This window comes from Camellia sinensis, chromosome 3, assembly GCF_055761805.1.
Source record: "Camellia sinensis isolate YWXY chromosome 3, ASM5576180v1, whole genome shotgun sequence".
In the NCBI taxonomy this organism is placed as follows: domain Eukaryota; kingdom Viridiplantae; phylum Streptophyta; class Magnoliopsida; order Ericales; family Theaceae; genus Camellia; species Camellia sinensis.
This window is the reverse complement of record NC_138963.1, coordinates 224069201-224141289: the sequence shown is the minus strand read 5'-3', so window position 1 is coordinate 224141289 and position 72089 is coordinate 224069201. Positions and strand designations below refer to the sequence as shown.

The following is a 72089-nucleotide window of genomic DNA, read 5'->3' as shown; positions in this document are numbered from 1 at the left end:
CTCCTCCATCATCATCATCACTACATTCATCTTCAAAATTTTCAATTCTGTAATACTAACCAGTAGTTACTGCATGCAGATGGGAACTAGCAGCTGTTAACGAACTACCCAGCTATATGAAGCTTTGTTTGAAGGTTCTTCTTGACAACACAAACGAAGTTGCCTATGGGGTCCACAAAAAGTATGGTTGGGACCCCATCGATTCTCTGCGAAGAACGGTATATCATAATAGTACCAGCAAATTATGTCATGTGCATACTTAGGATTCTATTAGATAGTTTGTGAGAATTACAAATGGATTAGCTTTAACAAAATCCTTGATTGTTGCAGTGGGCAATTTTGTGCAACGCGTTCTTAGAAGAAGCGAAATGGTTTGCTTCAGGGCAGTTGCCAAAAGCAGAAGAGTACTTGAAGAATGGGATTGTTAGTTCAGGTGTGCCCGCGGTGTTAGTTCACATGTTCTTTCTCTTGGGTCATGGAATGAACAAGGAAAGTGTCAATTTTATGATCGACAATCCTGACATCATAACCTCTACCGCTACAATTCTCCGTCTCAGGGATGATTTGGGAAGTGCCAAGGTAACACAAAGTTCATTTTCTATCAAGATATTATTTTCATGGACCACGTAAATGAAGATAAAATGTTGTCCTAATGTAAAGCCAACCACCCAAAAATATCAAGTAAATTAGAGGACCACATTCTGACCTACAAGGAGGCATTAGCAAGGCCTACACTGGTGATGGCACTCGCGGATGTAGACGGTGTCGGCTGGTAACACACTCTGGCTCAATGGTATCATACGATGTAATCCAACAGAGCCATTGGTTCAGACACCATACCAACTATGAGAATTGTTACGGGACCTGATAATGAACTATGAGAATTGTCATGGCCCACAAAAAGGAAAAGAAATTGTGAAAGCATTTCAGAAAATGGGGGCCCTATTTGCGTTTGAGTCCATTCACACATAATCCCGACGACTTCACTCAATGTCAAGCCTTCTAAAAAGCTCTTAACATGTTAGGAACCATTTAGCAGAGATTTTCATTTCCTTACATGAACCATTTATATTCGGTTCAGCTCTAATATAAGCTTGGACTTAAAACTGACAGGATGAGAATCAAGACGGTCATGATGGATCCTATGTAGATTGCTACATGAAGGAGCACGAGGGCTATACAGCTGAAACCGCAAGAAAGCAAGTTGTTGACATGATTTCAGATGCATGGAAGCGACTCAACCGGGAATGCCTGTCTCCAAATCGATTTTCTGCCAATTTCACCCAGGGTTGTCTTAATACTGCAAGGATGGTTCCTTTGATGTACTGCTATGATGACAATCATAACCTCCCAATCCTTGAGGAGCATATGAAGTCAATGTTCCATGATAGTGTTTCTCTCTAAGGATTCAATGAAAGTACTAAAATATTGCTATTTTTCCTTAGCAGAGTATACCAGACTAATACTGTTATATAGTCCAAACAAAATGCAAAAATAAATACTATATGATGTTGTAGCAAAAACATGTAATAGAGAAAGTAGGGTATCGATCTTGGGATCCATTGATTCAAGAATAAATTGTTCTATAACTCGTTGATTCACAAAAACTACTGGAAATAAAGGCTTAACAATAATTGATTCAAAACGAATGTTCAAGATTAAAAGAAGAGTATAAACTTGAAATTGTAAGGCTTACAATAATTATTTATAATGGAAAGCAGCCGAACGATACTAGGAAACAACTAAAATTGGCAGTTCCTTAACTAGCTAGACAAAAAATAAGGAAATATAACGAAAATTAACAAAAAATGGAAACATTGAAACACAACACACACACACACACACACGTGAAAAACCTACTAATTTAGAGCATCTCCGTCAAACTAGTCAAATTTTTAGTTAAATTTTAACTAAAGTCTATTTTTCTGTTTTAGCGAGCCATCTTTTCAAATACATTCTCCAATAAACTCTTTATTCTTTATTTCATTTGTTGAGTTCTTTTTCCTTGGTTACATGTAGCTAGTGGTTTGATATTCAACTAAAGTAACTAGCTAATAATTGAGTTTGATGGAGTGTATTTCTATAATTTTGTACTATAAAATAGCCAAGAGAATGCTCTAATGAGCTTGATAATGATGTTCTTAGGCTACCACGATAAAGGAAAATTCAATGGAAATGAATTCTGACTTTTATACTAAAGAGTAACTAAAATTGCAGACTTTAGTCTCGGAAATTCTAAACCTTTGCGTTCTAGACTTTGCCATTCGAACTCTGGTTTCCACTGTCTTAGCAGTGTAATTTATTAAACTTAAAATATGAACCTCCTTATCATATTGAAACAGTGATTTAGACACAACATGCTATTTAGTCACAGAAACCAAAATTAATTTTATACATGAATCTAAGTTATTCTAAAATACTAGATGAATCTATTTGTTCAATTTCATGGGAAAGTATATATAATCTGTTTTAAGATTGTTGCGCAAATTGCGTGATTAAACAAAACAAATAAATTCATATTTGATAAATTAAATTATGGAACATGAAACAAAAATACATAACACATAATATATTAAAAGACGAGGAATCAAACCGAAACTTGTGTGGTACCACAGTCTCCTTAAAACAGATTAGCCATCTCACCGTGGGTATTGGAGGTACGTCGACTTCTGTATTTCTGTTACATTTAGCGAACCGACAATGATAGCACTCTCACACAGGAAGAATAAAAATTCTAGAGGAAAACTTTTAACACAGAGAGAGTAAACTTTCTGGTGTAAAAGAATGAAGGGAAGGGTCTCCTTTTATACACATAGAGGGAGAGAGGAAAAGGCTCCTGCAACAAATGCAGGTTTTAATTTTGCAAAACTCCCAAGACATAAATTGCAAAATTGATGGCTTTAATCTATCATGAATACAAAGGAGTTACAAGGTTTTATACACATATGTATTGTGTATAATCCTACAGCTACCATTTCCAACATCTCTGTCATGAGGCCAACTTAATGAGTCAATTTCTCATTTAAATTTCAGTGGTTTTTTGTCATTCTTTTTATGGTATAAAAATCTTGTTACAAAGAATCTAAACCGATTTAATTTCACCTCAACCAACAGTTGAGACCTACTTTAATTTCACATTAAAATCATCATAAAACCATTTTTTTCCAACACTGCAAACATGTACAAAATAAGATTATATATATAATTATTCTTCATATATTTGGTTTTATAAAAAATAAGATTAAAAAAAAAGAGATAAATTATACTTTTGACTCTCAAACTTTTATTCAATTTTTACTTTAGCTCGTCGTTAAATTTCAACTTGCGTTTTAACGTGGTCCTTCCATCATTCTATCATTTAAATTTGAGCAAAAGTTGAAAAGTAAAAAGTATAATTTGTTATACAATTTTATTTATTTATTTATTTATTTATTTATTTGTGGTTCTAATACCTCACAAATGTGCTCATGAAGCCCTCGTTTGAGCTCTTTCATTCAAAATTTTAGTTGTTAGTAACCAAAAAAAAACCACTTTGAAGTATAAATAGAAGTCGAAAAATTTAATTGCTATAGTTAAAACATGAGACTTATGTGTAAATCTTAATATGTGAACTTATTATTCAATAGGTCCAATGATAATTAGGGATATTTTTCATCAAACACTATTAAAAAAAAAGTCACTAACTGTTAATTTTCAGCACAATTTAAAAATTATCACAAAAAAAGTCACTAATTATAAGTTTTATCGACAATTTAAAAAATCGTCACAAAAAAATTCATTAAATTTCAACTTTCAACGACAGTTTGAAAAATTCGTCAAAGAAAAATGTCAGTAGTTGTAAGTTTTAGTGACAATTTATAAAAACCGCGACCAAAAAAAAAAAATCATTCATCATGTTTGGTTCCATTTTTTTGAATTATTTTTTCCAAAAACTGATTTGAAAACTCTATTTTGAAAAAAGATCTTTGTTTAGTTTTAAAAATATATATATATTATTGGAAATTCAAAGTTTCCCTCCAATTTAAGGAGAGAAACAATTTTTTAAAAAAAAATTGTCACATCAAAAAACACTTCCATGTTATATATATGTACATGCAATATATTTATGAAAACATAATTTGATATGTATTTATGAGTAAATATCCTACCATCAAATGTGTGACTTTTTCATAAAATTTTCACTCATAAATTTGTATTTTCAATTTGTTTTCATAAATTGTTAAAGTTTATATAAATCTTGCTTCATATTGAAATTGTAAATATATATTTAAAAATTATGCAAATAATTTTTGAGGCCCATTATTGATACACTAATACCAAAAAGATTTAAAAATTCCAAAAAAATGTACATTTTCATATTTTGAAAACTTTGTACAAAAAAGATTAAAAAATACAAAAAAAAAAAAAAAAGTGTACCAAAAAGATTGAAAAATACAAAAAAAAGTGTACCAAAAAAGTGTACATTTTCAAAAAAAAAAAAAAACGTGTAAACTCAAAAAAAGCAATCAAGAAGCCAGATTTTGAAATTTTTATTCGGTTTTTTAAATAATCAAACAAAGATTTCAAAATTTTCAAAAAAAACGAGTTTAGAAAACAGGAACCAAACACAAAGATTAATTGTCAATTTTTAATGAGACATGTAAAAAATTATCACAAAAAATTATTTTTAGCAACAATTTTACTACAACTTATTTTCAATAGAGTTTGATGAGAATTAAATGTAACTATTAGAACCTATTAGTAGTTTATTTATTAAAATATGATAGTCTAAGTGAAATTCTCATAAAAATTTAAGAAGTATAAATTATCCATTAAAAAATAAAGTTGATGTGGGAGACTACGAAATTGTTGCAAATGCCAACATGTTGTAGAAGAACCGACGTATGGGTACGAGGAGCTAATTTGTGCACAAATATTATTATATTAATTAAATTTTTATATCATATTTAGTGTATCATTTTATGCATCACTATTATATTGAAAATAAATATCAACAGTTCTAAATGTGAGATAAAAAATAATAAGTGTGATATTATTGCTAATGAAATCTTTGAATTTGAAGATGCCATTTTTTTTTTTTTGTGTATAATTTATGATGTCCATATTTTAATTTCTTTTTTCAATTGATTTTTTAATTTTTAGGTCAATAATAATTAAAAATTATAAAAATATATATTTTTATGAGCGTCCAATCATTTGAAAAAAAAAAATCTCAATCATATAAAATTATTATACTTATCATGAATATCAACATACAGTCATTTGAAGGAAAATAAATAAATAAAATAAAATCGAGTAAATTACACTGACACTTCCTGAGGTTTATGTTTATTACAGTTCTCCCCTCACATTTGAAAAATTACACTGACCCCCCCTTGTCAGTGTAATTATTTGACGATGTTAACTTTTAAATTAAAATGACATATTTACCCTTAACCTTTACGTATGCTTTAAAGTGTAAATTACATTGGCACCCCTTGAGGTTTCAATTTATTACGGATCCCCCTGACATTTTAAAAAAAAAAACTAATTTAATAAGAATAAATATGAAGAAATATATTTAATTTGTAAAAAATTATTTCTAACCACTCGAAAGATAAAAATTATATAAAAATGATAATTATTTTTTATTTTTTTTGCTTAACCAAATTAATTTTTAATTTTTTTTAAAAAAAATTAAAAATCAAACCATACATAGCCTAAGAATCTTTTGATAAGTCATTTCTTACGTTGGTAACTTATTTAATTATTTATTAATTTTATAACATTTTTACCATCTGAGACCTGCTTGATAACCATTATGTTTTCAGTTTTCAATTTATATTTACAAAAATTTTAAAAACTGTCATAAAAACTTGTTTGATAATTTTTTTAGTTTATAAATGGTTGTCTCAGTTTGTAAATTTGAAGAAAAAACATAAATTCAAAAAATGAGTTTACGTTGGTTTTTAAACAGAAATTTAAAATTTTGACTAACAAAAAAAATTTTCAATTAATTTTTTTTTCAAATAATTTTTTTTTCAACTAATACTAACTGATGGGGCAATTGGTAATGCTACTTTAAACCTTGGGGAGGGGATTGTAATTTCTAAAATGTGAAGGGTGTCAATGTAATTTACCTAGTGAAGGCAAAATTGATATTTAAAAAAATTAAATTCCTGACATTAGCAAAATCTGTTGGTTGACTTAACTAACTAAGAAAGCAATCTGTAATGAAACTTTAAATCTCAAGAAGGAGGATGTAATTTCCAAAAAGTGAGGGGAGAACTGTAATAAATATAAATCTCAGGGGGTTTCAATGTAATTTACCCCAAAAAATCTATATAAAAATTATTGTACTTGTCATGAATATCAACACAATCATTTGAAAAGAAAAAACAAAATACTCAAATCATATAAAATTATCATACTTGTCATACCTATATCTCAAGAAGTTATTGGTTGATTTTAGGATATCGTTAAGTGATACCTCAATAGTATTGTGATTGATAAAAAATATGAAATTCATAATTTTGTATTAAATAATTAAAAAACATAAAGAGATAATATATTATAATTTATGAGAAATACCATCACGTGACACCTCAGTAGGACCAAATAATTTTTCATATAGATTTTTTTGTGTAAAAATCAAAAAACCAAAAAGCAGTCTTTTTACCAACTTTCCAAATTGTCCCTTAGTGTATCATTTTATGCATCACTATTATATTTTATGAAGTCCATTTTAATTTCTTTTTTCAATTGATTTTTTAATTTTTAGGTCAATAATAATTAAAAATTATAAAAATATATATTTTTTTGAGCGTCCAATCATTTGAAAAAAAAAATTCAATCATATAAAAATTATTGTACTTAACATGAATATCAACTTACAGTCATTTGAAGAAAAAAAAAAAATCTATATAAAAATTATTGTACTTGCCATGAATATCAACACAATCATTTAAAAAAAAAAAAAAAACTCAAATTATATAAAAATTATCATACTTGTCATACCTATATCTCAAGAAGTTATTGGTTGAGCTTAGGATATCGATAAGTGGTACCTTAATAGTATTGCGGTTGGTGAAAAATGTGAGATTTATAATTTTATATTAGATAATTAAAAAATATAAAAAATATAATATATTATAATTTATCAGAAATTCCATCATGTGACACCTCAGAAGGACCAAATAATTTTTCCTATATCTCTTTTCTTCTAAATTTTATTCATGTGTTTCTGATGCACTATATCCATGATCCTTGTCCCACAACTTAGGAATTGTCTTCCTAGATTGGTTGTTGTCTTGGGGCTTGGTTAATTTCGTGGAAAAGGTTGAATTAGGTGTTGACCAAGATGTACTCGTTCAAAAAACTATTCCACATCGTGTGGCACACATTTTTTTTGTGCAGAGATGATCCAGATGTACTCGTTCAAACAACTTTGGGGTTGACCAAGATGTACTCGTTCAAACAACTTTTCACAATATAACGGTCCTGTTTGGTACAGTTTAATTTCAGTTTATTTTAACTTTTAATTTAATTTAAACTATTTTGATGTGTTTGGTTTAGCTTAACAGTACAGCTTATAGGTTTTTGTAAGTTAGAAATCAACTTATTTGAGTAGGGTAGGAAAAGCTTAATTTATAAGTTAGAAATCAGCTTATTTTCCTAGTTATAAGGTATAAGCTGTTAAGATATAAGCTATAAGTACTTTCCCACAACTCTACCAAATAAGGCTAACATCGTGTGGCACACATTTTTTTTTTTTGTGTGTATTCCTCCAATCTCTCTCTCTCTCTCTCCCTCTCTCTCTCTTATTTATGTTTTTTTTTACCCACTTCTCTTCAGCGTATAAACCTTCCTTTAACCATTCATAGGAAATTGTCGCTACAAGAAAATATATTTTTGGCAATTATTTTTACTGATTAAAAATATTTTGATCATCAAAAGTTGTGAAATTGGCGATAAAAAATTATGTTAATCGGTAAAAGTACAATATTTAGTTACTAAATTTTTTTAGTCGGGATATATTGATTATTGGCGACTAAAAAAAATTTAGTCGCTAAAAATGTCACAATTGGCGACTAAAAAAATTGAGTCGCTAAATTTGCCACAATTGGCGATTAAAAAAATATTTTAGTCGCTGTATATTTAGTTTTGGCTACTAAAATTAATTAGTCGCCGAATGAAAAACAAAATCTAACTTTTTATTTTTGAAAACCAAAAGTTTGGTCGCAAAATATTTATTTTTAGCAACTAAAAAATATTTTTGTCGCCGTATAGATAGTTTTGGCAACTAAAATTATTTAGTCGCCAAATCAAAAACAAAAATTTACTTTTTATCTTTGGCGATCAAAAGTTTGGTCGGCAAAAATTTAATTTTAGCAACTAAAAAATATTTTAGTCACTGTATAAATAGTTTTGGCAACTAAAATTATTTAGTCGCTGAATGAAAAATAAAAATTTACTTTTTATCTTTGGCGGCTAAAAGTTTGGTTGCCAAAAATTTATTTTCAGCAACTAAATAAATATTTTAGTTGTTGTATAGTTACTTTTGGCTACTAAATTTATTTAGTCGCCGAATGAAAAACAAAAATTTACTTTTATTTTTGGCGACTAAAAGTTTGGTCACCAAAAATTTATTTTCAGTGACTAAATAAATTTGAGTCGTCAGATATCTAGTAAAATTTTATTTTTAATCTCTGGTGATACCTCATTTGGTCGGCAAATATACATTTTTTGTGACTAAAACAGATTTAGTCGGCAATAAAACTCAATTTTTTTTGGTGGGAACACATACCGTCCAATTTGAGTTTATTATTATTATTATATTTTTTATTTATTATCATTTTGAAGGGATTTTTAAATTAATATGGTGAGGAACTCTGGAGGGATTTCAAACACACTAAAATGAGTTAGGGCTTAAACACGTCTCTCTCTCTCTCTCTCTCTCTCTCTCTCTCTCTCTCTCCCTCTCACTCTCACTCTATGACTCTCTCTCTTGTATCTACCCTCTTCTGATTCTCTCACGCCTCTGTCTCTCTCTTGTATCTGCCCTCTTCTGATTCTCTCACGCCTCTATCTCTCTCATTCCATTACTCTCTCTCTTTCTTTCTCTCTCTCTCTCTCACACCGATTGCCCTCCTCCTGATATTGAATCTCTATCGCTTTGTTTCCATCGCCGTTGGGTAAGGAGCATCACCGCCATTGAGCACCACCGTCGATCCACTATTGGAGCATTACCCCAATATGTCCTCTCTATTTTGTCTTCTCTATGTCTCTCTTTCTGCCTCTCTTCCCCTAATATTTGTCTCTCTCACTCTGTGACTCTATTTTGTTTTCTCTTTGACTAAAGTAATTTTGTTCTACAATGTCTCACCCACCAGGGCCTTCACCATCCCCATTTTCTAGAGCATCTTCAACTCTCCCTAAAAACAATTTGAGGTATAAATATCCCTCTCTTTCTATGAAATGATTCAAAGAACATGTGATTTCTTGTTTTTCTTTTTTTGGATTGTGAAAGCCTAAAATTCATAACACTTAAATTTTATCTTATAGTTTCATCTCATACTTAATTTATACTGGTAGCGCCCGATAAAGATTCTTGAAGTTGCCTTGCTGAACTTTGCTTATGTGATCTTCATCTTATACTTAATTTATACTGGTAGCGCCCAATAAAGGTTTGGAGTTTTGCTGACTAATACTTTTTTAGTTGCCAAAATATAATTTTCTGCGACCAAATTGAAATTTGGTCAGCAAAAGTCGAAGAGGCAAGACAAAAAAAAATGTGGGAATGAAAAAATGTTTAGCGACTAAAATATTTTGGTCGCAAATAATAACATTTGCCGACCAAAAACCAATTTTGTCGCCAAAGCGTGAAAATTTTAGAGGGAAACAATTTAATTCCTCCACCTGTTCTCTGTTTAAACCAATCAGATTGTTCTCTCTCTCATACAAATTCTCCTTCACCACCAAACCTCACCCCATCTCACCTCACTATGTGACTTGACTTAAAAACATGTCTGTCTCTCTCTCACTTTGTGACTATCTCTGTCTCTTGCATCTGCCCTCCTCCGATTCTCTCTCTTGCATCTGCCCAGCTCTGATTCTCTCTCTCTCTCTCTCTCTCTATCTCTCTCGCTTTTGTCTCCATTGCCGTTGGTACAGGAGCACCATCGGCGTCGACGCCCGTCGCACACAAGGACCATCGCAAACCAACAGCCTATATCATCTTATCTCATAGTCACGATCCATCATTGGGGCACTAGCCAAGGTATGTCCTCTCAGTTTCTCTTTCTATATATATATATATATATATGTATCTCTATATCTTTATCTTTGTTCCCCTAATTTCAGCTTCTAGGGTTTTTTTCTTCTTTCATTCGCATACCTTCTTCACGCAAACCTACCCCTAAATCAACCCAGCCACCGCCATTCATATAGTGGGCAAATGGTTTCCTTCACTCTTCCTGTCTTTACCTCCATATCTGCAAAATCCATTCTTGAAACCCCTTCTCAAACCTTCCTTTCCTAGACAATCGAAAGCACCAAGTATTTACTTTAAATGTGGTATAAAAAGCATGATCTGAGATTAAACATTTTGATTTAATTGCCTTGTATTTGTATGAAGTTGGGTTTGCTCTGAAACTATGTAACAAAGCTGATGCTAACATTTAGAGCCCTTAATTTTGCTTATTGTAACTGTGTAACATTCAGCCACTATAGAGTTCAATAATATAGATTTTGACAATATGAGTCTAAATAATTTGGAATTTGACTGTATGCTAGCATCTATTAACTGTTGAAATTATTACCTTTATCTTCTAATGGAACTTGGATTTTAAACTGTATGAAGAAGTTGTGGGAATAGATGGTATACAAATGAGACAGCCCCCGAACCACTTAAGGGATGTTTCTAGGTTTGAATTTGCACTTGGGGCTTTGGGTTCTTTGCTATCTTATGTACAACTACTTGCTGATGAGAGCAATTATGGAAGTTATAGTATTTGACAGTACAATCTTCACAGTTACGTGAGGTTAGATTCTGTTGCCATGAGGGCTCTAAATGTTATGGAGAGCAAAACTGATGCTAACAATGCCATCATCTGTTTGTTGTTTTCGTGGGTAAGCTACCTCTTTTATTGTATTTGTCTGCTGATTTGTGGTACTTATATGGCAGCTTTGGTTATTAGTTTAGGTCTTAAGCATTGTAAAACATAACAACGTTAGGCTGTCCTGGCTGTGTCTCTGGCTTACCTTTGTGCCATGGTGACTATGTAGATGTATATATGGTGTGTATGGTCTGATATAATCTGAGGGCTGTTATTTGGTTTGTATCTGATGGGGTCTAGTCTATAGTGGTTGCTGGTTTGGTATTTTGGGTGGATTTAAAGTGACCTGGGCTGCTGTTATACACAGAAGTATGGGTTTGCTAGAATCTGAGGCCTGATATAATTTGAGGGCCACTACTAGGTCTACTACAATCTGAGAGCTATTTTTTGGTTTGTATCTCATGGGGTCTGGTCTGTAGTGGTTGCTGGTTTGGTATTTTGGGTGGATTTAAAGTGATCCGGGCTACTGTCTTGGTATTTTTGTTGCTATTTGTTACTGCTGTCTTTGTGTATCTGCTGTTTTTGTCTATCTATTGCTGTATTGTGAGCTCTAGTGGTGTGTTGTATGTATCTGTTGGTACTGCCATGTATATATGAAATTTGCTATTTTAGTATTTTGGTATTATGACAGCTTAAACAATTTTAAACAGGTTTCTTTTTATCTTTTGGATTTGCCAATATGTAGATTTGTGAGAGTATATGCTTCAAGGGTTTACTTTGAGTTCGGGATGTTTTCCTTTTGTAAAGGAGCTATGTATATTACAACAATTTTATTGGTTATTATGTCTTCAACATGTGTCACTTTCTTGGCCTTTTCTAGGGCCATATTACCAGGTCAACACTAGATCAAAGACAAACTTTGCATAACGGCCCAAATTAAAGATCTTAGGTGTTATATGTTGATCTAAGGATATTATTCAGATTGTATTTGTGTTCAAGCAGCAAGGAAGGATATATCCCAAAAAGTTTGAGACACCCTTCACAAATCCCATTGTAACAGCCCCAGTAGCACAAAGCAGCAATTACAATTTTATCACAGCACATGAGGTAAAAACACATTAACCACAAGACCCATCAGCAGCTTAGCATCAAACCCTTCACAACCCTTGACTCCCAAAAACACTTTGCCTTATCTCAATGCAAAATAAGTAGCATAAAAAATATGAGTAGAAGGTAAGTGTTTTAATTCTTTGTCTGCTATTTGTTGGTAATATGCTTCTGATAGAGAGATGGGTTTGTTGTTTTGCTAGAGCTTGTGTTTATAATCCCAACCTCGTATCTTCCACTCCGCTCTCACACTTACCCTCCTCCAAGTAAAAGTTCAACCAAAGCATATAGACTATTCAGAAGTAGAAAGACTATTTTAACTTAGTATCCATTGTTGAAGCATAGGTCAGTATTGGCATATCGTGGAACAATAGTTAGAATTGATATATACAAATGAATGGTGTTTTATTTACAAAATGGTATTGATAGTCATTTAATTTGTTAATGTTTCCTTTACTTTCCATGTAGAATTTACATTTTTTGTCCAATTTTACAAGAAAGTGATGTGCAAATATTTTCAACAAAAATTTACCTGACATTATTTCTCATTTTCTTTGGTATATATGGATTATCTCGTGCACAAAGCTAAATTGTACATAACTAATTGGCACTATAAGCATTTTTGAAAGGAATATATATTTTTGGGTAGATATGTATGGAAAAGATTTGGGTGGACTAGTAGTTATATTTTTGGAAAGACTAGTAGTTATATTTTTTGAATGAATGTGTATGGAAAATATTTGGGTAGACTACTAGTGTGTATCTTTTTTGATAGATGCGTATGGATAACAATTTAAAACATAATAACAACTAATTGTTATGTTTTAAATTGTTATGCTAGATGGATGTGACTTGGATGATTATATAGATTACAAGTGGATTTTTAATTGGAGGAATATGTAGTTTGAAATTACTTGTGGATGAAAATTTATAATAGTTGATAACTTTCATTAAACAGGTTCGGTTTGGATGATTTATATTTTGTCGAATGTTTATGATTCAGTTGATTTGAATGATGCTTGTAAATTACATTTTATATTGAATGGATTGGATGAATTATTATGAATTACAAGTTTATTTTGTTGGATGTTGGCGACCAAATGTTGATCTTGTTTTTTCTATTTTGGCGACCAATTGATTAGTTGGGAAAGATAACTAATACTTTCGCCGACTAAATAATTAGTTGTTAAAATCATTAATTTTGGCGACCAAAAAGGAATTCGCCGCTAATAGGTCAATCGCCCACTGAAGTTTTAGTTGCACAAACATTCTTTTTCACAACTAACATGTTTGGTGGTGGAATGTGACAATTGCCGACCAATCTTTTTGGTCGTGGAATGTGCCATTTGCTGGCCAAACTTGTTAGTCGTGAAATGTATTGCCGACCAAACTTGTTGGTCGTGGAATGTGACAATTGGCGACCAAATTCGTTGGTCGTGGAAACAGGCCACAATTGCCGACCAAACTATTTGGTCGTTGAATGTGCGAATTGGCGACTAACATGTTTGGTCGGGAAAATATGACTTTTCGCGACTAAAGTGTTTTAGCTACTAAATGGATTAGTCGCAGTAATTATGTATTTAGCGACCAAAAATTTAGTCGGTAAATATAACTTTTTCGCGACTAAAGTCGCTAATTACTTTCCTCGACCCTTAATTGGCGACCAAAGTGACGACCAAAAAAATTAGTCGTGGATAACTTTTACCGACTAAAAATGGACTTTTGCCTACTAAATTTTTAGTCGACAAAAGTGCGAATTCTTGTAGTGTGCAGTGTGTAGTGTCTCCTTTTAGTTCAATTGGAAAAAATATTGGGAAAATTAAACATTAGTAGAATTTTTACAAAATATTTATAGATTAATAAAAAATTTATGTATTTAATTATTAATATTTATAAATTTTTCTATTGATTTAATTTTGTTTAAAAAAATACACTGGTGTATAATTCTTCCAAAAATATTTCACGCATTATAGTGGGAAAATTTTAAATGTCAAAGTGGAAAACTTATTTTTGAAATTATAAAATATTCAATAGCTATGATTGGACTAAAAAGAGAATAAAAAAAATGTTGTATATCCCTTTTTTTTTTAATCATTTTATATCACTGAGATATATGACGACATATTTTCTTTCATTAGTTCTTTAATAATTATCTTTAAACAAGTCAAACAATTATAATTATTCACATAGGTAGTGATGTAACATGGTGACAAAAAATTGATAATATATAACATTGCTCAAAATGAAAAGGCTTAAGAACCAAATTAAAAAATAATTAATTTCAAGGCCAAAATGAAAAGAAGATACCTTTCTTAAAAAAATGAAAAGAATATGTTCTCCCTAATAATGAGAACATCTCCAACGATTAACAAAAATGTCTTGGAGCTCTAAAACATGAGTTCTAAAGAAGCTCTAGAGGTGAGCCCACTCTATTGATGTGATGTTTTTTTTTTTTTCCACAACACTAGAGCTGGTTTAGAACCCCAGCTCTAAAGCTGTCACGACCCCAAACCGCCCCTAGTAGTTTGGTGTCGTGATGGCCAGTAATCTGAGATTACCGAAGGCCAACTTTCAAAATTCACACACAACCAGAGTACAACATATATATGGGGCTCACAAGTGCGGAAGCAGTAATTTAAAAATACAAGTGGTCCATAAAAGCAGTGCGTAAGTTACATGGGATGACATACAACTTTACATAATATCACAACTTGGATACAAATACAATAAAGTATAAAATACATTTTACATCTTGATCAAAAGGCTTCTTCAGCCGACATGTGTAAATTACAAGCAATATAAGCCGAGAAGCATAATTTTCAGGACTGCCGACATGAATACAAGTTAGGCCGACATAACCAAAACCCAAAACAAGCTTGCGAGTCACACCTAGGCGTCACATACATATATATAGAGAGGGTGAGCTTGGATACTCAGTGAATGGTATAAGAAATAAAGGGGTTTGCATGACTGATATTCAAGATCTTTATCAAACGATACATAACATAATTAGTGCAAGTCAAAGGATGAACCAAGTCCATCTTCCAAATCTGTCAAGTTTCAAAACATCATTATAATACAAGTGATGACATCTCGGCAAACAAAACCCACGCGGTAAACCGTCAATGGCAAACAAGACAAGACAAGGCAAGACAAGGGAGATATCTCAATTCAATGGTGCCGTTGCATTATAGTCCCCTGACACTAAGGACTTGTGCTACTAATGCTTAGAGTCCCCTAGCACGTACGGACTTCCAAACTTTGTGCTACAAGTGCTTATAGTCCCTTAGCACGTACGGACTTCCAAGAATGTCATCTAAACAAGATATATATATATATGTATTCCGATTAGGAATAACCATTCATGCTTACAAATACTTTCCAAAACGAAGCAAAACAAGACTTTATCAAAGCATTATAACATAGCTTTATTAAAAATACCACTCACTTAGTTCTTCAAACGTCGGGGTCAAGGCAAGTCCAAATCCTACAAACACATGGCAAAGTCTGTTGAATGCACTTTTAAACAAGTTTCACATGCATGCAGATGATCTCGGCATTCCTCAAGACTAAGTCAAATCAAGACAAACACAATTCTTTATCTCGGGGAAAACATGCTGGGCAACTACCAGGTCTAGGCCGAGGTTCCACATCCCCTGGCCGAGGTGTGGCCTCAATGGCCACATTCAAAGGAATGAAGTCGAGAAAATCTGGGTTTCCCTTTTTGAAGAACATGATGGACATGAAGAACAAGAACATGAGAAGATGAATGCAAAGATCGTGATTTGCTATTACAAAATCTGAGATTTCATGCTATGAGTTCAAAAACATGGACCTGGGCACCCATATTCAAGGATCTTGTGAGAACAAATACAAAAACATGAATCTTAATGTAAACTTTCAGATCAAACAAGACTTTTCCTTCAAAAACACATGAACACTATTTTCTCTTTCTAAAACCAATTTTAAATCGATGCATGTCATGCAGAACGGGTTCGATCATGCAATGCAGCTAGATGACCAATAAGAGCGACAAGGGTAAATCAAGAGTCTAACATCAACACGCGAATCTAATGGTTTGATCTCTAGGAATCAAGCTCGAAGACCCACTCTCTCACTCTAAACTTCTTCTTCTTCTTCTTCTAGAGTTTCTCTCTCCTCACAAACAAAGACATACAGCAAAATGATACATTTCTAAGTCTGCTGGTTGACTTAACCCTCTACAGGGGCACGTGGCAGCGGCTGGTTGGTCCTGCCCAAAAAGGTGGCTGAGTGACAAGACAAAACTATGACAAAGTGTGTTCGACAAGCAAGACGGCATGGGCACTCTGGCGAGTAAGGATCTCGGCTAAGAACAAGACATCGGCAAGTAAGGAATAATGACCTCGGCTAGGAAGGACAACACTTGACTAAGCTGTGCCATACCTTGGCCTAGATGTGCCACACCTCGGTCTAGGTCATACCTCTCCGAGACAAGATCACTTAGGTACAAAGGTAACATCTCGGCCTAGATGATTCACACCTCGGCCTTGGTGATGAACACCTCGGCCTAGATAATGACATCTCGGCCAATATGTCAGGCCGAAGGTGGAGGTCAAACAAAGTGGTTCCAAGGTAATCCTAGACGGAAGACGACTTCGGCTAAACTCACACCAAACAAGGTACAAAACATGCTGAAACACTTAAACGAACAAAGACAAGACTTGAAACGCAAGCTTACAAGACAGAATCACATCAATGCATATGAGTATGGTTAGGATAGCGTGAGGGTCATTACAAAAGCTCTCTATCATCACCCAACAATTAAATACATGTTAGTGTCAGCCACTAAGTTAATTAACATACTTGTGAATTTGCACTCCGTCAGGTGTGAAGTCCGAGGTTAGTTTATAAATTTGTCAAATCAAAAATTAATTGTAGCGAGTCTTTTAACAAACAAGGGTGGGCAAGATAGCTAATTCAATGGTCCATGTAGCTATTTTTTGGAACAATAAGAAGGTTAGAGGTTCAAGATCCAAATTGATAGAACAATTATGACATTTTGTTATTAAAAAAAAAATAGAAGAAGGGGAGAGAGCGTCCATTTTATCACTATTTTTATTTTTAATACACAGTATATATATATATATATATATGCAAGTACCATGCTTATTTATATTACGGTTGATTTCACTTTTTACCTTTAAAATATTGTCAAATTATCTATTTAGTCTTTAAACTATTAATTGAGTCTAATAAGTTTCTAAAGCTATATATGTTACTTGGAACGTGGATCGTTTCGGTACATGGAACGAGAATGAGAATGGAAATGTAGTACGCCACATGCTCTAAAATGTGATATGATAGGGGTAGACTTATATATATATATATATATATATAACACTTGAGAATTTACAGTACTTCTAGAGTAATTTGCTTTTAACTATTAGCCATCTAATAAAATATAATTTTTTTTCTTCTCATGTAGCAAGGCATTTATATGGCCTTGTGATAATTTTTTGTTTTGTCTAGTCAAAATTTAACTCACCTTAGATTTGAGATTATTATGTCGACTTTATTCTTCCTAAGCACATATATTGGGAAAAAAAAAAAAAAAAAAAAAAAACTTGTAGGATTTCTTCGAATTACTAAATTTATCATTTTAGAACGGAATTGTATCATGTTTCGAAACGTGCACACCAATATGTAATTCGTTAGGATATTAGTGTTTTCTAGTAACACAGCTCTAGCGTATACAAATCAAAATCTATTTGGTTTCTGAACTATAGATTGAATCAATCAAATCCCTAAAGTTTTTATTTAAAACTTATTTAGTCGCTGAAAAAATTACAAAAATAAAATTAGTAAACGACCCTAACTTTTATTCCCAAAAAATCTTACATTTCTATTTCATCTTTAAAAAGTATTTTGTTTCACTGTGTGTTTAAATTGGTATTAGAAGCTAATTTATTGGTTTTGCCAATAAAATTATATGAGTATTTGATATATTGAAGAAGTTGAATCAAATAATTTAAATAATAATACTTTGCTATGAGTAATAATAGAACAAAACAATATATTAATTAAGTTATTAAAATAACTTAATGAAAAACTTTAAATAATCAATTATAAATTATAAACGAAATTTGGCAAGGACTCAATAGACTGATTTATATCCGTTAGGGACTTACTAAACTTAGTCGATAGTTCTAAAACTAAATAGATAATTTCACAATAGTTCAAGGGTAGAAAGTGAAATAAACTCTTTTTGTTATAAATTATATATATATATATATATTGGATAAAAGACCGTTCTACTAACTATCGATAAACATCACGTTGATTGACAGAAAACAACCTGTTTGGATATAATAAATTGTAGATAATTATTTTGATAAGCAAAACAAGTGAAACCAATTGGGTTTGAAACTTAGGATATATTAGTTGATATCTGGAGGTTTTTGGAATTTTTCGAATAGCGTGGAGTGGGGTTTGTAATTTTCAAAGTTAGCGAATAGATTGAGAAAACTTGTTTAAAACTCTGTTTTATCTTAAAGTTATTTTTAGTTAAGTTTCGATCGGAACCCATGTCTTGGGTGATTTTAGACCTTGAAGAACATGAACTTAGGTAATATTTAAGAGTAACGGTGAGTTGGGTTGAGCTGTGTTAGTGCACTTTAATTTGGGGTTACTTAGTTTATTATTCCTTTTAGTATGTTTGAATTAGTGGTGATGTGTAGTTTTAATACTTTGTTCAGGGCACTAGTTGGACTTTCATACTTTATTCGAGGATTATACTATTTCGTTTTCAGGTGAGTAGTTTCATGCTACATATTTTTATAAATGTTCCCCTACCATGAACTGTTGAAAAATTAAATTGTTGTTTCATGACTAAACTATTTTGATAAATTATTATATTATCAATGGAATCAAATTATTTCTGAGACATGTGTGACTTGGCATACTGTAAACTATTTGTTTTGGTCTCATGTTTATAATGATGAACTACAATGTTTTGCGAAACTGATGTGTATTGATTATTGGGACCATCTGTGTATTTAGTCCAGGGAAATTATTTCACTGTGTGTGGTGACTCTGGCCACTAGGGAACAGATCCGGGTTGGGCCGTGATGACTCTAGTGCTTAACGATTGTAAGGAAAAGACCTTAAAAAAAGGTTAGGTGACCTTCAATCGGATCGTCTTAGAGAAAAGGCCCAAGTTCCCACCCTGAGGATGACTCTTAGTTCGGTATTGGATCCAGTGGGGCTTATAGCCTTGAGAACTGTGTGACATATTATTTGTTTTTATTGGTACCCAGAAAATTATTGGTGTTCGTGTTATAATCTGTTTTAAGTGGAAAATGCCATTTATCATGTTCTTGAGAGACATGAGTATTTTAATTGTTGAACTGTGGAACCTTCTTTTTGAAACAGATTGTCTTTACCAAACTGTATGTCAATCTAGTTTTTGTGATATATATCTTATTTTGGAATTGAACCCTGTTTTCAAAACTGTATTTACTATCCATGTTACTACTCACTGAGCTATCAGCTAACTTAATTTTTTATCACTTCCAGGTGTTAGAAGGACTTAGAGTGGATTTATAGCGTAGCGGGGACTCAATTGCATGGACCTCTAGGACATTCATTTATTTTGTTTTAGATTGTCATGTCCAATTTGTGCATATTTCTTTTTATTTTTATTGAGGTTCGTTTAGGATTATTTTGATATGTGGGCTATTTATACCCCATAAGTTTGGATGGTTTTGATTACGGTTGATTTTGTCGTTTATAGTTGTGGCATGTCACTCGATTGAGTTTTGGTTATTTATTACTGGACTATTATATCGTTATTCAATGTGTTTATGGATTCGTGTTTAGGCTTACGTGTGCCTTGGGCTAAGGCCCTGTGGGCCACGGCCGGTCATACCCGGATTTTGGGTGTGACAATTGTGGTATCAGAGCTATAGGTTTATCGAGTTACATATCTTGCATTTCATCATTTAGACGAGGTCCGAGTCCCTATTGTCCTTAGTAGTGTTTGGTTAAGTTAGTTTTGTTTAAGCTTGTATTGAATTGTTCTTGATTTCATTTTGAAGGTTAAGAGTTGGCACCTTGATATTTACACAGATTGTCTATTCTTTGTGAGCCTTTGATGTTTGTATCACCGTGTTTACTCCATTAGCAGAAACAGTTGTATTGGGAGATATCTGTAGATCTTGTGTGGTAAACTTGGATGGTTGGATTTTTTTAGTGGATTTGATTTCTTTAGAGATAAAGGATTTTGACGTGATTTTGAGTATGGATTTGTTGACGAAGCATCACGCCTCTGTTGATTGTTTTAAAAATAGGTTAGTTTTTGCTATGCCAAGACAACTTGAGTTTTTGTTTTAGGGAGATAGGAAAGGGTCTTTTATTTGTTTTATTTCTTTCCTTCAAGCCAACCGAATGTTGAGAAAAGGGTGTCATGGTTATTTAGCTTGTGTGGTGAGTACCGAACAGCCAGAGCAGAGGTTAGAGGAGTTGCCTATAGTGAGGGAATTTGTTGATGTTTTTCTAGAGAATCTACCTAGTCCTCCTCCAGATAGTGAGGTAGAATTTTCCATTAACTTGGTCCCCAATACAACACCTATCTGTAAAGCACCCTATAGAATGGCACTGCTGGAGTTGAAGGAGTTACAAACTCAATTACGAGAGTTGTTAGACAAAGGTTTTATTAAGACTAGTGTTTCACCTTAGGGAGCACATGTGTTGTTTGTGAAGAAGAATGATGGGTCTATGAGATTGTGTATTGATTATAGAGAACTGAACAAAGTCCCAATGAAGAATAGGTGTCTTTTGCCATGTATTGATGACCTATTTGACCAGTTGCAGAGAGCTCAAGTATTCTCTAAGATTGACTTAAGGTCAGGCTATCACCAGTTGAAGGTAAGGGATGAGGATGTTCCTAAGACAGCTTTTAGAACCCGTTATGGGCATTATAAGTTCTTGGTAATACCTTTCGGTCTCACAAATTCACCAGCCGCATTCGTGGATTTAATGAACAGAGTATTTAAACCCTAACTGGATAAATTTGTGGTAGTGTTTATTGATGACATCCTAATTTATTCGAGGAGTAAGGAAGAGTATGAGTAGCATTTGAGGGTAATACTGCAGACCCTTAGGGAGAAGAGACTGTATGAAAAATTTAAGTGTGAATTCTGGTTGAGTAGCGTATCCTTTTTGGGTCATGTGGTGAGTAAAGATGGGGTATCTGTGGATAGCACGAAGGTGACAGCAATTGTTAATTGGCCACAACCTACTTCAACAACAGAGGTACGTAGCTTTCTAGGGCTTGTTGGATATTATAGATGGTTTGTGGAAGGATTTTCCCGTATTGCTTTGCTACTTGCCAATCTCACCAGGAAAGGGATAAAGTTTGAGTGAAATGATGATTGTGAGCGTAGCTTCCAAGAGTTTAAACAGAGGTTGACATCAGCTCCAATCCTTGCCTTACTGGCAGATGGGGGTGGTTTTGTGATTTATAGTGATACTTTACGACATGATTTAGGATATGTGCTCATACAGCATAAGAAGGTATGGTTATGAGCCACAATAGGTAAAAGTACATGAGAGAAATTACCCTACGCATGACTTGGAGTTAGCAGCAATGCTTTTTGCTCTTAAGATCTAGTGACATTATTTGTATAGAGAGTCATGTCAGATTTACGCTAATCATAAGAGTTTGAAGTATATTTTCACACAGAAGGAACCAAATTTGAGGCAAAGAAAATGGCTTGAGTTGCTAAAAGATTATGATGTGAATATTTTGTATCATCTGGGGAAGGCAAATATGGTGACAGATGCCTTGAGTAGGAAGGTCGCAGTTGGAGATGTAGTGGCTTTGTTTGTTGAGAGTTGTTTGGTGGAAGACATGAGACATTTGAGGCTTGACGTTGTTACGCTTGGTGGTAGGGCTTATTGTAGTCAATTGACAATTCAGCCGACCTTGAGAGAACAGATTCGTTTAGCTCAAGAGATTGACCCCCAACGTGAGTGTGAGCGTATTAAAGAAGAGATGGCAGAGGGTAAGCATGTAGACTTTGTGGTTAGTGATGATAGGTTGCTTAGATTCTGTAACCGAATTTATATTCCTGCTGGTGGCGATTTTAGGAAGGAGATTATGGCAGAGGCATATAGTTATAGTTACAGCATTCATCCTGGAAGCACTAAGATGTATCGAGATCTTCATGAACATTTTTGGTGGAATGGTATGAAGGGAGATATTGCAGAATTTGTGGCTCAGTATTTGGTGTGTCAATAGGTTAAAGTAGAACATCAGAAACCTGCGGGGAAACTACAACCCTTACCTATACCAGAGTGGAAGTGGGATCATGTTACCATGGACTTCCTGTGCAGATTACCTTGTACTAGTAGTAATCATGATGCAGTTTGGGTAGTTGTTGATAAATTAACCAAGTCAGCACATTTTATTGCAGTTCGAATGAACTATTCTCTAACTCGATTTGCACAGTTGTATGTGAAGGAGATTGTTAGATTGCATGGTGCACCTGTGTCAATAGTGTCAGAACGGGACCCTCGTTTTGTGTCCAAGTTTTGGGGTGCGTTACAGTCAGTTATGGGTACTCGGTTAAATTTTAGTTCAGCTTATCACCCTCAGACAGATGGCCAATCAGAGAGGACTATTCAAACCCTTGAGGATATGTTGAGGGCTTGTGTTTTGGAATGGAGAGGTAATTGGGATGATTATTTGCCACTTATGGAGTTTGCATATAATAATAGTTATCATTCTAGTTTGGGAGTAGCTCCTTATAAGGTTTTGTATGGGAAGAAGTGTAGGTCTCCTTTGTGTTGGTATGAGGTTGGTGAGAGGCAAATGTTAGGACTTAATTTGGTGGAGGATGCTACACAGAAATTATCACCATCAGAGAGAGATTATTGACTGCTCAGAGTAGACAAAAAAGTTATGCTGATCATCGTAGGAGAGACTTAGAGTTTCATGTGGGGGATATGGTATTCTTGAAAGTATCTGCATGGAAAGAGTGATCAGGTTTGGAAAGAAAGGAAAGTTGAGTCCTAGATACATTGGTCCATTTGAGGTATTGGAAAAGGTTGGTGAGGTTGTGTACTGTGTTGCTATACCCTCTAGGTTGGCAGGAGTGCATAATGTGTTTCACGTGTCTATGCTGAGGAAATATGTGCACCGTCCGTCGCATGTGATAGATTACGAGCCGCTTCAGATTAGAAAGGATTTTTCGTATGAGGAGATGCCTGTTTTGATTTTGGATTCGAAAGAGAAAATGTTGCGTATAAAGGTCATTAAATTGGTTAAGGTACTGTGACGTAATCATCTAGTTGAAGATGCGACTTGGGAACGCGAGGATGAGGTGCACGAGAAGTACCTACATCTATTCTCATGATTTACTCAGGTTAGTTTCGAGGACGAAACTTTTTCTTTTAGGGAGAGAGAATGTGAGAACGCGAATATACAAATCAAGTAAATAATTAAATAATAATAATTTTACAATCTCAAATATTTTGATGTTGAATCCTAAAGCGCAAATTAAATATTTGGAATTTATGGTGAAAGTCTTTAATTAAGAGTTAAGATTTATTATTAAAATATATATATATATATATATATATATATATATATATGTAAAGAGAAGGTTGTGACTTGAACTCTAGACCATAAGGTTAATAAATAAGGGGATTTGGTGATAGCCCCCTCACTATCTAATTTGTCTTTCAAAATGACAAGAATTATATAAGTACTTTCAAAAACCCCTAATATTTTAAAACTTGTTTCTTTTACTATATTACCCTTATATCTATCAGCTCTCCTATTAAGTCATCTTCAATGTGTATTTCAGAGTAAAATTTTACTATAAAAGTAAAATTTTACTCTGTATAAAAGTAAAATTTTACTCTGAATAAGAGTAAAATGTTACACTCTGAAACTAAAAGTAAAATTTTACTCTGTATAAAAGTAAAATTTTACTTTGAAAAACTAGTAAAATGTTAGACTCTACACAAAAGTAAAATTTTACTCTGTATAAAAGTAAAATTTTACTCTGAAAAATGAGCAAACTGTGAGACTCTGAAGTTAAAAGTAAAATTTTACTCTGTATAAAAGTAAAATTTTACTCTGAAAAACTAATAAAATGTTAGACTCTATACAAAAGTAAAATTTTACTCTGTATAAAAGTAAAATTTTACTCTAAAAAACGAGTAAACTGGGAGACTCTGAAGCTAAAAGTAAAATGTTACTCTGCATAAAAGTAAAAAAGCGAAGGTAGTGTTTGTGGCGGCTGAAGTGTTTAGCAATGACCACCTCTTGACAATAAAATTTTACTGTCATTCTAACACCAGAGTAAAATTTTACTCTAATTCTCTCAAACCAAAAATAGAGTAATAGAACAAGAGTAAAATTTTACTCTCATTATCTGAAACAAAAAACAGAGCAATAGAACCAGAGTAAAATTTTACACTGGTTCTATCAAATGAAATTAAATCAAAAACAACAAAAATAAATAAAAAAAACAAACAAACAAACAAAAACAAAACAAATTAATCAACAAATCAACATATCTAATTGAGAAGAAAAACTTCTAAAACTCGATCAACAATCACAAATCTCAATGAAAAGAATACATGTGTTCAACAACACTCATACACACAAATATATATATATATATATACATATATTCAAAACTCAAATCTGTGTTTAAAAAAATATGTATAACCAAACAACTCCACCAAACATGCCTCAATTTAGAGATGATCTATTTCTCCTCGTAGACGGTCTCCTTCAATTCCGGCATCGGAGGACAATTTTTCGGCCCGTAGTTGATTTCGTTCCCGATGTTCTTGATGAGTTCATCGTAGAGATCGGTTTCGGCATTGTTGATCGCTGGAGTTTCACCTGATAACTAACTGGACTTGGCTAGGAGAGTGATGACGATGACGTTGCTATCATCGCCGGAGAAGCAGAAGTTACCAAAATTGTCAAGAAACAGAGCTTCAGATCTGGAAGGGAATCATCATAGTCGTCGTTGCTATCATCGTCGGAGAAGAATATGGAAGTTTCCGACGGTAATCTAATTATGTCACGGCCATCGACGACGATCAAGGCAACGAGAAGGAGGAGAAGCACGTCGGCGGAGAACAAAGTCAGAAGGGAAAGAGGGGGGAGAGAGACAGAGAAGGTGGGGAGAGAGTGGGTGGAAAATGTGGGAAAATTTAGTTTAGGGTATAATAGTCTAATAAAATATTTAAATAATAAATTTTGTCCTTTATACAAGACTTTATAATTATGAGGGGGTTTAGAAAGTATAATTTTTTTCCTTTGTCCTTTTAACAATGAAAGGAAGGTAAAGGGGGTTTATAGCCAAATTTTCCTAATAAATAAGGCTCTTACCATTTGAGTTGCATATAACTTATATGTATGTTTTGTATATTTATCTATTTATTTGACCTATATGTGCCCACCACTAGTATAAAATAAAATAAATACAAACCCTACCCTCTTATTTGTTCACAACACTAGCAGCCCTAGCAGCCAGCCGTGGGTTTATAAAGGAAGGTGAGGGGTGATTCAATCATCAAGATTATTGTTGTAGCCAAGGAGAGCTTTGTGTGTGCTGTGCCTTGTGACCTCTTAGGTTTTCTTCTCTTCTTTCTTTGTTCTTTATCCTTATTCTATTGTTATTTAATTCATTAATGGAGAGGGTGTAGGTGTATGTATTTTGTGTCTATATATATACTGTTAAGAAATCCGAGGAGTTAAATTCATGTATAAAGAATGGACGTAATTCTTAATCCAAAAATTATGTACAGAATCACAAACTTTAAAAATCAAGACACCATATCAAACGAATAAATTTTGAACTGAAATTTTTTAAAGTTGATTAATTACATATTGAATTGCATATCTGAATTTTTTCATAATTTTTTGGAGTCAAAATCAATATAAACTGATGCGTTCAAATCTGTCTAGAAAACTGGTTTTAAAGAGTAAATTCGGGAGTGTTGTTCTCTTTGGGTATAAATCCAAAAATTATCAAATAAGCGTCATTAGAACCGGTTACGAGTCTAGTTTCTTACATTTTTGGCCTTGTATTGATTGCTCATGTATATTAAGAAAACCGGCAATTTCTTTAAAGTGCTGCAGAAAACAACCTGTTTGGATATAATAAATTGTAGATAATTATTTTGATAAGCAAATTAAGTGAAACCAATTGGGTTTGAAACTTAGGATATATTAGTTAATATCTGGAGGTTTTTGAAATTTTTCGAATAGCGTGGAGTGGGGTTTGTAATTTTCAAAGTTAGCGAATAGATTGAGAAAACTTGTTTAAAACTCTGTTTTATCTTAAAGTTATTTTTAGTTAAGTTTCGATCGGAACCCATGTCTTGGGTGATTTTAGACCATGAAGAATATGAACTTAGGTAATATTTAAGAGTAACGGCGAGTTGGGTTGAGCTGTGTTAATGCGCTTTAGTTTGGGGTTACTTAGTTTATTATTCCTTTTAGTATGTTTGAATTAGTGGTGACGTGTAGTTTTAATACTTTGTTCAGGGCACTAGTTGGACTTTCATACTTTATTCGAGGATTATATTATTTCGTTTTCAGATGAGTAGTTTCATGCTACATATTTGTATAAATGTTCCCCTACCATGAACTGTTGGAAAATTAAATTGTTGTTTCATGACTAAACTGTTTTGATAAATTATTATATTATCAATGGAATCAAATTATTTCTGAAACATGTGTGAACTTGGCATACTATAAACTATTTGTTTTGGTCTCATGTTTATAATGATGAACTACAATGTTTTGCGAAACTGATGTGTTTTGATTATTGGGACCATCTGTGTATTTAGTCCAGGGAAATTATTCCACTGTGTATGGTGACTCTGGCCACTAGGGAACAGATCCGGGTTAGGCCGTGATGACTCTAGTGCTCAACGATTGTAAGGAAAAGATCTTAAAAAAAAGTTAGGTAACCTTCAATCGGAACATCTTAGAGAAAAGGCCCAGGTTGCCACCCTGAGGATGACTCTTAGTTCGGTATTGGATCTAGTGGGGCTTATAGCCTTGAGAACTGTGTGACATATTATTTGTTTTTATTGGTACCCAGAAAATTATTGGTGTTCATGTTATAATCTATTTTAAGTGGAAAATGCCATTTATCATGTTCTCGAGAGACATGAGTATTTTAACTGTTAAACTGTGGAACCTTCTTTTTGAAACAAATTATCTTTACCAAACTGTATGTCAATCTAGTTTCTGTGATATATATCTTATTTTAGAATTGAACCCTGTTTTCAAAACTGTATTTACTATCCATGTTACTACTCACTGAGCTATCAGCTAACTTAATTTTTTATCACTTCCAGGTGTTAGAAGGACTTAGAATGGATTTATGGCGTAGCGGGGACTCAATTGCATGGACCTCTAGGACATTCATTTATTTTGTTTTAGATTTTCATGTCCAGTTTGTGCATATTTCTTTTTATTTTTATTGAGGTTCGTTTAGGATTATTTTGATATGTCGGTTGTTTCTACCCCATAAGTTTGGATGGTTTTGATTACGGTTGATTTTTCCGTTTATAGTTGTGGCATGTCACTGGATTGAGTTTTGGTTATTTATTACTGGACTATTGTATAGTTATTCAATGTGTTTATGGATTCGTGTTTAGGCTTACGTGTGTCTTGGGCTAAGGCCCTGTGGGCCACGGCCGGTCATACCCGGATTTGAAGTGTGACAACCACAATGACCGCCTTAAGTCTGTCGTTCATTCATACCGTGAAGGACATGAACGGTATGCGGGCATGTAATTGGGCAAAGTTGACACTGCAATTCCTTGTGAAAGGTGTTCAGAAGTATAAGACGAAAGGTCAGCGTAAAGAAACTTGATATGTTTTCCTTCTAATGGTAACGTAATTGACCATTGTTTGTTTATACCATGTCGATTACATATTTCATCCATTGCTGTCCATATGGTTCAATAAATTGGCAGTAGTTGCGAAATACCAAATTACCTGTTATTGAACAACAGCAATAGAAATACTTGTGCAGGCCACATTTTGTTAACTAGAAAGGTGCATGGGGATTCTGCCATTGAGACACAGAAACACATAGATATACTTGTGTTGTAAGTTGTATGCATCAATAAGGTCCTTCGTTCGCAGGAAAAAAAGGTGTAAAACATAACTACCATACCATCGTCAAGTGCAAACTTCTATGACATCAATAATTTTTTCACATCACAATTTTCTCACTTTGCATTCTTAAGGAATACAGATTATTTTGCTCGAAAATGTAAACAAATTATCTTGCCCCCTTATAATGCAGCTATTTTACTTGGATTGTTTTTCGCCTCCCTGTAAGAGTACGTTGACTACTACGCACTCCATCCCTCGGCTTAATGATTGGGGTGATGCCGAAATATGGGAGACGCAGCGACATATGGGAAGGAAGCAAATGTTCGAGCAACATAAGGTAATCAACCCATTCGTTGTGCATATTGACAAACTTCATTTGTGTTCCTATGATTAGGTAGGTTTGTTATTGAGATCGTACCATTCGCGATTCCGAACATATGATTCGAATCGATTCTGTAGGAAATCAATTTGAACAAGTTGTGTGAATCAGAAAAAGCTGTGAATCGTAGCTGAATCGGTGAGCCGAATTGGTGAATCGTCAATTCATTCGACTTGGTAAAATTCATGTTTGGCTATCTGTTTAGGTTTTTGATTGTTCAACAAGGGCCGACACGACCTTTTTAAGATATTTCGGAATTTAGGATTACCGTATGCCATATTTTCACTTTCTCCCTTCCTATTTACTCTCAAATACTCAAACTTTTGCGGGAAAAACATGAACTTTCCCTCTTTACAATATTGTAGCCTTACATATTCAATTTTTTGTACTACTTGCATTTATGAAATGAATTTTTTTAAGCCATCAAATCAAATTTTTGAAAAAGTTTGAAGATTTTAGTTTTTTAACCTTGTAAAAAGGTCAAAACATTGTTGTTCAGTTATTGTTAGTTAGTTTATAATTAAAAGTTTGTCTTTCTTTATCTAAATGGGAAAAGGTCAAGTGGCAAACATGGGATCCAGTGTGAAGTTTTTATCCACACCAGATGATCATCATTTACAACAATGTTTTTGTTCATTTCAGACAAAGAAATTAATTTTTATTAAATATATTTAATATGTAAGTGTGTACATATATGTTGTGTGTAATTTAAGAAAGCTGGAGGAAACTTTACGATTCATAGTTCAGATCGATTCACGATTCAGTACAATACCATTTTCATTCATGATTCGAATCCCGATTTGACAACTATGTTAGGTGGAGTTTCATACCACAATGAAGGAAAGCAACGACAATGATGACGCAATCTGTAGACACCCCATTTTTGACGGCCCTTCAAGACTTGGATGTTCTTGCAGGTACATTCGATAACGAGTCTAATTGCTCGCCAAGCGCTCGAAGTCCTCGGTGGAACACCATAGGTTTGAGCCTTTCAAACCCTACATCCATTTTGTCTCCTTTTTGGACCTAGTCTTGGTCTTCCCCCCTGCAGTTTTTGGTGGCCTGCCGGCCATCCATGAGTGTTGCCGGCCAAAGCTTCTGGTCTGCCAGCCAATAGTGTTTTCTGCAGATATTTTGTGCCAGTTGTGCCAGCTGGTTGCACAGATGTTTGCATCTGTCCACACTTGGAGGGCTGGATCTTCTTGTATAGCATTCATGTTTTCTATATATAAGAAGTCTCTTTCTCATGTTTTAAGGTTAGAAGATTTGAGACTCAAAATTCTCTCTCTCTCTCTCTCTCTCTTGCATTTCTCTACACTTTTGCCTAGACACACTATACTTTTGCATATCAATCCTTAACCTAAAGTGATCACCTTTGAGCTGAGATCCTTTGAGGTCTTGATTGAGCTCTTGAAGGTGGTTTGGGCTTGCATTTGTGCCTAAAGTGGTGCTTGGCTTCAAGAGGTATAACACTTGTCTTTTAAACTTATTTTAATATACTTGTTTCCCCATCTTTTCCCACTGTTTTTGGGTTGTTCTTGAGCCATAAAAACTCTACCAAAATGGGCTAAAATTTGTAGTTTGAAGCCATTTTAAGGTAGGGGTGGTTCACTCTTCTTTGTACCTTGTTTGTAAGGCTTCTCCACTAATGTTTCCTATTTTTAAACCATCTTTTTTTAGGCCTTTAACCACTGAATTTCAGAGTATTTTCAGTAGCAAAAAAATTGCTTTGAAGTCCAAAATTTTAGAGATTAGCCTCCCCTCCTTGCGTCTTGTTTGCTAGCCTAGTTAACTCCATATGTTAGCATGATTTACTAGCTTTTTGTAGCTTTGTTCTAGCATGTTTTTGTCTCTATTTTAGACTGCTTTAGCTCTGTTTTGGGCTGTTTGGGTCAGTTGAGTCTTGTTTTGCATGGTTGTAGTGCAATAGTCCTCACAAGTTTGGTGCTTTAGGCCGTTAGGCACTTCTTGTTTGAGTTGATTGCATGCTTTGGTGTTGTTTTACACTTCATTTCAGCACTAATCACCTCTGCAACCTCCCTATTTTCTTGGTTTTTCTTTTTCTTGGAAAGTTGCTTCAAGTCATTTGTTTGCCTAAGTGTAGAATTGAGGATTCATACTTAATGGTTTAATCCCTTTAGGGGTTCATTACCAATGGTATGAGAGTTCTTTCATACCCAAAGCAACTAATGTTTTGAGCCTTCTTTCCATTAGAGGACTCTAACTCATCAATGGACTTAATTGGAATAAAGAATGGTTGGTAAGTTAAAATGAGTAACTAACAACTTGGGACTAAAATTGAGCAAGATAATAACTTGTGTGTTATGTGTTCAATCGGATGTTAATTGAACACAAGGAAAATTGGGACATTTCATACTCAAAGTGATGAAATGTCTCAAGTTTCCTAAGTCTCCATTGCCCTTGATCATGTATGATAGGGTGATGGTTCTTGAGTATCTTGTTTTGCATTCATTAAGCTTGCACACCTTGAATCACAAGCCATCATCCAATGAAATTGCTTAGATTGGTGGTTTGTGGTTTAAGTTCACCAATCCTTGGATTTGTCCATGAAAAGAGGGGTGAATTGTGCAGATAATCCTTGGAAAAAAATTTTGCTCTGTTTGTACTCTGTTGCAGCATGGTGATCCAATGCATCAGTGGCCAGTAGTGCACCATAGATGGCTGGCAGACCACCTTTTTGGCAGGCAACATTCATCTATGGCCGGCTGGCCACTGATGTAAACCTCAACAGAATGTTGGTAAAGTGGATCAGAAAGGTTCTGGAAATGTTCAACTCTGCAAACAGAGGCTTTCGAGAGCAAAACAGAGGACTTTTCGGGCGAAAACCGAGCATGTGCATCTTCCACTTCCCAAGGCGGAGTAGTGGCGGCGGAGTTACATATCTTAATTGCTTAGTTGTGTACATTTGTGTTGTAAATTAATTAATTAGTTTACTAGTTAGTTAAAAGTGTTGTAATAATTAGTTAATTAGTTTAGCTTTTTATTCATTTAGTTTGTAATAATTAGTCTAAGTAGCTTAATTAACTTAGCATTAATTAGTTGCTAGTTAGTTTTTCTTTATTCATTTGGACTCTCCTTCGTGAGAGTAAAATGTAATAATGTGTATGTCTTCCAACCCCGTGTCTTTCTCCCTTTTATTTAATCATTTTTGATGGTTAGATTAGGGACATGTTTCAATTAGTATACCTTATGCTTGCATTCATTCATTTGTCTTGCATGCACCAAGGCTCGGCACATCATTCAAACTGCATTGTCCTTTCAATACCTTCTTTGAATACATGTTTAACCGCATGTTATCAAATTGCTTCATATGCCATGCTTAGTAGCCGAGCCTATTCTAATTGCATTCTTCGCATGTGTTGCATTAAGCATCTTGTATAGTTAGGAATCATGCATATTTTTCTATCTCATGTTTTCTTAGCTTGGAGTACTATGTGAGTTTTTAATGCTTTAGGATATTTGTATGAGTGTGAATGTTGTCATGTCTAGCATTCTTGCTAATGCTTACGTGATAAACTGCTTGAATGCCTGTGGATGAAGACTTGTTGTTTGAATTAAAACGATTCAACGAATATGCGTTTTAAGCCCACTTTGTTGAGTGGCAAATTAGTTTTAAGCCCACTATGTTTGGTGGCAAATCCGAAAACTTTAAGCCCACATGAGGTGGCAAATTCAAATCATTTTCACAAACAAACATGAGTTGAATCATTCCAAATTGAGCAAACTAGCCTATGCTTGCTTGTGCGCATCACATAGTAGCTAGTTTAATAACAAGAGCACATAATATTTATAAAAAATCATATTGTAATTAGTAGAGGCCGATCTTTGATTGGGCGAGCAAAGGTGCTCAATTCATGACCTTCTTCTCTCATACCTAAGTTCCCGAGCCGAGGCAACTTTGGTGATGACGGACACGTAGCCTTCGGCACGAGTCATGGGTTTCCTAAATTTCTCCAAAAATAAAATATTTAGGTAGTGACTCTGTATCTGGCAAAGCAGTCCAATTTTGGCACTTTTGATTCAAAATCAATTTTCTAAAATGATTTGCCGGATTTGGACTCTTTGGTATTTACCAATTTCACGTTGCACTTGTGAGATTAGATTCAGAACTGCAGGAGTTCGAACTGTAGGGCTTCTTTTCGAGCTTCCATCCCAGGTTCCCTTTTGTCTTCACAAGATCAGGATCTTCTACTCAAAATTGTTGTGGGATTGAATGTTTCCTTGTCTCCATCCCCATCGTTGCGATTCTTCTCATGTAACTCCTTCATCCGACTCGTCATTGGAAGATATGCATTCCTAGCCTCTTTGAAACTTTTGGTTGATTGTGAGGCATAAAAACACATTTCATTGAAAGAATAACTCAATATTCCATAGCGAGCAGTTTATATTGTAGTGCTATTGTAGACGTCCCCGAACATCCCAGGAGGGAATCCCGTTTTGTTCATTGGGGCTTACTACAGTTCGGACTCAATGTCACGGTCCTGTATCTAATCTCGCAGAGTGCAATACAAGACCGATGAATCCTCAAAGAGTCCAAATCCGGCAAATCGTTTTGAAAAACTGATTTTTAGAAAGAAGTGTCAAACATGGACTGCTTCGCCAGATACAGAGTCGCCACCTAAATATTTTATTTTGGAAAATTTAGGAAACCCTGACTCGTGCCTAAGGCCACGTGTCAGTCATCACCAAAGTTGCCTCGGCTCGGAAACTTGGGTACGATTGGGGAAGGTCACTTCGTGAGCACCCCTACTCGCCCGATCAAATATCGGCCTCTACTAACCATGATATCGAGTTTTTGAAAACACATGTGCTCTTATTCTGGTTATTTAACCTAGAATTACTATGTGATGCGCACAGCAAAACAAGTATAGACTAGATTGCCTAAGTTGAAACAAAGCATCGCATATCCGTTTGTTTTGAAAATGGATTGAAGTTTGCTACTCGCAAGTAGGCTAAAACACGGGTTTCGACGAATTATTCCAACTCAAGCAACCCAACCTTCACCCACAGGCATTCAGGCAGTTATATCACATAAGCACATAACCTCATGGTAACCATACTATCATGACAGTCACTCACACACATGCAAGGATGCTAAAGCATAAATACTTACCGAGTACTCCAAGCCAAAACAGAAACTAGTTAGTAATCAATGCATGATCCTGGTTCATGTTAAGATGGCTAATGCAACACACGCAAAAATGCAACTAGGATAGGCTCGACTATTCTAAACATAGCATATGAAATGCAACAGATAACATATATTCAACTTGAAATTGAAATACAATGCAGTTAGCATGATGCGCCGAGCCCGGTGCATGCAATACAAATGAATGAATGCAAACATGCGAACATATAGATGCTAATTGAAACATGCCCTAAAACTAACCATCATAAGCAGGTAAATAAAAGGGGAGAAAGACGTGGGGTTGGAAGACATACATCACACACATGCACACTTATTACAACATTGCCCTCCTCGGAGGGTCCGAATAAATAATACAGAATCGAAGTAACTAATTATTACACAATACTAGCTAATTAACAAATTAACTAAACTAGCATGTAAACTAAATGAAAGTGGGCTGCCTCGGCTCCGTTTTGGATGACAATGGATGCATGCATGCTCGAGTCGCCTTGCCGAGAAATCCATCGCGATGCCCCGACTCGCCTTTGTTTGCAACTGAACTCAGAAACTTGCACAAAGCTCCAGAAGGCTGAAACTCCACCCTGGGAAGCTGTGGGAAGGCTGCCGACCAGCCCTTGGCCTTGGAGACCACCTGCCGACCACCTTTTGTGGTGGAGACCAAAAGAGGTGGCCGGCCTACCAGAAAAGCTAGTCGGCCGACCAGTTTTTGCCTCCTGTTCCTGGTTTTCTGCAACACAAAGCAAGAGAGAGACATAACAAGGTATTTTCAACAAAATGTGTGCATGACCACTCTCCCCATCATTGCACAAGCTCCAGGGAGTGTAGTCCTCGATCCTCGTGCCATCAATCATGCATCCCGATGCATGATGGCCGAGAAGTCAGATTGCACAACTTGATGTAAAATGAACGCACAAATGAACACAATAAGGCCTAAACTCCATCATGGGTAGTCAAGAGTGTCGGCAATTAGGAATTGAAGCATGTTTCGTCACTTTGAGTACGAAACGTCTCTCGTTTCCCGTGTTTGGACTAGCTCCTATTCCAAACACGATGCAACACACAATGCACGCACCAATGCAACTCTAACATGCAAGCTAAATGCAATGCGACTAAATGATGCAAACATGCAAGGGATGACATGCAAGGGTGCGACTAGCATACGCAATGCTATGAACTAAGAATGGCATACTCAATGCACATGACGCTACATGGCATACGCAATGCACATATGAAAACTATCAATGAGATGATCAAGACATACACAATGCAATGGTCAATCATGCAACAACATGGACTATATGGCATACATAATGCAAGTTGGACTTAAACTAAAATGAATGGGCCTCAGCCACACTCAAATCAGTGGCCAAACATGATGAAATTAAAGGCAGGAACACTCATGCAAACATGCCCGATGCAAGGGACTGAACCTAAGGCATCAAATGCCACTCTACCAAAGCATGGCAAGGGGTGAAATATGGCATACAATCATACATTTTTCATCTCTGAAATGACATGCAAGATGGCCCCGAATCATGCAAACACTTCATACAATGCATGCTAGATGGCCCGAATACCGAAACTAGTGAAGCGCATTACACTAGAGGTACACAAAGCAATGCTCAAATGACCCAACCAGCCCTAAACAGTCCCTATGCAGGTCCTAAACAGTGGGAAAATGGTCTAAAATGCTGGCTCAAAATGCAAATAAATGGGGCTCATGCAATGGTCCAAAAACGAGGCATACAAGCACGACTCTCAAACGCATTTAAAGAGTGGAAAACATGGGAATATGGCATACATGTAAGCTCTGAAATGTGATGCACAATGGCCCCAAAACATAGAAACACCTCAACATAAGTATGCAATAGGCTCCAAAACTCAAAGCTAGGCAAGGGTATTGAACTACAACCATGCATAGCAAGCATCATTCGACTATGAGGCATAAAAAAAGAGCTAAGGCAGTCTAAAACATGCATAAAATCAGGTTAAGGCATGGCCAAAAAGTGCTAGAATCAAGGGCCAAAACAACATACAATACAAGCTAGTGAAGAGGGTTTACACTACAAGTATATTAACCATTCAAGAGGCCACTAAACCAGCAAAATTCAGAGGTATGACATGCCAAATAAAGCCCAAAAACTCACTGAAACATGGTCTATGCATGCAAGAATAAGATACTCCTTTGATAGGCTATGAAGAGGGTTGTTCTACACATGCAAGATGGACACCCAATATGACAAAACCAACTCTGGACAGAGGTTATTCAAGCCCTAAAACTCACTGAAAAGGGCCTGAAACATGGCTTGGAAGCATGCACACATGGGCTCCCTTGTTAGGCCAAATATGCTAGAAAACAAAACAAGGGGTGAGAGGGTTACCCCTCTCTGATTTTGGCTCTCAAAATAGTATGCTAGCCACTGAAAATCCACTGGATTTTAGTAGCTAGAAGGCCAAACAAAGATCAATGCAAAGGTCTAAGTGCATGGCTCAAAACAAGGTGAAAACAAGCATGCAAGGGGGTAGATGACCCCCAACAGAAAAATGATCTTAAACAAACATGTTAAGGACCTCAAAATAAGACTTTTTTTAGTTTATGACAAAGCTCAAATATGATTTCAAATAGAGCTAAGATATGAAGCAAAATAAAGACCAAAAGGGGAAATAGGGTGTTACCCTTGTAGTCAAGAACTCCAGCAGCTTCTGGACCAAAAAAGTAACTCCTTAGCCTCTGAAAAAAAGCTCCAAGAACCTTAGAGTGATGGTAGAGGGGTTAGGCTAGGAGGTGGTATGTAAAGGTCCAAGAACAAGGGACTTTGGAGTTTGAAATAGAGAGATAGAGAAGGGTGTATGTACATGCCTTAACCAAATTTTCTGAACCTTTGCCAAAGAGGGAGAGGGTCTCTCTTATAGAGGAACAAAGGTCCAAGCTTCCTCAAGAAGCTTGTGCAAAGGTCCCTTTGCACAAGCTTCTTGAGGAAGCTAGAGCAAAAGGGGTCAAGCTTCTTCAAGAAGCTAGAGCTAAAGGGTCAAGCTTCTTCAATAAGCTAAAAAAGGTTCAAGCTTCTCTTAGAAGCTTAGAGCAAAGGGCCAAGCTTCTTTAAGAAGCCAAAACAAGGTTGTCAATCCTCCATACACGTGTATGGAGGATACAGTCTGTGCCTTCCAACTGGCACAGCTGGCACACACTCACAGAGACAAAAAAAGGAGGAAGCTGGCCGACCAGTTCAGGTGGTCGGCCGACCACTCCCCCTGGTCGGCCGACCGGTTCAAAAGGTTTAAGTGAGCAAAATGTGGTCGGAAGCCCTAATTGGTGGTCTCCCAAGTGAGTGCAAGCTAGTGGTGTGGTGAGAGACCAGCAATTATGGCCCAAAAGTGAGGGAGACCAACTATCTGACAAGAAAACCGGCCGACCAGGAAAAGGTGGTCTCCAAGGAGAAAAGGTGGTCTCTCACCCTAGTACCACCTTCCAAACAATGAAAATAGGGTCCATGCCAAAAATGAACCAAGACGGATGCAAAACGAGGGTTCGGGGGCCAAAATGCACGGCCGGAGGCCCCGAAAACTGACTGTTAAGCATCGAAAGTGACGTGCGACTACGAAGGTGGTCTCCTGGGCCACAGTGTCCCTCTAGAGAGAGAAAACAAGGTGTGTGCCAAAAACCGGAGCAAACGGAGAAAGTTAACCGGTCTCGAACCGAAGCGCACGGCCAACGACTCCGAAAACTAGAAACTGGTCTCCAAACGGGAACAATGGTCTACGACCACGAAAAGTAGCCTACGGCCACTAAGAGATGGTCTACGAGACCTCTTATTCCCTTCAGGAAGAGAAAACAAGACCTAGTTCGCAAACCGAGGCAAAGCACAAAAGGGTCCCAAAGTCCGAGGATAAGGCTCTCAGCTAAATTTCGAAACTTCAGAACGAGCACAACATGCACCATCACCGAGCGCTCAATCGATGACGTCTGAATCTTAAGGTCGGTCAAAAATAGGGTGTCTACAGCTATCAATTGACGGTTGACGAAATAGCTGGCCATCCTTACTTGTAGCCCTTGTCCAACTATGCAGCATAGAAGTTGGGGGAATTTGCATTAAATTTTTAGCTTTCATAACACATATCATGTGACAGCAAGGTAGCCCAAACGACTCAAACATCATGCAAGAACATATCATTGTGGCATCCACTGGATTGTGTGTTACTATCCACGATCTATCATTCACCTTGTACTTATGAATATAGTAGTATTTCTGACCATCCGGCAAAGGGAACACGTCCTTCACATTCAACTTCCCCCCTTCTAAGATTTCATCACGGAACATTTTAAATATATTCCGGGTAAATAGCTCAGCTCCATGTCTCTCTACATCTTATAATGGAGTAATCAATATCGAAAAAGTGTTATTTGTTTCGGCATCATCTCCAGCCTCGTTATACCTTATCCTTGCAAGAGCCCGATCATAGTGCCTAACAAATTCATATAGCTTCAATTTATGTTGGAGGAAGGGATTGAAATAAGCATTCATACTCTTCGAGCACTAAGTGCTCTTCATCCCAGTAAAGAAATGGCTACGCATATATACCTCAGCCCACATACGACACTTCTCATATGTCTCCAACACCCAACTATTGTTTTTAAGTCCAAATTTTTCAACCATTCTCATTCAACCATCCTCAAACTTTGCCTCATCCGTTTCCATCTCTATGCACTGCTTGAAAGCATAGCAAAGCCATTTTTGTGAACATTTGACATAGCATTTTTCCCAAGATGCCAATTACATAATCGATGTCTTGCGTTTGGAAATACTCTTCTAATTGCCTCTCACATCGCCTTATCGCCATCTGTCAGTACGGACACAGATGCGTTATTATCCATCGCCTCCATAAATGTTTCCAAAACCCATGTGTATGTATCAATTGTCTCATTAGCTAGCAAAACACATGCAAATATCGTAGTTGTGAAGTGGTTAGTCACACCAGCCAATATGACAAAAGATTTCCTGTACACATTGGTACGGTAAGTTGAGTCAAATATCAACACATCACCAAACTTTGTGTAGTCAGCCTGCAATTTCAAATCTGCCCAAAACAGATTTTGTAACTTGTTATCCTTACACACATCATACTTGTAAAAAAAACGTAGGTCAACATCAAGTTTTGCACATAGATAAACCAAAGCACCTCGCGCATCACCATCCTCAACTTCTGCTCTACGTTTGGCTTAAATGTGGTTGTGCAAATCCGTATGGATGAAACCAACATTCTCATAACACCTGGATTGATTTACCATATAGTCCATGGTTTGGCTAGTCTTCACACCGACGTTGCGCATAGCCATTGCTTGAGCTTTGTCGGCGCTGTTTAAACCCCGATGTGACCTCAAATACATCACACAGTGTTGTTCTACGAATTCATGGTTGTGGTCTGCGATGAAGTGAGTCATAACATACTTTCCCCCTTCACCAGCCTCTGGATCGTACCATATGCGAAATTATGCTTTGCAACCTATTCTTGTTAATGCCTTGGGAGCTCTTCTCTTTTCTGCAACACGGTCCAAGTATTTTGGTAATCTCTGACCTTCCCTTGAACACAACCATAGACTACTAACAATCTTTCCCTGTTTATTTGTGTTAAATCTGGATTTTCGTATACTAAATCCCTTGGCTTTAACATACGCATTGTAGAAAGTTTCTCCATCTTTGACCGAATCAAATTTCTGTTCCAGAACAGCACATTCAACCTCACTAACCATGTCATCGCCATGAGCATCATCAACCATTTCTTGTTTCACATCGGCTCGGCCATCTTCAACGTTTATGTTGGTTGCTTCTTCATTGCGCGAACCAATTTTGCAACCATGACAACGTTCCACCCGACTTTCATTGATTAAACGAATGTCATCTGCTTCATTTGGAATGTCATAATCAACGCATTCACTTTTAACTTCGGCTGGGGTCATACTGTACATGACATTAGTACAAACAATTACTTTATGACTAAAAAATGTTAACACAAACACAAACATGACATTTTAACATGGTTGGATTGTTTATGCAAACACAAACACTCGATTGAGAAAGAGAGAGGTTACTTGGCGATGGAACGGTTTCAGTTTGAGCGAAACATAGATGGATTGAAGTTAGGATGAGGGTTTAGTTGAGGAAAAATCGCTGAAGTGAAAAGGCCAGAGAGAGAGAGAGGGAGGGAGACAGCTTCATACCTGATATCTTGTTGAAGAGAATACCTTCACTTCAGCAATGGAACCCCACAAAGCCTTGTAGTTCCGTTGTTGTTAGAAATCAAGGGTTATACTGTTCCCTACAGAGCTTCGTCAATGAAACCTAACAGGGGCTTGTTGTTGTTAATGAAAACCAAGAGTTACACTCGCAACCTTATAGAGATGAAGACAAGAAGAGAGAGAGACAGAGAGAGTGAGTGAGGAAAGTGGGATGCAATCATGCAAAAAGGAGGATTAACCGGTTGCCCCGGTTTCACATTTTTTACAATTAAACAATTCAATAGTCTTGATCAATTATTGTAATCTAACGGCTAAAAATTGGATTGCATATGGTGTGCAACCTTAAAGGGGTTGCACACTTAAACAGCTCCCAAGGAAAAAAGTTTAAATTGTTTCAAATTAGATGTCAAGTTCTTAATTAAAAAAAGAATTATTTCAGTAAATTATTTTAAATTAGATGTGAACTTGTGTATCACTTGAATGAAAATGAATAAACTATTTTAATTTTTAATTTTAGTATAATTTCTGTTAGAGTTAAATTGATACAATTAGAAGAAATTAGTAATTAAATTGACACACTAGAGAAAGTAGGGTGAGTAAAATAAGTTTCAATAATTTGTGCATCCAAACACAGCCTATGAAGAATAGAAAACATCACCGATTTTAACCGTAGGAGAAACCCAGAACAAGTAACGACAAAGGGAAGGGAAGGGAAGGGAAGGGGAGGAAAGTGAAACCTTCCGATCAAGTTCCACCAAGTCCATATCATTTTCAAAATTACTAATTAAGAAAGTGATATTGGCATCAGATAGGACAGTCTTTATTCGCATTTTTCTTGGAATCATGGACTCCTTCCTATTAGTCACCACTCCATGGTTGTCTTCCGTCCTCAACGAAGCTCCCTCGTATCGTGTCGTATCTTCTTTGATCAACCCCACCTCCACACCGCCCCAACTTTGCTAATATATATATATATATATATATATATACATATAATACAAACAACGTCACACAACACACTCATTCATGCGACGCAACATCAAGGAAGGGAGCTTCCTTCGTCGAGGTTTGAGTATCAATAATGGCGTATAAAGTCCTTTCAGCGCTCAACACTGCGAAGACGCAATACTACCACTTCAAAGCCATCATAATCGCCGGCATGGGACTGTTCACCGACAGCTACGACCTCTTCTGCATCCCTCCCATCACGAGACTCATTGGTCGCAGATACTACGACAATCCTGATCCCAACAAGCGTTACGAAGTCCCCATCCCTATTAGCTCCACCATGGTCGCCGTTTCTCTCTTGGGGACCGTGATCGGCAAGCTCGTTTTCGGACACCTTGGTGATCTCGTCGGACGACGCCGAGTCTACGGCCTCGCATTGATGCTGATGGTGCTCAGTTCTATTGGATGTGAATTCTCTATATGCACCTCTCAGACGTGTGTGTTGTGGAGTTTAGGCTTCTTTAGGTTTTTGCTAGGGGTGGGGATAGGAGGGGATTACCCGTTGTCGGCGACTATAATGTCGGAGTTCCTCAAACAAGAGGACGAGAGAAGCGTTCATAGCGGCGGTGTTCTCCATGCAGGGGTTGGGGATACTGGTGAGCTCGACTGTCACGATGGCGGTTTGCACCATCTTCAACGCTGGGACAAAACCGCCCAAGGATCGGACGCCACCGGAGGCAGACCTGGCATGGAGGCTCATACTCATCATTGGTGCCATTCCGGCTGCTATGACATTTTGCTGGCGTATGATGATGCCTGAAATTGCCAGGTTTTACATTTCTCTCTCGAAAAACTTGTTATCATCCATAACATAATTATAATTTATTGTTTACAATTTACTAAAACATCAAACAAAAATTGTCTACAAGAACACATTTGCAGATGTAGAGGGAGGGTTAACAATTTATATATATAATATATGAGATACAAAAAAAAATATATATATATATATATATAGGGAAAATTATTTATGCTATATACGAAAAACTTATGTTTCCATAAGTCTTGTAGGAAGTTTGTTGACACATTTACCCTCAATATTAGTTGTTAATATCATAAATAATAGTAAAATCATATATAGGAAATTGCATGTTACCATAGATCATATCTATATAAACGTAACGTAACGTGACACCTATATGAACGTAACGTGACACCTATGATCTATGGCAACATTCAATTTCTTAATATAGGAAATTGAATGTTACCATAGATCATATCTACATAAACGTAACGTAACGTAACACCTACATAAGCGTAACGTGACACTTATGATCTATGGCAACATTCAATTTCCTATATAGGAAATTGAATATTACCATAGATCATATTTATATGAAACATAACGTGACATCAACATAAACCAGCAACATTTCACATTCAATTTAAAAAAAATAAAAACTCATTAAGTTTGCGAAACGTAACGTTTATGTAGGTGTCACGTTACGTTACGTTACGTTTATGTAGGTGTCACGTTACGTTACGTTTATGTAAGTGTCACGTCACGTTATGTTTATGTAGGATCTTGTGGAATACATTTCTATCTAAATAAGACTTAAGACTCTATAAAAAATTACATAAGATTTAGCCTACCATAAGTGTCTGAAAATGGACTTATAAATAAATCTCCCATATATATATTCTTTTAAATTGAAATTGTAATTAATTATAAAATTATGGATCGAATCAGAATGAAAGGTCGGTTTATTTGAAGAAATAAGACAAAATCCTCTATTGAAAAAATTAAATTAAATTGTACAAAATCATTCATTAGAAAAATTAAATTAAATTATACAGTCTGGTTTAGATAAAATGAATTTATGTTTTTTTTTTTTTTTTTTTTTTTTTGTCATCTCAGCGTTGGACAAGTTCGGAACATCGGAGATTTCAAAGATTTTTTTGACTTTGGATTTTTTTTTGCCCTTGCCCACCCCGCCCAATAGTGTCCATTGGACAGGAGGATTTTCTGGGTGGATAAATAATACTGATCTTACCGAGGTTTTTTTTTTTTTTTTAATATTTTAAATGTGCGAACGTTGTTTTCAAAGTGGGAAGTGTTCATTGGGGAGCTTTGTACTTGCAGTTTCATATCCTATACATATGTACTCACAGCCCCAACAGCGTAAGCTGTTTGTGCCTTGAAAAAAAAAAAAAAAAAACAGCGTAAGCTGCAATGTATGAAAAATTTATGATTGAATGATGAAACATTACTTTTAAATAAAGTACTCATTAAATTGGTTTTTATTAAAAAAAAATTGTCACCCTAATTAATTGTTTGACGATGAAAACTGTAATTCACCCTATTACTTTGTATTGGCGTGGAAATTATTTTAATCATATTAGATTGAGGACCAAAACTGACATAGAGATTATGGAAGAATCGAAACCAGACTCCTTATTAAGAGATTAGAGTTTGTCGGATCATAACTGTTAACAAAGTTCTCTGTTTTAAACTGCTTTAGTCACTTTTATATATTCTATCAAGTTGTTTTTGGGTTGTTAATTGTTCACAGATATACAGCCTTGGTGGAGCAGAATGTGCTGCAAGCAGCCAAGAACATGGAGAAAGTGCTCGTCGTATCCCTGAGTCAGATTGCAGAGGACTCTGAGTTCCCACCAAATCCACCACCACCTTTTTACCCATTCTTTTCCAAAGAATTCTTCAATCGCCATGGCCGCGACCTCTTCTCTTGCGCTGCCGCCTGGTTTCTGGTTTACATTGTTTTTTACAGCACCAACCTCGTTCAGACTCAGATAAATGACAAACAGTTCAAAGACAAGCTGAAAGTGAATGTTTATGAAGATGCATTCAACGTTGCGAAATTCCAAGCAATGATCGCACTTTGCTCCACCATCCCAGGCTATTGGGCCACTGTCTTCCTCATTGATCGCATTGGTAGAGTCAGAATTAGGGCTGTTCAAAAATCCGTTCAAACCGGTAATTCGGACCGAACTAGACCGAATCGTACGGTTTGATTCGGTTCTATTAAGAATTGATTTGGTTTGGTTCGGTTATATTAAGAATGGATTTTATGAAAAAACCGCGGTTCGAACCGAACCGAACCGAATTTTAAAAGATATATATATATATATATATAATATCAAGTTTTATTTTTATTAATTGGTTTTTTATAAATTTTAATGATATTAGGATGATATAGATATGTAATATTAAGTAATGCCTTAATATTATTAGTTTTTATCATGAGTTAAATGTAATTAGTTTGAGTAATTATTTTGCTAATATTAACAATTTGTTTTTGTAAATAGAAATTTTTGGAACCGTAAACCAAACCGAAACCGAACTGTTTTTTCGGTTTGGTTCTGGTCCAGTTTTACAAGTGTAACGGTCTGGTCTGGTTCTCAAAATCACAGAACCGTTAGGATTGGTTCGGTTCTTGGATTTTCTCAGAACCGAACCAATCCGGACCGTGTACACCCCTAGTCAGAATCCAGACGATAGGCTTCTCCTTCATGGCTCTTGCCTTATTTGCCATTGGGATACCCTACTCTAACAACTGGTACAAAAACACCAAAAATATAGGCTTTCTCATACTATACGGCCTCACATTCTTCTTCTCAAATTTTGGGCCAAACACCACCACTTTCATAGTTCCTGCAGAGCTTTTCCCTGCCAGATTCCGTTCCACATGCCATGGGATTTCAGGGGCTTTCGGAAAGGTTGGGGCGATTATTGGGTCGGTCGGGTTTCTTTGGGCTACTAAAAAGAACAAAAATGGAGAATTGACCCAACACTGATGACAATAGCGTTGGTGCTTCTGGGCGGAGTCTGCATTGTGGGAATGATCATAACCTACTTGTTTACAAGGGAAACTGTGGGGAGATCATTGGAGGAGAATGAGAATGAAGACGAAACACAAGAGCTTTGTTTCTTGAGGTGTTGTACGGATTCATGCCTCCGCTGTCCCTCTAATTCTGTCCGTGAAGTTGCTGTCTCTATGTCTACATCTGCATGAACATAAAACAACACAACACTAGGTTTGATCCAACTTTGTTACTTGGCTTCCTCTCATTAGATGTTTTGTGGACTCTTGTGAGACGCTTCTTGTTTTGAAAATCTGTGTACAACCATTTTAACAGTTAAATGCTTTTCTTATTACATTTTGTTTATTACTCAACTTGGTACGTCCAATGTTGTGTGATGGTGCAATGGGTTCAATTGAACCCAAATACAATCACAAGACCTCTGTTTCTTGAGGTATTTTACGGATTCGTGCCTTCACCATCGCTCTAATTCCACTCGTGAAGTTGCCACTGCATCTACATGGAACATAGCACAGCACTAGTTTGATCCAACTTTTTTACTTCGACATCCTGTGCTTCCTCTCATTTGATGTCCTGCGAATTTTTACTGTTACGCTTCTTTTTTTTTTTTCTTGTGAATTATGTATTTACAACAATGCTATCTTTTTTACTCCATTTTGTTTATCACTTTTTAACCGATAAATTCAGATTTGTTCAGGTGACATCATCTTCTTATGTGGGGTCACTAGTCAATAAAATACTAGGGGTTAAGTGAACAATCTCATCTCACATTAACCCAACCATGTAATCCCACTACCTCAATATTTGAACATTCATTGATTGGAGATACCACCACATGCAGAGCCCGTTACTTCAGCACAATAGAATTGAAGTCAGGATATATCACCAAGTGCAAGTGCTGGAAGGTGTCGGAAAATCGTGCCAACTATTCTAATATGTGAGAGATTCAAGATAGCGGAGGAAAGAGAGATTCTCCCTCTCCTTCTCCTTCACCAAAAGCATGCAGGGACAAAGTATAGGTTTGTAGGATCTGACAACTTTCTCCCACTAGATGGAGACTACTGCCTGGAAAGAGTGGACAGGGTATGGAATTGGTAATATCTGATGTTTAAACATAGCCTCAAACCTTGATTATATGTTGATAAACCATATCCCAATAGCACCTTATGAAGAAGGATCATTGCTCTGGCTAACTTCCTCTCCCCCATACTACTTGGAACGTGGCCATGCAAAGAAGAGGAATTGTGGTAATTGGAAATTACTGAAAGAGTCGATGCAAGTTAACCAAAAGAGGATGAGTCCATCTATACCACCAAAGGTACTTACACACTCATTGAAGTTGATAATAACTTCCAAGACCAGGACGGGGACCTCAAGCTTGCTTTGGTTCAAAACTAATGGGCCGAAAGAGGTTTTGGATACATTCCATCATGTTTTGTGTTGTCAAGTTGCCAACACACTAAACAAATATATGCCTATATATATATACCAGAATATGCATTTCTTTGTAGCTGCAAAATACCTATAAAACTCTTAAAAAATTCTTGACATAACTTCTGCAAAAAACATTTATGCTGTGTTTGGTTGAGGGATTTGCGAAAGGGCTTTGGAAAAGGAAAGGAAAAAGGTGTGTAAAACTATGTGAAATATAGATATATTTTATTCACATTTCATTTACCTTTTTTCCTTTTCCTTTCCAAATTCTCCAACCAAACACCGCATTAGTGAAAGTTCAAAGCACACATTCCACATACTGACTGAGATCCATAAATTCCACGATGAAATTAAAGGAGCATCTTGCATTTATCAAATTCAACTATGCATTGTTGGGAAAGCATTACACAAAGCTGCTCAAAGTTCTTCAAAGGAACAGAAAGTAATTTGTATTCCGATAACAGCAAGAAAGAAGAGCTATCAGGATTATTACATACCAGAACCATCCAACTGAGCCCAGCACAGCTCCAAAGATAGCAATCAAAAGTCCCTGCACCCAGAGGCATTACACCAGGTAAGCTGCAATTCATAGAGTAATCCCTATTTGAACGATCTGATGGCAATAAAATAAGTAGAACAATACTACAACAACTTGTACTTTCTGATTTGATTAATCAGATAGAAATTTCATGGCTCATGGCTCCCATACACCCCAAACATGAGCCACCGGACATTTCAACAAGTTGGGGCCTCTACAAGTTGTAAGGAAGGAAGGTCATTGATGAACTACAGTGCAGCTCAGCTTTATCTGCAAATCCAATTGCTTACTAGTCCAAAAATAGAAATTACAGGAAGAGTGACATGAAATTGACCATGCAACTAGACATCACTTCTAAGATTTAGCAATTAGCACAGTAATTAACATGACAATCACCTCCTATAACACTGATATTTAATTAATGAACTCCGCTATTAACAATGGATATGATAGTCGTCTCGTAACTTTGCCGGTCCCAAGCCTGGGTTATGTGTTGGGTAGCCGACAATCAACACATAAAAAAGCTTCTAGGATCCCTTATGAAATGAATCTACTTTGAATCGTTTAAAGGCTAGGTTATTCACGGGATTTAAGGCTTGGCTTGGCTTGGTATGGTAGTCGTCTCGTCACTAACTTTATTCCTTCCATAGAAATTTTCATGAATTTCAATTCTCAAATCAAACAAGTGAATAAGATGACAACACGTAAGATCAATTATCATGAAAAACAAATAGATTATTACAGAACAGAAAAACCCTAGATCAAGGGGAAAAAAAACCAATTATCAAGAGAAATCATATCAATAGAACAAATTAGATCAACGCAAAAGCTCTAAAATAAAGGCGAATTGTAAGTAAAGGAAGGAAGGAAGCGAACCGTAAGATTAGGGACGAAGAAGAGATCTACATGGACATGGACTTAGAAGAAGAGGATGATTGAAGATGATGTTTGTTGGAAGAAGAAGAAGAAGAAGAAGAAGCGTAATGGGGAGGAGAGTAGATGAGAGCAGCGACCATGGCTCCCGGAAGCACCGCGTACTTTGCCAGCACCGCCAGCTTTGCTACCAATGGCTCCCCCCTCATCATCATCATCATTATCAACGCAATTATTTCTTTATTTTCGTGAAAACACTCGACGCTGCTGATGCACATTTCCAACTCCACATAAACTTGTTGAGAGTAATGCCTCGTTTGGAGGTTGCTATTTCAATAGGTTATTGTAATTTTTGATTATTTTAGTAAGTTAATATATTTGTGTTTAGGAAGAAAGATAAAAAAAATTTATAGTTGGATATGATATTTATGAGATAAAAAGTAAAATGATTATAGATTTAATATAATATTTTATCTTCTTAACTATTTTAGTTTATTTTATTTTTATAAATTTTAGCCCAAAAAGCAAGAAAAAAAAAAGAAAAAACACTTTGCCAAACAAGACCAAATTACCATTTGCCTTCATTAACTTAAAGTTAATTATAACAAGGCCCCTTAACTATTAACAAATATTATTTTACTCCTTATCTATAAAAGTCATACAAATATACCCCATCTGGAAGTGGTTTAGAGAAGAGTTGAAAGTGATACTCCCTCCGTCCCAAAATATTAGTCCCTTATTCCATTTTTCATTGTCCCAAAATATTAGTCACTCTTCAAAAATCAAGTACAAAAATAATATAAATTTCCTATTTTACCCTTCTTTTAAATTAATAAACAACATAAAAAGTACAATTATGCATTGATATTCCCAAAAAATGTACTATCAAAAGGATAATTTTGGAAAATCAACTTTTTTCAAATGCAATAATTGTACTACCAAAAAAAGTTGGATTCCCCAAAAGGGACCATTATTTTGGGACGGAGGGAGTAACTTTTATAATTGATAGACTAAGGCCAAGTTTGGGAAGACTAAAAAAGTGTACTTTTTGTCTTTTTGGACTAAAAAATTGAGGTTGAAAATATGGATGTTTGGGTTAACTTTTTGACTTTTTATTGAAAAATGTGTAATAAAAAATTGTAAAAATTGATTTGTAGGGAAAAATTTGAATTGAGAGTTGTGCAGCCGTAATTGTTGACTTTTGGTGAATAGTGTTAACTTTTTAGCTTTTTGAGTAACTTTTTGACTTTTTGACTTTTTTGGATCTTCCCAAACTTGACCTAAAAATGTATAGATTCATAAATGAGAGGGTAAGTTGATATTTCTATATGATCCAACATCATTTTATTCCTTTAATTTCTTTTAAGTTACTACATTGTACCCTTAACTTTGTGACTTGTATTAATGTAAATTTTCTTATAGAATAAAATTGAAATAGAATCGTCATTCCATTATAAACCATTTTATTAGGAGACCGAGTAAAACTATTTCATTGTTACTTGAAATTGTTCTAACAAATCAAATATTAATGTTATGTGTGGATCATTGAAACAAAAGTTAAATAGAATGAAGTGTTCATTCTTAATCTCTTTACAAAATAACTATTTTTAGGGTAAATAGTGGGATTTTTGGGCCAAAAATAATAAGGGAGAAATATTGTCACGACCCAAACTCGCCCCTGTAGGTTGAGCACCGTAACCGGCCAGTAATCCGTAGATTACCAAAGGTCTCTGGACAGATTAGCAAATAATAAGGGGCTGCAGAAGCAATAATATAAAATAGACAAGGTCCAATGAGCTGTGATAACGTACATGGGACAGAAAATTTCAAAACTTATATATATATACATAAACATGTCAGTCAGAGGGCACCAATATTTACAAAGTATTTACATCCCAAGACCTGTCTTTACAAACCACATGCAGATGACTAGCATGAATACAAAAACAGCCATAGCATTAGACTTCGACCGAAACCTCCTCGGGAGGCACAATAGTTGGCTGACAAAACAGAACAGAAGGCCGTCAACTCTGGCCCTGGTCACACGCCGGCTCACCTACATATATAATATAAACTGTGAGCGAAAGCCCAGTAAATAATAACAGAGTAAAGGGGTTATATGAATGAGTCCATACATATTCAGAATTTATAATTCAGTTTCGTATCAAAATCATAACTTGTCTAGATCATATACAGACAGAAATCATAAGCCTTATTAAAGTTCACGTGATACATTCTTTAGCACTAGCAGAAACAATTGGCCCATAAGGGACGGCCATAAAGGCATACAGTTGACTCACGTGCACGGAGACGATACAGTTGGCTCATGAGACGTACAGTTGACCCATAAAGGGACGTAATAGAACAGATAACAATTATCATTTGAGGCTAAGAATGTCACGAATACATTTTAGAAACATTGGACAACCATTCATTCATACATAAAATATCACCTCGGCAAACAGATCATTTTATATTACTCGGAAAATACTTATAATTGAACATAACTTTACAAAGTTATTACTCACAGTGGGCCTTAAGACAGACAGACGGAGTAAGCTTGGTCAAACGGTACGTGGCACGTGACCTACACAACAGATAACAGATACACTCTTGAAACACACGTTCTAATTGTACAAAACTTATTTCGTTGGCTCTTAGTGCGCTTCTAATCTCTTACCCTCATTATGGGGTCTGAAACATGGTCTAGGAATGCCTAGAATGGAATGAGGATGCAAAAATGCATTGAAAACTATTCGTCAAATTTTGCTGAAGATAAGGTCCACGCTCGAGCGTGGCTTTCCCCACTCGAGCGGACATGCAGACAATGAAGCTTCGCTCGAGCGTGGAATTCCCTTCTCGAGCGTACTGTAAACTATGAAAAGTGCTGGATGCAAGAAATTCACGCTCGACGGGCGCTCGACCCCCACTCGAGCGTGTGACACAGACTCTCGCTCGAGCGTGGATTCCCCCGCTCGAGCGGACTACAAAACACACAAACTTCTGGGTATACGCATTTCACGCTCGAGCGTGATTCTCGTCGCTCGAGCGGAAGTGCATGTACTCAGGCTTCACGCTCAAGCGTGAAAGTCCCCGCTCGAGCGTGGGTCAATTTTCTGGAAAATCCAGATTGACCTCCCAAGCTCAAATTCGACAATCAACCCTCCAAAACTCATTTTTCTAGGCCAAAACTTTGAAAAACCCTTCGTAACTCATAAAACAACAAGTGTAAAGCTTCAATTCAAGAAATCATAGCCCAAGAGTAAATCAATCATGCACAATTCCAACATGAAACATAACATTAACTCATGTACATGACTAGTATGCAACTCCTTGAATTCAAATCTTCCAAAACATGACTAAACGCAAATGTTTATCCCAAAAACATGATCAACTATGATATTATGACATGGAACATGAAGAATTTCTAAACAAAGCTTGGATTATGACAGGCGTGCAAGGATTCTTGACAATCAAACTCTAAAATGCTATGGAACATGCATGTATGCATGAATTCATTCTTAAATCCCCTTTTTAAGTCCAAATCACATGCTAACCCACCTAACACCATTAATTCATGATCTCATCAACTAAATTTCAAAACTAGATATTAACATTCTTACCTAGGGACCTCAATTCCTTATACTAGTGATGGTCTCCAAGTTTTCCTAGCAAATCCTCTCCTTGTGAATTAAATCTTCAAGCCCTACACCAATTCCCCTTCTCTCACTCTCTCAGCCGTTTGTCTCTCCCTCTCAAAGTTCAAGAGTGATCAAAGAATGAATAATAGAAGGTGAGTGGGCCCAAATGGCCTATTAAGTGTTAATTGGTCAAAAGTAACCAAATAACATTATTTTAATCGAATTTAATCGCTCCGAATCGAATTTTAGTTAACCCTACCATAAAATTCTATAAATTCTAATAAGCACATAAATCAAGTCAATTTCTGGTTCGAATGCCGATAAGGCTTTCAATTCGTTAACCGAAACTAAAACGTAAACAGATATTTCTACATCGAACAGATAGAAACACAAAATCATGCAATCACACGTGCAATTTAGTTCCAAATCCTTCCTAAATTATTGCTAGGCTTAACTAAGCACGAATTAACGTTAATCTGAGGTCAGAATTATTACAAATATGAAAGATAATATGTATTGTCCTATCATATTGGAAAGGAACAAAATTGAATAATATTATTATTATTATTATATATATATATATGTAATTTTTTTTATAAACTTGTTATCCTATGCTATTTTATCCCAACTCTTGATGGGATTACTTGTTTAAAATATGTTATTTTAATAATTATTTAACTTTTTATGAAAAAAAAATAGAGAGAGTTACGTAACAACTTAGAGTGATTTTTTAACTTTTTAACTAAAACATATAATTGTCAAACGATTTATGGTTTCTTTTTTTGGTACACTATTTCATTATCAAATTATACAAATAAATGTGGAATAAATGAGATCTACACATAACTTATCCATTTTTTTTTTATTTGTCATCCAAACGTGCCCAAAAAATATAATTGTATATATGATATATGTGTATACTGTATTTGGTTATAGTGTTTTTTATTTATTTATAATTAAATGTATATGATATTATAATGATGAAGATCAAAGAATTATAAGTATAACAAAAATTAAATACAACAAATAATTAATATATAAAAAAAATATAAAATAAAAATTATAAACAAATACATGAAAAATAAAAGGGGATTTTTTTTTAGGATCATGATATTAAGATTTTATAGTATAAAGGACATTCAATATTTTCATAATGTCTAAGGTCCTTTAATATCGATCTAGAGAAATTTCAATCCCAGAGAAATTTTAGAAATTTCTTTGGACTTCCCAGAAAAATTTTGGACTTCCCAAAGAATTTCTCTGAGTTCAAACCAGAGAAAATTGAAATTTCTCTGATTTTGTTCATAGATAATTGAAATTTCTCCAGCTCTGTTCACAAAGAATTTCTCTAACTTTGTATAGTATGTAAGCCAACAATGCAATCTTTACTAACAAACCCACAAAATAATACTAAAGCAATCAACAATCACAAAATTCAAATAAAGTTTTTTCTCCATTTAAATTTAATTCTAACAAGAAATTCTCTATGAATAGAACAGTTTGTCCCATAAAAATTGACAAAAAAAATTATTATTGCACACACAAACATTTCTTTTCTCAACAGCTCCAATCATTATTATTATTATTTTATGTATGCTGTTGTTTCAATTCTTTAAACTCCGAATTCTAAGACTTACTAGATATGTGTGTACTACAACTACAATTTCTTTTACAAAATGTAAACATCGGCCTCTTTATAGGCATATTCAGGGTGCAAATGCTCGTGTGTAATCTTCTGGATGTCGACAAGAAGATGTTTCTTGTCATCTCTAGCGTCTCTGATGCCGCCGAATAGTTTTGCAGCGATCTCTCCAAAGATGCTGGGATTGTTGGCATATTTGGAGATGTCATTACTACTTCTTAGAGAGAGAGAGAGAGAGAGAGAGGAGAGAGAGAATGAGAGTTTATGTGTGATATAAGGATATGAGAGTGAGGGATCTTAGACTACAAAAAAATATATATTATGAATCTATTCTATTACTAAAAATTAAAAAGGGATAACTGACTAATTTTTTCAAAACAAAATTCACATCAAGTAAAAAGATTCAAACCAATAATCAACAAGGTATATAGATTGACTGCTGTTGGTTGATTATAATTTATAGTGGCTCTTTTAGGGGCGGCTACCTCCTGTTTCATTTGGATGGCTCTCATTAAAAGGGAAATAAATGATTAATTATTTTATAATAAAGCCAGTAAGGTGGGCTAACACTATCTTGGTTAGGTTAAGCCAGAATTAAAAACTAAAAAAACTAGTAGTTGTTTAAATGGAGTTTCCTCTTTGACATGAAGTATATATTTAACGATATCTTTCAGATTATTTTATTGATTGCCATTTTTAGTATTTTTGCCATTTTTAGTAATTTAATTAGGAGTTTATCAGCCATTGTCATAAAGTCTTGGTCACTTTTATCTAGGTCGCAAACGAACCGAGTCGAGCCGAACTTTGCTAAGCTCAAGTTCAGCTCGTTTACTTATCGAACTCGTTTATTAAGTTCAACTTCGGCTCGATAAAAAAATAGGTTCGAGCTCGGCTCAATTCGTTCGGCTTAGCTCGATAAAAAAAATTCTAATATTATTTATATTATTTAAATAAAAAATATTATTTATATTATTTAATATATAAATAATGTATTTATACAATTATTTATAATATATAAATAATATATTTATTATATAATTTAAATATAAATAAACGAGTCGAGCTCGTGCGAGCTCGAGCTCGGCTCATTTACTAAACAAGTCGAGCCGAGCTGAACCTTTAACGAGCCGAGTCGAGTTTGTTCATGAATAGCTCGATTCATTTGCAACCCTACTTTTACCCGGTGCAAGTTTACCTCATGTTCATTAATACACAATCATGTATACATCCCTTTCGTAAAATTTTAGAATTATATTTTTTTAAAATTTTTATTCGGTATCTTAATCTTAATACATTCATGATAGTTAGTATTAAGGCTGGGCATAGAATTATCCAAACCGCATAATTTGTCAAATCCGAACCGATCCGCATACAAATGAACGGTTTCGTAGATACAGTGCGAGCCGATGCAGTTTGAAATATGATATTATTACAGGTTGCAGGTTGGTTGCGAGTTTTACCCGCACCCGCAAGAACCCGCCCACACGACTTCTTTTTTTTTTTTTAATGATTGATTTTACGAGTTTGCAAATGTTTTTATTTTGTTTAATAGTTTTGAATTGGATGAAGTTTGACAACAATTTATTATTATTTTATTATTACATTTTGGATGAATGTAAAAGTCAATGAAGAATTACTTTTAGGTAAGTTTATGATTTTAAATGATTTTACTTTAATTTTATTATTGGGTAGTGAATGATTTTGATGATTTAGTTTAACATTTTGAAAGATGTTCTTATGTTAATTTATGATTTTATTTAAAAGTTTAGGATTTTGAATGATTTGTTTGTGTTAGGAATTGATTTTGTTGCCTTTTTAATTTTATAAGTCTTAATTAATTAATTATTAATATTGAACATTTTAGAAAATGAGGAAAAAAGACCCAAAATAAATATTTACAATAGGGGGGAAATGCCCAATAATAAATTTTTAAAGAAAAAAAGTCCAATCCGTAAACTGTCTGCAACCGCCCGTATATCCGCAAATTCTATTCGCACAAATCGCAACCCACACTATGCGGATGGTTGCGAATTTAATTTTTCTCAAACCGCACAGGCGAGTCTAAATCATAAATCGAACCGTCCAAAATTGAAACGCGAACCCTAGTTAGTGTAAGTGTTTTGAAAAGTTGATAAAAAACTAATTTTTTGACTTTTTGACTTTTTTTGTGACTTTTTTAAAAGAAGTTAGTAAAAAGTTATTTTTTACCAACTTCCCAAATTAATAAACAAAAATAAAAACAAAAACAAAAACAAAAAATTAAGAATAAAGATTTGACAAATAGATGTCATCATTTTGTCATAAAATTACTAGCCTATGGTTTCATTTCGTGGCACGAACCAAATACAAATATACATTAACACTTTGAAAATCAAATAATTCAGAAGTAGTAGTGGAGAGCAATATCAAATATGTAAGTTCCCCACTTTCAGTTGATTCAGTGGGTCACTTCAAATTCAAACTTAACTCTTTTAAGTGCCTTTATAATGTGGAAAAAAAAAAAAAGACTTAGAGAAAAGCATTAAATATTTGAATGTTATAGGTTGTTTATAGTATTAAATTTTTTTGAAAAAGGTTTAGTTGTCAAAAAATTATTTTTATTCCTAATATTTAGTAATATTTATATATATATATATATATAAACATTCTTAAATAATTTGCACATAATTTGTTTGGCCAAATTATAATTGCTTGAGGCCTAGAAATTTAAATGCCCCCAACATTAAAGTGAAAAAATAATTTGACTCTAGCTAAGGCAAGAACCGCACATCATCTGGTTGCCTCCGTTGCTCCAACCTAGCCTCTGTCTCAGCTCCGGCGGAGGAGCTCTCCGGCAATCCACCGCACTTCTGGCACCTGGACGCCACCAGAAGCTGACGACACGACGGGCACGATGAATGAGATCCAAGCCACGTGTCGATGCATGCGACGTGGAAACCGTGGCCGCACTGCGGCAACACGCGGATTTCGTCTCCGGCGAGGAATTCCGACAAGCAAATGGCGCAATCGGAGAATTTACCGGCGTCGTCGACGGTGTAAGTGAGCTTCGGAAGAGATTTGAGGACTTTCTTCTTGAGGCCTCTGTTCGCCGGTGGCGGAGGAGATGAACGGCCGGTGGCTCTGGCGGAGATCCGGCGGATCCAGGCCCAGCGAGCGACGGCGACGAGGCCGAGGACACAGATTAGGGCACACAACAGGGCAGCAAGGATGACGATGAAGTCTGAATCGACGTCGTCGGTCGCCGGCAAGTTCTCCGATTCTTTCGTCGACGAATTGACGTCGCCGAGAATTCTTGAACGAAGAGTCATGTGGGGAGAGAGAGAGAGAGAGAGAGAATTGTGAAGAATCAAAGGTTTGAAGTTGAATGGACTAATCTGTGAGCAAAATTGCAATGAACTTGGGTGCTTTTTATACAGAAGCTTCTGTACACTTGACTACTGTATAACTAAAAAATTGAAGCAATAGAGGGTGATAAATAGTGAAAGTGAAGTGTTGGAGTTTACTTGCCATCTCAAAAAGAAAGCGTACCGTTAGCGTTTACGGTTACACTACTGCACAAACCACTTAAGAAACTGCATATTATACATATATCATAAATTATTTTTATTTATTTATTTTTGAACTATACATATAACATAATTGAATCTTCAAAAATAAGTATTGATTCAATTCATCACTGATTCACTGTATCATAACTAAATACCACAAAATTTACAAAAATAAAAGTACATATATAATCATTACGAGTCATAATTAAAAATCATTATAAGAAAACTATAAATCCAAAAAAATTATAACTAATTTTTAAGTCTAATATAAACGTGTGTTTGGACTTTATCAGGTGTATTTTTGTGATCTATAATTAGAATGAATTTAAGTTAATCATGATTGTTTTTCAGTAAAATTTTGAATATAATTTGTGTATTGTTCAAATAATCATGAATCATAATCAAATATTATTAAATAATCTTACAATTACTTTATAGCATAATGAAAAATAACATCGCATTGCTAAATCATTACTAAAAATCACAAGACAGACATAATTCGGTGTATAGTACTCACCCAAAAAATAAAAATAAAAATAATAAATAGAGGATGTACAATAAAATGTATTTTTCTTTCTTTTTTTTTTTTAGAGTCTATTTGCTGAAACAAATTAGCGATAAAGGCTGTCAAATCATTTCGGGTGAGGCACTGCAATTTTGCCACCGGAATGGAAGGTGACGTTATAAATGTTAAAAAGTTATTGCCAAATTGATAGAAAATCAAATTAAAGTCGTGACTTTGCTTGCATCCCAATTTTGTTCTACCATAACCCCCTACTGAGCCATCACCATAATTAGATGACATTATATGCTCCACTAAATAACCTGTTTTACTTTTCTTAGTGATAAAAGACAAAAGTTCATTACTAATAGAAAAATGCTATTTATTACTAAATTTATTTTACATTTTTTTTTTCAATTTTCATGTGTACTTGAGTAATAATTTTTTTTAATTTTTTAATTTTTTTTTATTTAATGCATGTATAGAATTAAGACCCACCATATTTAAAAAAAGGTAATATTATATACAATCTAATAAAAGAGTTTATAAATTTTGCTAAATTGTACATTATTTTTAAAAAAAATAGTGACACGTATCATGTAACAAAAAAAATCATATAAAAAACAAAAAAATCTAATAAATTATTTTGGTGATATAGAATGGTGGAGCTAGTCCATTAAAGCAGTGGTTGGATGGTGTTTTATGCCATCCTTAAGTTTGGTGCCCCTATTTTGTTAGTCTCACCAAAGTCATCTTTTTTATGCAATATATGGTCAAGAAAAAATGCTTCGTAGCTCGAAATTGGAGGGGCCTCGAATGCCCTGAATCCTGGTAGTGCCAAAACGACATTGTTTTTGGCACTTTCCCCCCCCCCCCCCTTTTTCCTTCTTCCTTCCCCTTTTCTTTTCTATCTGAAATTGGTTTGAGAGAAAGAGAGAAACATAGAGGCGAGAGAAAGAGAGGAGAAGGTAAAAAAAAAATAGAGAGGGAACAAAGGAACCAGGTCGCGAACCACTCGAACCATCATAACCCAACCCACCGCCATGGACGAAGAGGCCAAAGCTAGATCTTTAGTTGTTGATTTTGATTTTGGGATTTGATTTTGATTTTGATTTTTGATTTTAATTTTGGGTTTGGTTTTGGTTTTGGGTTTTGATTCTGAGTTTTGATTTTGATGAATCACCACAACCCAACCAACCGCCATGGACGGAGAGGCTGAAGCTAGATCTTCGACAGTTGATTTTGATTTTGAGATTTGATTTTGAATTTTGATTTTGATTTTGGATTTGGTTTTAATTTTGGGTTTTGATTATGAGTTTTGATTTTGATTTTGATTTTGATTCTAAGTTTGGATTCAGAAAAGAACATAGGAAGAAAAAAGAGAGGAGGAAGGAAGAAGAGAAAGAAGAGAGGGGAAAGGAAGAAGAGGAAGAAGAGAGGAGGCAGGAAAAAGGGGGAAAAAATGATTTTGATTCTAAGTTTGGATTCAGAAGAAAAAAAAAAAAAAAACCCTTTGCACATTTGAGCCATTCGGGCCACATCACTTTCAAGCTACCCAGCATTGTTGATTGTCAAGCATCCTCATGGGAGAATGAGAAATTATTGTGGGGCTATTCTGAGGACTAGAATTTGGGAGCAAAATCAACCCCCCAAGAAGCAACCCCCAAATGAGGCCCTTAGAGTAAGTGGGTATTTGCTGTTGAAATCATAAAAGGGGTGAAAGTTATAAAAACACAAAGGACAACAGTCATGTATTTCCACTTCAGATATAGCTGCTCTCCATGTGTGTGACATTTATGCCAAGTGAGAGACCCACCCCCCATCAGCCCATCAAATGCCTACGCCAATTGTCATGTGTGTATGTATGTTGTAAGAAACGCAGTCCCTAAAACTTGATTTCATGAGAATCTAACAAACATATATAGATCCTCATTCTGCCATCTGAGAGTGGCGTGAGGTAGCTAGGTTAATTTTATAACCTTAAGAATGGGGGAGTATAATGGGGCATGAAGAGTAAAACCAGTTCCCACCCCAATTCCTTATCAAGGCAAGAAAAACCGGTCTGGGGCAGAGAGAAATTGCCATCCCTTTCTTTGAGAAAAAATAGAACCCCAACCAAAGGAAACACCAACTTTTGCTCTTTAAGCCATCCAATCTCCTACTTCATTCGCATGGCTATAAAACTAAAATGGAGAGTTGATAGCTTAAATCTTTAAATTTCTGTTGGATACTTGTACTAGAACACTGCAGAATATGCAACAAGGTAATAAAGAAAACAAACCCTTTTCCACTCCCATCTCAAGATTCTCTACTGTTACCTGACGAGCAATCAAATGGTCCCTCCAATGGGCACAAAAACATGTCTGTCAGTATCATCATATTAAATCTTTGGATCATACAGCACACAGACCGATATCAAAATTGTAATGATGATGCATGTTCCAGACCAACAATGACAAAGAAAGCGGAGCCTACGTGTCACACAGTAATCTTATTCTATCAAGCAATGGTTGATAACAGTAAGTAGGCATTGAAAAGGCAATCAGTTGTAAGATCCTGCAATCAGTTGTAAGATCCTTCAATCTTCAAGAGAATTCTGTCTTTAGAATTTCTCATTAACCATTTGTGACATAATCAAAATTGCAGTTTCTTCAATTCTCATTACTTGTTTTGAACCACAGAATGATGCCTGAAAGTGATTGTTGAAGCTGAGAAACAAACAAGTTGTCCAGTGGAAAGAGTTCACTATATTTGCGCATCCCCACTCCAGGAGAATGATGGAAGGTGCTGTAAGGTAATGGAGACAAAGCTGATTAACTAAGATTGGTGTTGCAAGGTAATGGAGACAAAGCTGATTAACTAAGATTGCACACTTCATTCCCACTGAGAGAGAGAGAGAGAGAGAACAAAAATACTCAAAAGAGGCAAATTTCCCGCATATAAACAATCTTCATTGAACACGTGGTTGCATGCCCCACACAAAAGGACAGCAAGACCCACCCTGCCTAAAATGAACATAAATAATGGGGGCCTAAAGCCAAAAAGGCCAAAGTCTAAGAGAGGAATGAGTGAAGGAAGAAGAATGCAGCTCTTTCATGGCCATGTGATGGTCAGAGGATCATCAGCACAGAGGGACCACTGAATGTGTATAATGTGCGCGCGTGTGTAGAGAGAGAGAGAGAGATGAGGGTGAGAGAGAAGGGAATCTACAATCAAGGTACTGACGGAAAAACAATGTCCCAATCAGACCTACTTGGAGGGCCTCTTCACATTAGAGCAACATCATTCACAAAACTAAAAAAGAAAAAGAAAACGAAAAAGAAAAAAAAAAAAAGTGCAATAACCACAAGCCAGAGAGAAGAAAGACAATGTGTGTGTTGTGTATGAAATGAGAGCGAAGAGAGATCTTATGATCATTCATCTAACGCCAATCCCACCTGCCCAACAAATAAAACTTATGAGGACAACAACACTAATGAAGGAATCTACCATAGATACTTGGTAAGAGATTGAACCCCTCCCTCAACAGGTGGCAGATAACCTCCTCCATAGCAACCATGCAATGGTTAAGTCTTCACAAAATATTAGAAATGTAAGTTTAAAATGAAGCCTAACATTGACAATATATCAGTTATTTTGTTTATTGGAAATGGAAACAGGCATGAGAGGATATCTTCTCTGCATATAATTTTTTTGATCATCTTCTCTGCAATTAATAGCTCACCTCAAATGAATATATCAAGCTCTCCCCTTCTCACAAATCATATCTCACATTCCATCTGCCATTAACGTCAACATTGAGCGTCCAGTTATTTTCCCTGACCTGCAGGTATGGAACCTGAAATACAAACATGCAAAAGAAGCAGAAGAATGTGAATAAAATATTCAAGATTAATAAGCAAAAGACACTATAGTGATGGTACATTATCACTCTTACTGGACATATTCCTTTAAAACAAACCACTGCAACAATTTATTTTACCATGGAAAGCATAAAATAGCAGCATAGCACAAGGGGATTCACTAGAAACTAATTGTTTGGGAAGTATTTTGGTGATTATGGAAAATGATTCAGAGTTTTCTATCCTACATGGCTAAAATATTATCAACCATAAAACCTTTTTAAATGAATTGCACCAGAGTTCCTCCCGGATAATGAGAAAGGAAAGCTTCAGCTTCTGTTAAGACCAGTTCTTTTCAAAATTAAAACAAAATTCATATGGTGAAGGCTATCTAGAGTGTGTGTGTGTGTGTGTGTGTGTGTGGCTATCTAGAGTGTGTGCACACAGAGGTTTATCTCTCTCTCTCTCTCTCCCTCTACCAAGTCATTGCTTTCAATATTTTCGAACTCCCCCAATACAAAGGTGGCAGAATCCAGACCTTGATGGTTGTGCCCGCAAAGATTGACTCACACACAAGTGCTGAACTGCCACACTGTTACTGGATGAAACATTTCTAGCCAGAATCATCATAAATTTGAGTTACAAATGTCCAAAAGATAGGAGATCACATTTTCACCGTGGGAAGCAATAAAATAAAAAAGCAAGAACAAAGGTTTAAAATACCAGAATCCACCACAGGTAAGAGATGAATTTAACTTGAGGAAAAACATAGTGATTCATGGAAAACCATAGTATAAGTGGAAGGTCACTTACATGAAAAGGGGGAAAAAACTCTCATTACATTTACAAGAAGAGCTACGCATCTATGAGACTTCAAATAACAGTATTGATAAATTTAGGAAAGGTTTTATGCATAATTTCTTTGAACAATATTGATCAGAGCATATATACCTTGTCAAAGACTTCATACCCAACTTTAAGCCTTATATCTTGGTCTTTCTGGAAATTGAGAATGCCCCAAGTAAACTCAGCAGCTCCTCTTGATTTCCTCTGTCAAAGTATTACAATGTACAAGTACCATGAGTAAACAGAACAGATTAGAGCCCAAAATTTTGTCTTTCCGTATATAGCATCATCCTATGACTGAAACAAACGAAAGTGACAGTATTCACAATTTGCAATTTGTAACTCCGCACAACGTGAAGATATGCCAAAAAATCATTTATAAATTCAAAAAACTAAAGAATAACATTTTAACTTTGTAAAACTGAAGAAGGGCTATCTCCCATTCCAATGAAAAGCATTACAAAAGTTGAGAAACTTTTATCACCTGTGAATAACCTCACTTATGACCAAATGTTAAGAACTAAAAGGAAAATGCAAACCTCTTTAAATTCTTTATCAACGTCACACCGCCCCTTGATATTAAACCGTAACAATCCATTAGGAGTCACAGGAAATGACTTCTTTCCACGCACACTGTACCGGAGCTTCTCCTTTCTATCATATTGCAATCCAACACCAAGACTAGCTGACAACTACAAATGATTATTAGATACGTCAGTATGCTGTAAGAAGGATCTAAAAAATTCAAGTGGCAACTTGCTCACATTAATTGCTTTAGCCATAAAAAAATAAAAATAAAAATTGAGTACATACATCTGGATAGAAGTGCCTTATCATTGCACTTAAATAACTTGGAGCTCCATCTTTTGTATCTAGCTCTCCATGAACCTGCCACTTACAAACACATAAAAAGATGAGGAACTTCTTGAGAAGTTCACATATTTAACACCAAATTGAATTTAAGTGGAAATTCAATTAGGTGATAATTGAAAATTAAAGGGTAAATTGCACCAAAATGGAAAGTAGAGTAAAAAATTGCAAATCATTGAAGGAATACTATTTAAATTACAGCATAAATGGAAAGATAAAAATTATTGCACATTAATGGATCAAAATTTCAAGAGACAAAAAAAGCCATCTCTCCCTCACAAAGAAACCCTAACCCTCTTCCTCCCCTCTTTTCCAATCCGCCAACCACCACCATCGTTGTGACATTGAACAGCCTGTCGAAACCATCATCAGCCACCACTGTGACTCCCCTCCACCTACTTTCTCCATGCCTGACCACCCCTTCCATCATGCATCGTCTTCACGTGGTTAGATCTGCCACCCCCACAACCCTGCAACTCGTAACCCATGACCCCAGCCCTCCCAACCTTCCCTCTCCAGCCCAACCTACTGCGTGCCCTCTCTAGCCTAGATTCGATGACTGAGACAAGGAATTGTCGATCATCAGATAGATTGAAGATAACCGGATCTGATCCCTCACTCTCTCTCTCTCTCTCTCTCTATATATATATATATATATCGTAGTTGTTAAATTGGGGATTCGTATTGTGAATCGAAATGGTCTCGTACCAATTCACGAACTGAATCGAATCGTGAATCATAAATATTCGGTCACTTTTTCTAAATTACTTCAAAACATATATCTACACATTTAGATGTTAAATATATCTTATGAATATGAAATATTTAGACTTAAATTAATGAAAATGTTATTTTGAATGATAATCACGTAGTTTAATAGGTAAGAAGTTAACAAAAGTTCCTATATAAGATCACCATATTACCTTTTTCCTTTTTAGAGATATTTTTTATTGACCAATCTTAATAAAAATAATAACCAAATAGACAAATTATCAATTTCTAAAGCAATAATAATTAACAACTATATTGATATTTTGACAATAAGCATACATATTTTTTTAAGTAACAGTGAGCAAATAATAAGAAATAATTATTTCGAATATTTTATTTTAAAGCGTAAAACATTTTAAAAGGTATAACTGACCTCACACATGTAATATTCAATTATATTTAATTTGATAAAATAGAAATAGATAATTCATAGTGCAACTTTAATCTTAAATATCTTTACAAGATATATTATGATTTTTTAAAGGGAAGAAAAATGAGAAGAATGTTAAAAATATGTTGGGTCTGACTGAATCTAATTGGATACTGTTAAAAACTCCATGATCACTAAAATAACAACAAATGATGTGTATATGTTAGTTATTTTGGTATTAAACGTTATTTAAAGGTATATTATGCCATTTTCACTAAAACATAGAGAAAAAATAATCGAAAATTTGTCAGACACAATAATTTTAAAAATTGCATGAATCGTAAAAATTGAATCGAATTGTGAATCGATTGTAAATTGTGCAATTCACTAGAGATTCACTTCTAAAATAGATTCACCCATAGATTCGTATCGATTTTACAAAAATTGCGAATTAAATCGTGAATCGAGTCGCGAATCATATGATTTTGATAATAGGTATATATATATATTTTGCATTTTTAATGATTTTTTTGGAGGTGGAGGTGAAAGTGGAGGTGTCCGGCAAAGAGTGGTGTTTTTTGGTGGGGGGCAAGTGGCAATGTCAGGTGGTGGTGACTGGTGAGTATAGCGGAGGTAGTGACAGAGGGAGTGAGAAGAAAAAGAAGGGTGTTGGGGGCAAGGGTTGCGAAGAAGGGCAATTTGGTAAATTGAATTATTTTTAGAAATTATTTTTAGTCTTCCCATATATTCAAAATTTGATTAAGGTTGGAAAGGAAAACATACAATGAATGAATGGCAGGCAAAAAGGTCATGGGGGTTGTTCTTTGAATCAGTGTTATCCTAAGGCCTCGTTTGGGAACTGGCTAATTTAGTAACTTTTTGGCTATTTGGCTAAAATATGAACTAAAAAAAACTAGTATGTTTGGGATGACTTTTTGATTTTTTACGAAAAGATGTGCAAAAAGTAGAGAGAAAAGAGTATCTTTGGCTTTTTGGTATGAGTTGTTGGCTTTTTGATTTTTTTAGTGATTTTTTGACTTTTTGGCTAAACGGGTCGCTTCCCAAACGAGGCCTAAGTAGTAAGGGTGCACAAACGAACTGACCAACCTGAGAACTGAACCAAACTAGACCATCTCAATCCTGTTTGCTTTGGATTTTGAAGGGACCACAGTTCAGTTTTGGTTCCAAAAAAATCAAGAATAGACTCCCTCAGTTCAATTCTAGTCAAGGTTTCAAAAAGCGATGTTACGTAACGGTTGCGGTGGTAGGCACTACCCATTATATCTGCTTTTATGGTGTGACAGAAATTTACACGTATAACGGCCGTTTCGATGTAATGTAATGGTCATAACAATACCATAACGGCATTATACACTGTTACACACATTTACAATATTTTAAACTCCCTTTCCCAAAAATAAAAAAATAAAAAAAAGGCTTAAAAAATATACATTATACACATTCTGCAATATTCAGTAGCTCAAAAATAATTTTTATTTATGTCTCAATTTTTATTTTTATAATCATTTCATTTGATAACTATAAACATTTTTTATTTAGTCAGTTCAAGTATTGGTCAAAAATAATTTTGCAGACATTTAAAATCAATTATTCTTAAAAAATAAATAAAAATAACAGGTATAATATGAATTTATGACATATATTGAAATAAAATGTAAAAAACTCTTTTTATAGAGATTTAAGAACATGAAATATATTGAATCATACTTAAAAACTAACAAAAATTGATCAAAATCTATTGTAAACCCCAATAAATGTAATTTTAAAAAAAATATATATGCACATCGGATAAGTTTTTTTCAAATTGTGTAAAAAATAAAAAAAGACAGTTACAGCTTTTACATCCTGCAACCGCAATTGCTTTTTGAAACCTTGGCAACGCCTTTACACCCTGGAACCGCAACCGTTACGACCGCTGCAACTGCTTTTTGAAACCTTGGTTCTGGTTGTTCAGTCAGCTTACTCAGAACAATCTGAGAACCAATCCCTCATATATATACTCTCACTCACTCAATGCTTCAACAATTTATGTCCTTAAATAGTAATTCACAGAAGTTTCTCAGCTAATGTGTGTGAGGGACAGAGAGAGAGAGTATGCAATGCACGAAAGCTATACATAAACTCTTACATGAGATTTGCTTGAGGAAAACGTTCCTAAACGAGTCTCAATTCATCAATTATGCAAAGTGAACGCTAAAATCATATCCAAACAGACTGTAATTAATCACATGTTTTTTTTTCAAACAACATTTACTAATAATATGAGAAAATCAACAGTAGCAATCAAATTGAGGTTAAGAATTAGGAATACTTGATGAAGTGGAAAACTTGGCAAGTACTAGTACTACAATATGCAACCGAAACAAAGAAAAAGAGAAACCAAAGGCATAAAAGCTTACTTAAAAGAGTGGAGTCGATTGGGAGGTACCTGTAAGTTGGTGTTGGAGTCGATTGGGAGGTTCTCTTTGGCATGGAATTTCAGAGCTCTGGAATCTCCGCCATATCTAATTGAAGTCTCCATTATTCCTTAGACCAGAGAGAGAGAGAGAGAGAGAGTCTCAGACACACAACAAACAAATATAAGCCCTAGACTGGGCTGGACTAGAAATACGAGATATGGTGGACACCGTCTAACTCTTTCATTCGAATAAAATCCCCAATATAATGTGGGTATTTGAAAAGTTATTATTTTAATTAGTTATTTCAATTTTTAGTTATTTTAATAGGTTAAAATTTTTGTATTTGAAAAAATAATTTGATTTTTTTAAAGTTAGATGTAATGTTTGTGAGAGAAAAAATGATATGATTATGACTTTAATGTGACATTTTATTTTGTTACTTTTTTAATTTATTTTATCTTTTTGTGAATTTTAACTAAAAAAATATTAAAATTCAACTTGCCAAACGCTACCTACATATTATCATCTTCTTTCTACCCAAAAAAAAAAAAAAAAAAAATCATCTTTTAACAAATAATCATCTCACATTAATCGTTAAACCTTCCACTTTTAATTTTACTATTACCTAAAAAACGTAAGGTTGAAATAAGAGTTTTACAGACTCTAAATTTTATGGTTATCCTAAAAAAATAAGGTTGAAATAAGAATTTTATGAAATCATTTTAGTATTTTATTTTGACTCTTAAATAATTTATGAGTAATTACAATGTATTTTAAATTTATTTATAAAATTTTGTGTTAAATGATAATAAGGGGATAGATTAAAGTTTTTTATATATAAAAAAAAAAGTTATTGTTCTCATGTTCCACATGTTAATAAAGTACTTCAAAGAAAAAATAAATTTATAAAGGGTGCTCGGTCCGTAGGATAGAATTTTCCACACACAATGTAGAAAGTTTGGTACAACCTCACCACTCATACATATTTTCAATGTTAAACGTATGAAAATAGGATAGAAATAGATTATCAATGTAATATACTTGAATCCAAATAATGTAACTTCCTGTAGGGTCACAATTGAGTCGAAACTAGCTAAAATGCTCTAACAGTGCTCTTGATTCTAATAAAATAAAAAATTAAAAATAAAACCATTCAATTAAGTCCCCTTCTCCTAGTTCAAAACTAAATAATCGATTTGTAACCTTAAACTACAAATAATAATAATAATAACAATAATAATAATAAAAAATTGAACACCATTAACAGTAAAACATAATCAACCTATTACAGTCATGCTTGGCACTAGGAGACGTTTGTGTGCTCCAGGACCAAATTGAACAAAAAAGACAACAGATAAAACTAAAATTAAAATAAGCTGTTAACTATAGTTTTACTTGTATATTCAATAGCAAATATCAACTAACAATCAGTACACGTAAGTACCTAAATTTGTTTGACAGGTATTACCACCGTTAACAATCAACATTATAACATAACAGGAGATGAAATTCACTAGTGGGCAATCTAAAAGACGACAACTCAGATCAATGACTAATGCCATAATATATATATATATATATTTTTTTTTTTTGATAAGTAAAATGTCATATCAGAAATGTAAGCCACCAATCAAATCATTTGGTCGAAGAATATTACCCCAACAAAAAAATCATTTGGTAGACATGTATACAAGTCAGATGGATAAGTAATCAATTCTAAATATATATATATATATTTTATAGTTAATTGTCATTTTAGATTGTTGTTTGTACCTAAGACCCTCCTAGTGTATTATCTGGTACCTAAAACCTCTCTTTATGATCTTAAAGACTTAATTATGACCAATAGTCAAAAGATCTTAACGAGTATATGGGTTTTGACATACACTAAGCATATAGGTTTTACAACAATTATAAATGAAACAAATAATTATGAAGATATAAAATACAAAAGATACACAAAAAATTTAGACGGAATTTTTTTTTTATAACATAAAACACACCATACAAACTTATATATATATCAAAAATTTATACATAGATAAAAATACTTACATAGTTTGATCTTACTTTCAAAAACTCTTCACCAAGTTCTGATACCAATTTCAAAACTAAAATGGAAAGAAGCTTTTTACTATTTTTATTATGGAATTATGGTGGAGTTATGGAATTATGATAGAAAATTTATAGACAAAAGTGGAAACACAAAGATGGAGAGAATATGGAGCGAATTTACATTGCCTTATGCATTGGCTTAAATGCCAATTTATAGAATACATATTGTATATACAAACAAAAACCAAAAGTTATGGCATATTTACCTTACGTCTAATTTCTACAACTTTTGACAAAGCTTTACAACTTTTTGACAAAGTCTACAAGCCTAGGTATAGGCCTAGTAAATACAAAGACAAAAAGTCATAAATGAGAGACTTCAATTATTTGTCATCTTTATACTACAATTATATACATACATTGTATAGCCTCCCCGGTTTTCAAAGAGATAGACTGTTATAAATAAACTTTGGCTGAGCGGTTTGTCGTGTAGCGTCAGCTGAAAAGATTTTGCTGATCACTTTCCTCCGAATGATGCAGGTTGCTCCACGTGTCCTAGATAAGGTTGGAGTCGATCAGGAGACAACTGCATTTGATAGTGGGATCCACTATGCTTCCATCCTGTTAATGAGATTGTGATATTCTTCAGTCTCTGATGGAGGAGAATCCGGATCTTGGCTGTATTGCTCATTCCGGAAATATTTTACATCATCCGCGGTTATAGCTAGTTCCAACGGAAGATCCAAATTATTTCTCTTTTTGAGATTTATTAACATGTCAAGAGCCTCATTAATTTGTGTAGGAGACCTTTGATATGTTATGGGAAAATGAGTTACAAATAATATTCTACCATCTGTAACCATGAATGGCAATTTTGCTGAGCCATGGATGTTGGACGCTGCTTGTGAAACAGATATTAGACTGTCTATCCAATATTCTGTCAAATAAAGTTTTTGGATATTTTCCAATCGCTCTCTCCGGTGATCTTCATCTAAATATTCATCTTCAAATTCAAAATCTTCAGTTTCTTTAAGATACCAAATTTGGTATGGTTGGAAAAAATGTTCTCGTTCTCGCTAACCAACAGTGCTGGAGATCCCGAAAGTAAAATATTTGCTCCATCAAAAGCCTTTTACTATCCATGAGAGCATTGCTTTGATGATCATTGGATAATCTATCCATTGGATTGGATCTAAAAGTTGAAAAATAACTTGATTAGTTATTCCCCAATCTATATCCTCAAAAAACCACATGTCATGGTTTGCCATGATGGTTATTTTGGAAATTCCATCTTTCAAATTTAATTTATTATAAGATCGTTCTAAGATTTGTCTAATCTTATCATGATGATCTTCAACTCAATTTTTAATTAACATAAAAATTTCTTTTGGAAGCAAAGTTCTTGCTTTTTCAAAAAGACAAATTCTTTTTATTTGTTCAAAAACTGGATCAGAAAACTCATCTGATATGAGGTCTGATAGCTGAAGAAAATTGTTTATTTTTTCAAAATTAAAATCTTCATTCCAATTCATTTGTTTAAGAATATTGAAACAAAAATTTTGCAAATCTTTTAATTTAACTGTTTGCTCAGCTAATTTGTTAGCCAGAACTCCCATGTGTTTTCGAAATTTCACTTTGTTGTCTACAATGTAAGTTTTCCAAACTCCATTGAGTTCCGTATAAATTTCTCTGGATATACCAGGATTGAAAAAATCTTTTATTTCAGATTCATCTGGTCTAGATGTCTGAATATTAGCTGGAACAGGGTTAGTTCTCATTTGACAAAAATTCTTTTGATAAATTGGCATAGCGGGTGCACTGTAAAAAGCTTTTTTAGCTTTAGTCATGCTATCATATGCTTTATAGCTCGCTCCTGAATGTCCACAAGCTTGCAGATTGGCTTCGTTCCAATCTGTGTAAATTCCAGGTTGTCTACCTGCAAACACAAGATAAACTTTTTCTTCTCTGGGGATTGCTTTTTTAGCAATTGTCACCCAATCTCCTTGAGCGGGTTGTTTACCCTTATCCATTGTTTCCTCTTGGTCTAGAGGTTTTCTGCAAAAATTAAATTTACTTGTTTAGCAATTTAATTTTCTGAAACAATTTCTGCTAAGAAAATCTGCATGAAAATTGTTAGTACCTTTAAGATGTTCTACTTCAAAAGTATATTCAGAAATTTTATTATACCAGGCTAATCTTCTTCCTTGTTCAATAGGTTTTTTATTGATGAAGAAATCTCTTACTGTTTTATTATCAGTGCGTACAATAAAATTTTCTGGAGCTAAATAAATATGAAAACTCTTTATTGCCAATTTTATTGCAAGTAATTCTTTTTCAAAAATAATATATTTCTGTTCATTTGGTTTAAATGTTCTAGAATTATATCCGCAAATTAATTCTTCTTTTTTTAATTTTATGGGTATTGAATTTTTTCTTGGTCTAATCCCATTTTCTGATAAAGGTATCTCTTTATCATGCCATAAATTACTGGGTATAGCTTTAAGAACACATCCCCAGCATGCTTCTGAGGCGTCTATTTCTAAAATTAATTTATCACCTGTTTTAGGAAGATAAACATCCGGTAAAGTTTTAACATTTTCTTTAATTTGTTTAATTAAAGCAACATCTTCTGCTGTCCATTCAAAAATAACATTTTTCCTTAATTTGGTTAACCAAGGAATTTCTATTTTTGAAAGATTTTTGATAAAATTTCGTCCATAATTTAAAATGCCTAATAAACTCGGTAATTGTGTTATATTTTCAAGAGTATCAGGAAAATCTCGTACTTTGGACAAAATATGTTCTTGTAATTTTAAACCTTTCTGGTCTAAAATTATTCCCAAAAATTCAATTGATTCTTTTTCTACTTCAATCTTTTTTGGAGACAAAATAATTCCATGTTTTTGGAATTTTTCACAAAGTAATTTTAAATGTTTCTTATGCTCCTCCTTGGTTTTAGAGAAGATAAATATATCATCAATATAAACTACACAACAATCTTTAAGGTCTTTAAAAATTGTATCCATCCACCGTTGAAATACCTGTGGTGCAATATTTAATCCAAAGGGCATAACATTCCAGTGGTAATGTCCTCTAGGTGTACTGAAGGCTGTCAATTTTTTTGACTCTTCAGTCAATTGAATTTTCCAAAATCCACTTTTACAATCAAATTTGCTAAAGATTTTTGATCATTTGGTTAAGTTAATCAAAACGTCTTTTCGTGGAATAAAATATCCATTAAATTCTAAATTTTCATTTAGCCGTTTATAGTTGACTACCATTCGGGTTTTTCCTCTTTTAATTTCAGTATGGTTACTTACCATAAAAGCTGGACTAGAGTGAGGGCTTTTAGTTTCTTCAATTAACTTTTTGTCTAAAAGTTCTTGGAGTTGAATATCAAATTCATCTATATCTTGTCTAGTATAGATCATCGGTCTTACTCTAATGATAACATTAGGGTCTTTCAATTTTAAACTACAATAACGTAGATTATGTTGCCATAGTTTTAGTGGATGTTCACTAAAAAAATTTTCTAAAATTTTATAAATCCAATGTGATTCATCAATAGTTTTGATGATGGGAGTTAAATCACCACGCGGCACGGGCGCAAACTCTGTATCACAAATATATTTATGTTGCTTTAACAAAGGAATATGAATTAAGACATTATCTATGCTTAATGAAATGGCTTTTTCCTGTATTTGCATTGGAAGATATTTATATATAAAATTATTTCCAAGAAGGAAATCTCCATGCATATACGGAAAACATAAAATTTTTGGTATAATGAATTTGCTATCATTTAACCAAATAGCTATATTTTTAGCCTTGAATTGTATGGAGGTATGGTTGCTGTACGGGGGGCA

At 34.7% G+C, this 72089-nt stretch overlaps 2 protein-coding genes, 1 long non-coding RNA gene and 2 pseudogenes across 8 annotated transcripts in view; 2 read left to right on the top strand and 3 right to left on the bottom strand.

The window, feature by feature from the left end:
- Nucleotides 1–1444, top strand: part of LOC114282550 ((3S,6E)-nerolidol synthase 1-like) — a 3896-nt pseudogene extending 2452 nt beyond the window's left edge. The window contains exons 5-7 of the transcript XR_014365329.1: nt 80–218; nt 331–579; nt 1114–1444. The product of XR_014365329.1 is annotated as a (3S,6E)-nerolidol synthase 1-like (transcript). The remainder of the gene's footprint in view (nt 1–79; nt 219–330; nt 580–1113) is intronic.
- A 39674-nt stretch (nt 1445–41118) lies between these two features.
- LOC114313827 (putative inorganic phosphate transporter 1-9) lies at nt 41119–45182 on the top strand (annotated as a pseudogene). The gene is made up of 3 exons (XR_014365328.1): nt 41119–41854; nt 43599–43998; nt 44542–45182. The product of XR_014365328.1 is annotated as a putative inorganic phosphate transporter 1-9 (transcript).
- Nucleotides 45183–46642: 1460 nt separating this feature from the next.
- LOC114313828 (uncharacterized) lies at nt 46643–48114 on the bottom strand. The gene is made up of 2 exons (XR_003647295.2): nt 47720–48114; nt 46643–46855 (listed from the first exon to the last, which is right to left on the bottom strand). It is a non-coding gene; the product is annotated as an uncharacterized LOC114313828 (long non-coding RNA).
- Nucleotides 48115–55574: 7460 nt separating this feature from the next.
- ATL8 (RING/U-box superfamily protein) lies at nt 55575–56433 on the bottom strand. The gene has a single exon (XM_028260228.2). It carries the CDS (start codon nt 56305–56307, stop codon nt 55750–55752), a length of 558 nt encoding a protein of 185 aa, XP_028116029.1. The 5' UTR covers nt 56308–56433; the 3' UTR covers nt 55575–55749.
- Nucleotides 56434–60522: 4089 nt separating this feature from the next.
- Nucleotides 60523–66445, bottom strand: LOC114313824 (outer envelope pore protein 21, chloroplastic). 4 transcript variants are annotated; one of them, XM_082922374.1, is made up of 6 exons: nt 66198–66432; nt 62551–62625; nt 62277–62429; nt 61843–61941; nt 61430–61530; nt 60523–60887 (listed from the first exon to the last, which is right to left on the bottom strand). In XM_082922374.1, the coding sequence occupies exons 1-6, from the start codon at nt 66288–66290 to the stop codon at nt 60818–60820; spliced, it is 591 nt and encodes a 196-aa protein (XP_082778500.1). In that variant the 5' UTR covers nt 66291–66432; the 3' UTR covers nt 60523–60817. The 4 variants fall into 4 exon arrangements, with proteins under 4 accessions (XP_082778500.1, XP_082778499.1, XP_028116028.2 ...); XM_082922373.1 differs by having other exon boundaries at nt 62551–62631; nt 66198–66403; XM_028260227.2 differs by lacking the exon at nt 61430–61530 and having other exon boundaries at nt 66198–66445.
- Nucleotides 66446–72089: the final 5644 nt, after the last annotated feature.

What these genes read in the sequence shown, in the direction of transcription:
- ATL8 (XM_028260228.2), bottom strand. Translation starts at nt 56,307, where the DNA reads ATGACTCTTCGTTCAAGAATTCTCGGCGACGTCAATTCGTCGACGAAA.
- LOC114313824 (XM_082922373.1), bottom strand. Translation starts at nt 66,290, where the DNA reads ATGGAGACTTCAATTAGATATGGCGGAGATTCCAGAGCTCTGAAATTC. An exon ending in ACTCCAACACCAACTTACAG is followed by an intron (nt 62,632 to 66,197) that starts GTACCTCCCAAT and finishes TGTGTTTGTAAG; the next exon opens with TGGCAGGTTCATGGAGAGCT. An exon ending in GGTATGAAGTCTTTGACAAG is followed by an intron (nt 61,531 to 61,842) that starts GTATATATGCTC and finishes GGACATTTGTAA; the next exon opens with CTCAAATTTATGATGATTCT.